Consider the following 72,089-nt stretch of genomic DNA (forward strand, 5'->3'; position numbering starts at 1 on the left):
TTGTATAACATGTAGCGATACTAGGGGCAGGAAAAAGTGTGCAGTATCGTTAGAATCGAGTAAAGCCGGAAACATAATATATTACTAAAAAGCGACGCCACGCCATGTCGTTCGATGGATGTTTCTATCTGCACCTGACCATAATAAATATGGGACTGATTGTTGGACGGCGTGTGCAAGCGTGGCGTGGCGTCGGGTTTTGAAATAGCATGTCCGCACCTTAATTTTTCTCTACAGTTGGCTGCAAGGGCGTCGCCAGCCGATGGCCCGGGGGGGGGGCAAGTTGATTATGGAGAATGAGAAAAGCATGAATTGTAGTTAAAGTCGAGAGCACGTGAAGCTTTTCACTTGTTTGTAGTACGAGCTCTACATCTACGTCGATTATATTAACTTTGGTTTGGTTGCTTTACATTTGGCAACTTTTTTACAATCTCTATGTGGGGCATCTGCCCCTCCCTGGCCCCCTTGGCGACGCCCTTAGTTGGCTGTACCTGGAGTTTGACCACTTCCATTGAATTTGTTCTATCGTTTGCAGATCGACCACTTTATCCAGGCCATTGAGATGAATCCGGCTGTCGTGAGTCTGAAGGGATACGCCCACGTCAACAGAGAGCTTCTTACATCGGTTAGTAACAGGTTAATCAATTACTGTGGCATATGATCTCAGTTATCATTGAGCGACTAGACATATTTTGTAACGGATTGTTAATCACGATTATCTGTGTAAATGCAATAAAATAATAGAACACTTATTTTATTACTGATACATGCATCCAAATATCGAGAGTTTAAGTTTATAGCTTTTTTATATACAAGAGGGGATGCTTATTATTGAAGAGAGATTAGGTTAGTTAAAGGCAAAGGTTAAATTCTATTACATCCCGTATTAGATATTTTGCAGGAAACGAGAATCAATAAAAACAGTCGTTGACCCACTGTGCAGCCACTGTGGTTTTTTTGATTTAGGAACTGTCACATAAAAATAGTAACACTTGCTTGGCCAACTGTACAAAAGCGATGAGCCGCTTCACCAAACGAAACATATTATTTTTTTTCTTGTGTTCACATTTTATAAGTAAATGAAAACAAAAACTTGTCCTCAGACCGATAAGGTACAAATGTTCTGTCCTCCTTTGCATACTAATATCTGTTAAGTAATCTAATTAAAATTCAGCCGTGATTTTACAACAATTTCTCAAGTTGCGGTTCAATTATCATATTCATCATACGTTTACTTCGACGTAAAGAGCGGGAAATTCATAATATTGCTCTTGTGCGTAGTTTTTCGAACGAAACTTTGTTATTTTTATTTAAATTAAATTAAAAAGTTAATTTTGCTGTATTCGATAAATATCGTTTCTAAAAGCTATTATTCTCCATAGTAGTCTAGAAATATTGTCCGTGAAGACCTTTTGCTTAGTAAAAACTAATCCTAAATAAAATAATTTTGAGGTTCTTATTCCTTTTAGTTAAAATAATTGTAATGTACATCTAAATTAATATTAACTTTAGTTGATCCTAAATTTAAGTCTTAGTGATACCAAAACCCCCTCCTCCTAATTCCCTTTTTTGCGAAGCAACAATATTCAGAATTACATTTTCGATTTGCAGTTTATTTATTTATTTTATTTTATTTATTTATTTATTTATTGTTTTAATTTAGATAAAAAGGTACTAGATTATGTCAATTTATAGACTACACGTGTTGTATTTTGTTTTGAGAATTATTTTTAAATTTATCGGTATACTCGTAGAATTATTTTGAAAATGGCAACAGTAAATAGGCCATTGCATCTCGTAACTAACGCAAACTTGTACGAGTAACTGCGTCTTATTCGTGGTTTAGTGTTAGGTACGAACTGTTCCATAACAATCACCTTGTTCCATTTCTGCGCCAAATTACAATTGACGTGCATTATTGAGTTCTCCTTCTGGGAACTTGAAACTTTACCATAATATTATTCGCCCGTTTACTGCTGTTTGCTGTATGCTAAACTAAACACAAGAGAGTTTCTGTGTAGAGCTGCGCATTCAATCTGAATTCAAGATATTGGATAAGATTTTTAGGGGCTGTTTCACCATCCATTGATTAGTGTTAACCGACGGTTAAATGTGATGCCGTCTCTGTCTATTCGAACAAAACAAATAGAGACGGCATCACACCTAACCGCCAGTTAACACTAATCAATGGATGGTGAAACAGCCCCTTAGAATGAAAGAAAATAATTTAAAAGAGTTATTTCTAAGAAAATACTTTAAAAGACAGAGACAGAAGTCAATTTGTTGTAGAAAAGTGTTTGCAAGTCTGCACAGTATACCTATTCTAGCTGTATGCTGCAAGCGCCTGTGAACGTAATTTACTGACTAACAGCCAGATATTTTCTTTGGCTTAGGTTATGAAAGGTTACTTTAATCGAATTCGAAAAAAAGAAGGAAGTTATTAATTTGGTTTAAATTTTTATTATTTTTGTGTGTGCACGTTGCGGCACCGACTTCAAACTATTGTTATGGTTTATAATTGGTTCAATTTTTTGGTATATATTTTTTTGATATATTTAGTAGATTGATTGTTAGGTAGGTACGATCTCCTCATAACTACAACAATAACGTATAATAAACAGTAGCTATGATGAATGGAAATAATTCACTTTTACTAAATTAAATTACGAATGCTGATGTTATCTTGTTAGAGCTATGAAGCTGATGAAGGTAATTTCTATTCGCGTACGATATTGTCAGCTCTACCTTTGTATTTATGAACGTAGATATTATTTGATATCTGGACTACAGCGTACAAAGATGAATCCTTGTCGCAGTAAATGTCTGGTTGGCCTTCCATACATCTGCCAAAGATATCATTGATTGTAAAAGAGTTTCACCCTGGTACGTGATTCAGTTTTCTCGATTGTACCTACATGCCTATTTTTATATATATCACATTTGAGTTTTAGATATTTTTTCCAAGTAAAGGTAATTGGCAAGGACGGCTGACACGGAAAATTTGGCCGAATGGCAGAAATTAGCTCAGACAACGTGTAACGTGTAAGGAAGCCTTTATCCAGTAGTGGGACACAAGTGTAGGCTGTAAAATAAAAAATATTGGCGCTCGTTGATTTCAAAGTGCCAGAAGATATAGACTGAAAAATCGCCATAAATTTTCCTTACGATATTTTACAAGTTTGCTCGAAAGTTTTAATATTATCTGGCGCCCACGCCCATGCCTCAAGAAACTTTAAAGTCAGCGGCATACCTTTCGACATTGCAACAACCCCGAAGACTATTTTTTAAATTAAATTTGTTTTTCTATGCTTTAAATTATGTACATAAAAAGCGAAATTCGTGGTAGAGCATAAAAATAGCTGTTAATTTATTTGTTTACATTAAGTCGTTCATAATAAGACGCCGTACACTTCTCAGCAGACATGTGCCCAGTCTCATTTGAGCTTGACTGATTTCTACAAAAAAACTAATCTAATTTTAACATGTTATTCGTCTTGTTTTCAGGCAATTAGCATGATCGCGATTTACCTCGTAGTGCTGCTGCAGTTCAAGATTTCCCTGCCTAAAGATATTCCGGGCACTTAAGTCTTATGCTTTACTTAATTAGTCACTAACCATCATCTATATTTATCTGAGCAATATATAAATAAGTCGCGAGCCTATAACTGAGAATACAAGGTCAAGGAAGAAACCAGTGGGAATATCAACAAAACTGACCCAAATACCGTGCAGATCGAGCCTAACGGGCATGGTTCCTCTATCAGTTTTTCCAGCTAATTTGCTTTAGCAGTAAATTGTACTTATTTGAACTACTTTTGTTGCTGATAGCTTATAGATTTTCTGACTCAATATATGAGTATAAATAATGCAACAACGTTTTACTTTATTTACTTACCATAGCACAAATAGCACATTCACATGACGTATTTTTAAAATTCTTGTTAGTATGAAAAACTACACTGGTATCGACTGCAGAACTTTTAATATCTAGGAGGGCCTGGACGGGTGTTTAATACCCAATTTTTATTCACATTCAGACTCGTAGCTTTTATGGTGCCATAAATTATTTGAAAGCTCAAGAAACTGAACAAGTCAAATGCGTATTAATCATAAGAAACTTTGATTGGATTTTAGAAGACAATTGAATAAAGCGTTTCATTTAGATATGGTCCGTTCTATCTATCCTATATACAATACCCTATTTGGCTCAGAGTTCAGTGTAACATAAAGGATGTGGGAGACGCAATTAAGTGCGAGATTTGGTGTATTTTTCAATCTAAACCTTGGATGAATTAATATTTTTTTGGAGGAGAGAACCATCCGTAATCATTTGGAGGACACAACTTTTATTGTCCTTTATAATGATAAATTTATTTTACAATAGATACAATTTGTAATTTCCAACAAATTATTTCATTACAAATATATAGTGATCCAAACCAGAGACCGCATTGTCTAATGCTCTGGCGCTCGCTATCGCACATCACAGTCTCTTTTTACTCTCATCCTCGACCGTGAGACAGAAACAATTGGTGAATTACGATGTGGTAGTTAATGCGAAAACTTATAATTTATTGGAGTATCACTTCATAACACTAAAACCAACGTCTTGTTAGTTTTTGCGTTTATTTAAAAAATAGACGATGCACAAAAAAAACCTATATTTTGCGGGCTAAAAAACGTGGGCCGCACAAACGTAAACAACCGGCTGGTCTTCGAAACGCATTGATTAAGATAATGCTAATATAATAAAGATATATGGATTAGGGCTATTCGTAATTAAAACACACGAAATAACATGAGTTTTCACACAGCACACAGAAAACAGTTTAAAAAATAGTTCAGGGAGTTCAGGAAGTTTATTGAACTGAAGAACGGTCAAATATCTCAAAATATATCGCTGAACCGCTGATAGACGAAATAGTAGCATCACAAAACATACATAAAGAATCGCAATGTAAAAACGAGCCTATCGACCTAGGTAAATGTTTGCTCAATAGTCGAATTTTCTCAGGTAAAATATTTACGCAGAACCATCTCGCGTCAAACTTTAATGGCAAACTTCTTTCGCCGAGTTTTCGGCAAGCATCCAAAAATGTGAAGTAGGTACTTATATACAGATGAAATGGCATGGTATAATATACTGATCTGGAATCGTGTCTGTCACCCGCAATCACTTCTCTGACAGCTGTAATGGATTTTCATTAATCAACTTTTCCAATTTTCAACAAACCTATCCCTCCATTATCTCTAAGTTTTATCGGGATCCCGGAAACGGACCATGAGTTTTAATTTTATGTGAATTCCTTACCAACCAAATTGTGATTTATTTTTAGAAGTAAATGGAGTGAAATATACATGGCATAAAAGTGGGCCGGATCTGTACGGTTTGCTTCATCTTTCTTAATGTGAACTGTTAAGGAATGGAATTCGCTCCCGTCGTCTGTATTTCCGGATAATTGCAATCTAGGGCTCTCAAGGCTAGAGTGAATAGGCTGTTACTGAACCAGTGAGATACACCTTTGGTATGGCCTCTGCACTTAACATCAGGTGAGATAGGGGCCAATCACGGTCAGTTGTATGTAAAAAAAAATGTAGTTACTTGGGGTGCAAATTTTCTTAAATATGTATATCGTATATATACTGTTGGAATTTCTTCCTGTCGATGAAGTCTCTATGCACCTGATAAGTCCCTTAACTGTCAATAAAACTACTCTCTTTACCCTACAAAAGCGAAAAGTGGGTGACCTAAATATGTCTTAGCATCCAAGGGAACTATTCAAAAAACAAAACAACGCATTCACAGCTGTCAGTTATCATTACACCGATATAAAATATGTTCACAGACATTTTTTACCGAAAATACTAGAGAGATTTTGTCAAATGAAATAGTATAAGCATGAGGACTATTAATATGTAATAGAAAGATCTGATCGAATTGAAAAGTTCATATCACGAGTCTACTCCAGGGATTAGAACCTCCCTACTCGTTATCTGTCTGTTGAGTTATCAAGTCAATGTGAGAGATTTTCCACATGTGTGTACTTTATGAACAGGGACAGAGCCTTGAAACGGTCCTCGAAGGGTTTTGTTGTAGATTTTCAACGGCGTACTAGAATCGGTTAGTCATCTTAAGTTGACTGGTAGCTAAATTGCAGAGGATCTATTTCGATTTAACTTTGATTCAATTTAAAATGAATTTGATATTACGTTCACAATACTTGTAAGAACTCACTAAAAGATTGATAAAATAAGAAACCGAAAAAAGTGTGCAACTGATGTAAATAATGTTATAGTTTTTGTGATAATTTATTATTTAGAAGCTCTTCTTAACTTTTTAATAACTGTACTGTTTTTGTGGACATGCATTTTCATGTATTAGAAAGCAAGGATAAAAAACCCGGATTATCTTATGAAATTGCATTATTTCTTTTGTTTATTCTCTAGAATCATCTCTCTTATTGTTAGAATCATCATTGCATTTTAGTCTCACAGTGCCTTGTATTTTTTTACTGTGCTGTGAAATTTATTGAAATATAAATAGTGGGATTTTGACGTATAACTACACTTGTCGGCGAACGATTGACGCCATATCCGTGTGACATCATTCGGTAGCCTATCGCAGGAACAAACTCGTGATTGTATCGAGCCGCACTCGCCTCGAGTGCGGTTATTAACCGTCGAGAGCACTTTAGATAATAGGATTGCCTGAAAACGCATTCCACAATTTCCACTACGCATTTGTCATGAACACCTGATGGAATGTTTTTATTGACCCTTTTTATTTCCGCCTACGTAGAATGATGCGAAGTTTTTGGGGCATGTAGATTCAAAGGTTAGCAGTGACGCTTCGTTACGATGTTAATGGATTCTGACCGTCACGCAACGGCTAGTCTCCGATTAGATAATACACCAAACCAATAATGCTTCAAAGTGAATTGAAACAAATTCAGCTGTTAAAATTATAAACATAATACCTATCTACTCTTACGTATTAACACCCACTTAAATCGAAACTGACTGACTCCGCACGTCCTTGGGAAGCAAGGGTGTTACGCACACGGTTACGATATAGAGGCGAATTTCGTCGCTTTGCACACACCACACTGGGATGCGGCGGCAGTATGATAATTGCCTTAGTATTTTATTTGCTACACCAGCTGACATGTTTCATACTATAAAAAAAATTGATGGTTTTACATATTTTTTTTATGACAAGCAACTAATGGATTTCTTTTTCATTAGGTAGCTTAATTTCCAGTACTTAACTCCTAAAGTTCCGTATAGTCGGTGTCTTTTGTCAACTAGTCGTCGACTATTCGCCAGCTATAAATATGGCCGGATAGTCGGTTTTCCTGACTGGTCGGTACATCTCTACTTGTAACACTTTACAGGGTGTCGTCTACAAAATAACACAAAGGGTTTCTACATTATTCAGGTCGCGGTATCAGCTGTATAAGTGTATCTGTTGACCTGTTGATATCGATGGAACATACGACGAAGGGGGACGATAGAGCCTAGTCTTCTTCTATTTGAACGACTTAATTCTATTGATTCCAACTAATATTAAAAATGCGAAAGTTTTTGAGCATTTATATGTGCGTATCGGTTACTCTTTCAAACTAAAAACGGCTAGGCAAATTTAGATGGAAACCGAGTGCAGATAGATGAATCTGTAGAATCACACATTTTTATTACGGTTTTTCCGCGGAATCGAGACATCATCATCATCCCAGCCTATATAAGTCCCACTGCTGGGCACAGGCCTCCTCTCGCAATGAGAGGGAGGGGAATCGGAGAGGGAGGATTAAATTGGTTAAAAGTACTAATTACTTATCCATTTATAACACTTAGCACTATTCTCACAAATGGAATAACTTAACAGGAACAAAAAGTACTTAATCGATACTTTTTCAATAATAAATCGAGAGCTACATGAGAGATATTGAACTTGCACACGTACCCTGATAAGCTTTAATTAAGCGTCTAATTTCGATACCTTTGAGATCTGTTTATCACACAACTTTGGTATAATAAAGATTTTTTTAACAAAAAAGTAAAACAGACTCCAAAAAAAAATTAACAAAAAAAATGGAACCGACTACAAAACCCTTGAAAATATTTTTCTATAGGTAGGTACCTACTAGCTCGAAGTCGGTGCCTCAGCACAAGCCAGCAGGAGTGAAACAATAGTCGTCTACCTCACCTACATACCATGGGTTTCAATCCCTCCTGCTGGGTCTTGCTGAGTCACCGACTTCGAGCTAGTAGGTACCAAAAAAAATTTTTTCAAGGGTTTCGTAGTCGGTTCCATTTTTTGATATTTTTTTGGAGTCGGTTTCACTTTGTTGTTCAACATTTTCTATATTTCTCACTTTTTAGCGATTTGTAGCCAAAGTACATCTCACAACGATTCCATTAAGCTCAAACACGGCTTAGTTACGTTGTTTTATAACAGAGTTCCGTTGCCTACTTTCCGGCTTCAGCATCAGATCAGTTCGAAAGAATCATTTACTTAAAGCTTCTTCTTAGTCGCTTCATCATCATCCCAGCCTATATACGTCCCACTGCTGGGCACAGGCCTCCTCTCAGAACAAGAGGGCTTGGGCCATAGTTCCCACGCGGGCCCAGTGCGGATTGGGAACTTCGCACGCACCATTGAATTGCTTCGCAGGTTTGTGCAGGTTTCCTCACGATGTTTTCCTTCACCGCAAAGCCCGTGGTAAATTTCAAATGTAATTCCGCACATGAATTTCGAAAAACTCAGAGGTGCGAGCCGGGGTTCGAACCCACGACCCTCTGCTTGAGAGGCGATAGGTCAAACCACTAGGCCACCACGGCTTCTCTTAGTCGCTTATCTAGGTTTAAGTATTAATCATGATCGTTTATAGACGCGCGAGCATTACTTAGCTTTGACGAGTTCCATTGGCCATCTACGGTCTTCTTCATCAGGTTCAGTTTATCAAATGCTGCTTTCTAAATGTAAATGCTTATCTTAATGCTAAAAATGCCAAAATCGCCATAGGTGTGCTTATAAATTTTGAGGTTTGCCCTCGATTTCCCTAGGATCAGATCATCTTGACTTAGTGACAATGGGACCATCTCAAAAGAGTACTCTTTCGAATAAAAAAAGAATTTTGAAAATCGGTTCACAATTGGCTGAGAACCTCCTCCTTTTTTGAAGTCGGTTAAAAATAAATGACACTCCAAACAGTTTATTCCTTTAAGTCTTGCAAGCTTATTTATTTCACTTTCTAATTGTTGTAACCCGAGTAGCCTCAAAAATTAATAGTTTAAAACCGGCCAAGAGCGTGTCGGACACGCCCAAAATCGGGTTCCGTAGCCATTACGAAAAAATTAAGTAATATTTTTCTAAGGATTTCGTATTTTATACTGAATTTTCCAAGTTTAGGAATATTTTATACCTTAGGCTGCTATTTACTCTTAAACAACTATTAATTCTCAAGCAAACTTAGCTGTTTATAGTTTTCCTTGAAAGTTTGATAAGGTAACGACGCCTATTACCGGGGGTATCGAAATCGACGGCCATCACCGCGGCAGTTTAAAATACGCATTTTATAATCAAACCGATAGATTTCTTAAAAAATATATTTTACAAGTTAAAAGCTTATTTAGTAGACTCACGGATCTGTTAGCGCTAGTGTATGTGAATGAATCAAAGACCTCGCAATTCGTGATTTTCCGAAATGGCACCGACGGAAGAGTATTTGCCATACTAACGCGTGACACCACATACAAGCAGACTCGAATCTTATTTAGTGTTTTACAAAATATTTATGGCAATTGAACTAATGTTATGGTTTTTAAATGGCTTTTTATAGTTTTTTGTACGAGTTCTGAATACTTTTTGTATATTTTTTGGCCCGGAAATACGATTAAAATGGAAAATAAAATACAGTGGCGATAGGCGCCATTTTTAACTGTTGATTGTAATACCGTGGTATATCACGGTAATAGTTAAAGTGGTAGTTTTGGTTCTTCAAGCTTTATTTTTGGTATAAATTATCGTTTATATAATTTGTTACAGTTATTCCAATCTTGATCTATTCACGCTTTTAAAAAACTATTTCCGTGGTATGAAAAGTATTAACAAACTCTTAATTTTTAGCAAAAACTTCAATACTAAATTTGTAGTTTCTATAGAAACCGTTATTTTGCCAAGTTGTTTAAATATTGCGATGAAATGTTATATTTACTTACCAGTTATGTAATTTTGGTTATATGCCAAGGATGTAATAAGTATATTTGATTTGTAATTCAAACACAACTCTATCCTATAGTTTTTATAGGTCGGAATTAGATTTTACAACACTCCAAATTAAGCCAATTAACGATGGTATGATCGCATAACCCTCGGTAATAGAATGTTTGGGAATCTATTACCGACCCATTCAATTGTCTTTGGGTCGGTAATAGGTTCTTAAAGCAGTCCCTATTACCGAGTGACATTTTATTTTTCTGTTAAAATAATTCACATTTAGGGTACCGTAAGTGCAGATTTTTTTGATAAAGTTGTGACTTTTACTCAGCATGCATACATCAAACTATTACTGGTGGCATAAGCATAATAAAATACAATGGGCTGGATACACTATTCGAATCATACTTTAGTTTTTTATTTAAATTTTCTCAAAAAATATTTTGTGTACAATATATTATACAGAACCAAAGCCATTACCTTTTCTTAATCCCTCGGTATTAAGTTCCAAAACATGTGTCGGGTTCCTTTTACCGATGGTAGAAAATTGCCGTTTTTTTATACCCTCGGTAATAGAAGCTCAATTCGCGGTAATGGAATCATAGCCTGTCCATTACCACGGTAATAGAAGATTTGGGTATTTTGATTTCAATAATTATTTTATCAAATACTAATAACTAAAACGAGCCCAAAAGGTAAGACACTGAAAGTTCAATAAACGCTCTTAAATAAAAAAAAAAAATCTCGTTTGTTAAGGAGCTTTGATATCCTTAATTTTTGGGACTCATTTGAAAACTTCCTTAAGTACCACGGTAATAGGCGCCGTTACCTTAATACTTACTACCATCCTGATTTTTTTAAAAATTTTCCTCCATTGGTTTAGATTTTAGAGGGGGGGGGGGGCGCTCGATTTTCATGACAATTTGCACTTTAAAGTTGAATATTTAGCAAACATATCACTGAATCGAAAAATCGTCGTAGCAAACCCCTAATGGTTTTAAAATACCTATCCAACGATACCCCACACTATAGGTTTGGATGAGAAAAAAAAATCACCCCCACTTTACGTCTATGGGAGATACCCTAAAAAAAATGTTTTTGATTTTTTTATTGTACCATTTTGTCGGCATAGCTTACATATATATCTGTGCAAAATTAAAGCTTTCTAGCATTGATAGTCCCTGAGCAAAGCCGCGGACGGACAGACAGACAGACAGACAGACATGGCGAAACTATAAGGGTTCCGTTTTTGCCATTTTGGCTCCGGAACCCTAAAAACACTAGAAAAACACGCTTTTATAAATGCACGTAAAAACGAAAAATAAATTATGGATCGTTCAAGTTGTCTCTATTTCCGGACTGAAGTGTAAACTATGTATGTGCTTTTAATTATAATATTTGATTGTAAAAGCGTGGGGCGCTAGATAGAACAGGAAAGACTTTCCTGTTAACAAATATTTTTCAACAAGTTAAACGAGAACGTCTTTCCTGTTTCAGCGCCCCACGCTTTTAGAATCGGCTTACTGTGCCTTTTATTAGATACCACACACGATAAGTTTCAGAACAAAAAAAATCAAAAAGATTACGTCATAAGCATAACTCCTCTCCTTTTTTGTTTTTTTTTTCGTGCTACGGGTCAAATTGATTCTAATGGCCTAGAGATCAATCGTTCTGATTTTCATTGCTTTTAACTTGCTTTTAACACCATGTGCAGCTTTTTTTGGCGTACCGCTAGCACTATAAATATACAGGGTGTCCCAGAAGTACCACGTCACAGTGACACCAGAGGTAGGCCAGCTCAAGAGGAACCTAACCAACCTAACATGACCCCAGTAAAAGTTGCACGGTTTTCGAGTTATTACCGAAATAAAGATTTTTGGGAATACTCCCCTTTGTCTTGACATTTTTAGTACCAGCATCGACTTGGAAAGCTTTTAATAACAGTTTTTTATGTGTATCGAATCGTGAATAGTTACTTCAGAAGTGCAGTGTGTTATTTTGTCAGTAACTACCGTAAAATGCTGAAAAAACCTTTATTAATCTTGATTTAAGTTGTCTCAAAAATAAGAATTTCAACTTTAACCATCTGCCATGAAAAAAAAATACTAGAAACGAAACAAACAAATAACGCCAATAAATTAGACATGTTATGCAGATTCAGAAATGGTATGACACATGTATCTTACTCCAAGAACATTAGACATTCTTATCACTTTAGCGAAGCCCTATCGAACCAACTTAAAACTGGAACTCCGAAAGCAGTCCCTGCTAAGTGGTACAAAAATGCTGTGTATAGCGATAGCTCATCTATTATCTGATACAATTATTTTGCCAAATGCACGAAGGTTAAATATTAATATTTGTCTCCCTTTTCAAGGCTAGGACCGGATCCTAAAGAACCGGATATAACCTAACCAAAAAAAAGTTGGAAAATCCCCAACTTTCTCACTTCAAAGTTCAATATTTCAAAAGCGGCTAAAACGATTTTGATAGAATATGTCTTAGAACCATGGCTAGAAAACCTGCTTTCAAATAATAATAAAAAACGCATTCAAATCGGTTTACGCGTTTAAGAGCTACGGTACCACAGACAGACAGACAGACATAGCGGTCAAACTTATAACACCCTTCTTAACGTGGGTGCTTAAAAACAGGTTTATCTTTCATTCATTTATTGGAATAAATTTAATTCACAATAAATGTTCAAATTGTCTCCCATGGACTCTCACAAAAAACATCGTTTAATAAAATTTCGGCTCAATTTTCGTAAACTGACTTCCGAAATGGTACGGGCCGCGTCGAATACTCGTTGCCGCAATCCTTCTTCAGAGCGTATTGGTTTCGCGTAAACTTTGTGTTTTAAACATCCCGAATAAAAAAAATCTAGTGGGTTTAGATCCGGGGAACGCGGTGGCCATAAAATTGGTCCCAATCGACCAATTCATCTCTCAGGGAATGTTTCGCTGAGGTGCTCACGGACTAGCCGAGCGTAATGTGCCGAGAAACCGTCTTGTTGGTACCACATGGTTCGTGTCAGTGCCAACGGTACATCTTCTAATAAACCAGGCAGGTCGTTTTGCAAAAACTGTAAATAGTTTCTACCATTAAGAATAGGAGGCAACTCCACCGGTCCCCACAATTTTTCCATTAATAATTCCAGTCCACAAATTAATTTTGAATTGGTATTGGGACCGATCTTCTCGTTTTTCATGTGTCTGTGTTGGTTTTCTGTCTGCCAGCTATGGACGTTGTGTAAATTGAAATGTCCATCCCTTTTTCAGTCCACAATATTTCATTGAAATAAATCGTGTTTTAGAATATTTTTAATAGGCTTACGTTTGTCCTCAATCTCGCTTGATGTAAGGCGAAGATGAGGCCTAAGATGGTACACGTTTGCCTAGAAGGTGTCTGTTCACTTTGACCTTAAAGATGTCCAGATTATAGCGTTAACCAAATAATATTATCTAACGTTTTAAACTTTCGTGATTTTCATTCATATTCATAACCAACGGGACTTATCACGCTTACACACACGAGTAATATTTACCTCGACGTTTCGGCAACATTACAATGGCCGTGGTCACGAGTAGACTGAAGTGTGGGGTGTCAAGTCTGCTAGCAGCGCGAGTCCTTCGAACTACCCTGTATTTTTGCAGTGTGGAGGAGGAGGAACTGAATGAACACACATTTCTAGTATAAACGTAGCTATCATAAGGTCGCGGGGGTGAGCAAAGTAGGTGATTGTTTCAGTTCATTAATATGAACCTCGGCAAAGTAACGCCTGATTCAATAAATTAGTAGGTAATGTAACATGTTTTTACTTAACACTGACGGCTTGCGGCATCAGCAAAGTGATAAGAATGCCTAATGTTATTTCAGTAAGATACATGTGTCATACCATTTCTGAATCTGCATAACATGTCTAATTTATTGGCGTTATTTGTTTGTTTTGTTTCTAGTATTTTTTTTTCATGGCAGATGGTTAAAGTTGAAATTCTTATTTTGGAGACAACAAAATCAAGATTAATAAAGGTTTTTTCAGCATTTTACGGTAGTTACTGACAAAATAACACACTGCACTTCTGAAGTAACTATTCACATTTCGATACACATAAAAAACTGTTATTAAAAGCTTTCCAAGTCGATGCTGGTACTAAAAATGTCAAGACAAAGGGGAGTATCCCCAAAAATCTTTATTTCGGTAATAACTCGAAAACCGTGCAACTTTTACTGGGGTCATGTTAGGTTGGTTAGGTTCCTCTTGAGCTGGCCTACCTCTGGTGTCACTGTGACGTGGTACTTCTGGGGACACCCTGTATATATATGTATAAGCGCTAGGTGCCTATACAAAGAAATGAGGCACTTTTACGGCTGATTTCACTGGAACGAGTTTTTCACATGCTTATTCTAGGGATAGCTTCTCGGGGAAGTGGTATTTTACAGTTTCAGGGCCTTAAGTGTTAGTCGAAAAATTATAATATAATAATACCTACAGTACCTGGGTGACCGAGCTTTTGATAAGACTAAGCTAGATCGATTTGTCATCCCCGAAAGCTCCTATAGTGATGTTCATCAAAATCGTTGGAGCCGTTTCCGAGATCCCCAAAATATATATACAAGAATTTTGCTCGTTTAAAGGTTAGATAGATATATATGCAAATACATAATTATGTGTTTAAATTTCAAGGTCAAGCTTCTGGGATTGTTAGTTAGGTATATACTTAGTTTTAAAAAATAATATGGCTCTGTCCATCAGAGAACAATTTTGCCAGAGTCATGTGTCTTGCCGTTGTACGGTGAAAAAATCTAGAAAACTGTGATGTCACTTAGTCAACATCAAAAAGCTGCTACTTAATTATGAAATTCATCAAAAATCACAAATCATTACTTATTCGGCTTACAGCGAAGACACGCACTACAATAAAAAACGAAATGTATCTACACAAAAACGATAAAATAGGTTAGGTAGGTAGGTACGTATAACACCAACACATACATATATCATCTAGACCTCAGACGTCCATTATTTCAACTAACTGTGCTTACATAGTAAAAATATCGTATCATTTTACGGGCAGATGAAATTCTCAGCGGGGTACTTCACTTCTATTTGTTTCATCAATTTCAATTGATGCTCAATAAAAAAGATTTAAAACAATGCGAACCACCCTTGAACGAACATAGATACGCTACGACTTCATGTTTGTTCAAAGTATAGTCCAGTATTCTGTTAGACATATTTGTTACTGATGTAGTCTAGAATAGGTTTATATCATCACGTATGTAATTGCTTCAAAATATCTAAAATACATTAAGAGAAGTCTCTTCGTTCCATTCTCCATACAAAAGTAGTCCCGGTCTCATTTGAAAACTAGGCAACAGAAATAGATGAAATTTTGTAAGTATGGACTAGACGTAATTATCTATGCTGTGGTTTTTCAGATTTTCATATAAATGTGTAATATCCGAATTACAGGAGCTCAAAAGTCGACAAAAAAAAGATGTCAACTTTGCACGAGAATTACAGACTAATAAAGCATTTTTACAAAAATCGAAAAAAACCACAGGCATAGAAAATATAATGAATATCTTGATTATTAAATATCATTGATTTCTGTGCTATACTTTTCGTAAAATATGAGGACAATGAAACCCAAAATTTAACCGCTCAAATCTTGAAAAGCCTACAGCTATCTCGATATAAATTACGGACGTCGTTGCGGAAGGCATGGCGGGGGACGGCTGCGAGCGCTTATGTCACGAGCGATAAAGACAGCAATATCCCAAACGAATAAATAACGCGGCTGCGCGGCCGGCAGGGAAACTACTCTTAAAGCTCTAACACTCGGTAACAATTATGTAACCGTGAGTCATTAAAACAAATAATTTCTTTTGTTAAAACACAATTTATAAACCATTTTAAATATCATCACTACAATTAAATAGGTACTGATTTTGTCCATTGTCATACTTTCATTGTTATTTTAATTGAGGTTATTTTTAGAGTGATCATGATTCTATTGTAATTTTATTTTTTTTGACAATATTTTTGTGAATTATATTTTTGAAATTTATGAAATGTAACTGTGATTTTCAATAAGAAATAAATTATTTAATAACGATTAGAAATAGAACAAGGAATACATACGTCACAAACTCTAATTTAATAATGCAAAAAAATCTCTCCCTTCCCGTATGCGGTTCAAGGGTCGCCTATTCCTACTGGCTGTACTACTCCCTGTGCTACAATGCATACCTGTTGAACCAGCCACGATCCAAACCCAGATCGCCACCTTTGTCCCGGAGATCATTAAAAACCGTTAATGGTTTAACAAAATTTAATTTGCTTCAATCTTCATTTTGCTATAAACTTAGTAAATACGAAAAGATTTTGAATTCACTTCGTTAAACAACAATTTCCTTGACATTAAGAGTACATGAAAACGTGAAAGAACAACGCCAGCTTTTCGTAAAGTTCAAATTCTCGGTGTTGGGTTCAGGCGCCAGGCATATCTCGCTTAATTAACCAAAAACTGGAGATTTATTTCCACAAAGATAATCATTCTGCTCTTATTTCATCAGTACAGTGCCAGCGTATACTTGAATATGACTCAAGAGTTATTAAAACGTCGTAAATATTTTTGTGTGGGCGTAAAGGATATAATTGGACTAATTTCTACTAAGGTCAACGAAGGATGGTAATTCTTTTTTTTTAGTACATCACGTTGTACGACACGTAGGTATACTAATGTATAGTCGATCGAAAAATTCCTTTACCACCCTAAAGCTTAATGTCAGATCAAGTGACAGACTCGTTCTCCAATTTCTATATAGGTACACGGTCGTAAGAGACGCGCGGGACAGGAACCAGTCGAGGCAAATTATCGACTTTAGGCGCAACCCTGAACTGACCACGATCCTCAGACATGAGGGATAGACTTAGGAGAGACTTTTCATCTTAGTATTCCTACGGGATCGGGATTAAATCCCGAAATTACAACCACTAAGTTCAGGGTCACAAAATTCGGTAATTACAGTTACGTGTTTTTTATGCAACTTTATCATTATATCACAAATATCACAATGTATTTTTTTGGGAAATTCTACGAGAATCTGCTAACTACTAGAATTTCAATTTAATGCCAGATCTAAAAATTATTAACGTGAGCGCAATCGCGGTTAGCTTAGTGGCTAAATAGTTCGCAAGCTCATTAGGCACACACTATCACATTCCTCATAGTTATGCTCTCAGGCCGCCTTTAAATCATTAGCAGAGTCCCGCTCATCAGGCGCCGCCGCAACAATTAGTGACACCGACACTAATGTGCTTAGATATTAAAAGGAAAATACGCCCCGGCTGTTAATAAAGATGAGAAGAACGCGTTTTGCATACGTAAACAACTCAAAGACTTGCAAATGTTGACAAAGTATAACCGCGAGTGACCGACGCTGAATGAAAGTCAGACTTAATTTTGTACGTGACAGATTAGAGGAAAGTAATACAGCAGGGTCCGGTAGGGAGAATTATGTTTAGCCCCGACGACAAATTGTCATGTTGTCCCTGCATCCATTCCACTTAACGACGCCGGCATTCCACGTGTAGCATCGCGACATACATTTTCATCTGATTTGATTAACTTAGTTGTGTCCTATTTCTTGTCGTAATTTTGACCCGACTGAGCGAAAGAGTAGGGTTACTTTTTTAGTTCATTTGTATTCGATGGAAACAATATACCAGTGTCTTTATTACGAGTAAATACTTAAAGAACAAACTTGATGCAGGTCTCTGAATAAAGTCCAGTTTTTTAGTCTTCATTTGAAGAAGAATATCCTAATTAAGGCCTACCTATAAGACTACAAATATGCAACAAAAAATATTAATAACAAATAAAATACAATTGCTGTTTATAAATGATTTAATGACCTTCTTGAGCTGCATATTGCCACATTTAAAAAAAATATAACAAAAAATAGAACCGACTACAAAAAACCATGAAAATAATTTTCTACAAATCTGAAGTCGGTCGGTGCAATGCCTCAGCACGAGCCAGCAGGAGTGGACCTATAGTCATCTACCTTACGTATGCACTATAATGTTGGGCTTCAATCACTCCGGTTGGCTCGTGCTGAGGCACCGACCGACTTCAGATTGGTAGAAAATTACTTTCATGGTTTTTTGTAGTCGGTTTAATTTTTTCTTATATTTTTTAACGCTTTTTAGTGTAAATAATCTAAGATACAATAGTTTAATATCAACTGCTTGTCACCTTTTACGAAAGATTGTTTTTTCCGATGCCGACGTTTATTATTGAGGAGTCCTGGTGCTTCACCACCCGTTTTACCATATGCATAACGAGGAGCATAAATTGCTTAGAAACTGTGTTAAAGTAATCAAAATTCAACCCGTGAAATACTTGTTATTAAGTAGTAACTCCGATGGTCAACTGTGGGTTTTCATCATCAGTTCCATTTCACCAAATGATGATTTTTCAAGAGCAAATGCACGAGTTACTACTAAATATATCCAATTTACTATAAGTAGGTCTACAACATTTGAAGAGATCCAATCATCAGATCCTGATTTGGTGCTTATGGGACCTAATTTAAGACATTCCTAGACGAACGCAAAAAAAACAAATCGGTTCATAAATGACGGAGTTCTGAGGTAACAAACAGAAAAAAAAAGAAAAACAATAGAACCGAATTGATAACCTCCTCCTTTTTTTGAAGTCGGTAAAAAATAATAGTATACCCAACAGTTGAGAAAACAACTCAACTATGAGAATAAAAATCCTCACTGATCCAACGCTCCACAAATAGGGCAGAAGTACCGGTTTTGGCCACCCTGCCCGTTTTTTGGCCAATTAATTTGAAGTCATATATAAAAAACTATAGTATTAAAATAATATGTTTAGTGGGTTTTCAAAAGTTTATACTGAAACGAATAAAGTTTGTAATGATCTATAACTATAAATTTATTTCAAACATATTTAAACAACAAATGACCAAAAACGGTACAGTGGCCACAAACGGTACTTCTGCCCTACCCACACAGACCATACCACACTTTTATTCCGACGTAATGAGGTCGTGGTAACATATGCTTCAGTGATTTGAATACTTAAATACCTAAGTACAACTTATCATCATATCATGCAATGATAATGGTTAACTACCTATGTAACGCAATACTTATATTAAGAGTGAAATTGCAAATTCCTTAAAATGCAAATGTGCATACTAACTTTGCATAAAAGCAAGAGTCCCTCAACGTCATGCCCTGGTGTCGTAAGATCTTAGCATTTAAGTTTTAATAGCATTAAATTTTACGATATGTTTACGGTGTTCTCATATAGGTAGCTTTACATTGTACAAGTCCTGTTAGCCGTTTATTTTAGATCCCTAAGCTATTTTCTGAGCCGTGATTTTATGACTTTTATCTTCTAACGCGTTACTAATTCAATGTAGCACGGGGTGGAAACAGGTGGTATTTTACAATTTACGCTCTTTTTATAATTATTAGGTACTTAAAAAAACATGTAGTGTATTATTTCGGATATATTTTCGATTCACATTTAAATATATGTGACTTAATAGTCTATTTATAGGTTGTTTCTTACAACTTGCATATTGTGCTTGCTTGAATTTTATCGGAAAAAATAAACGCAATAATAAGAATCGTAATAAACTAAATATGTGTTAAGATGTCGTCTTTTTATTGGCATTACCTTTTGCCCGCGGCTTCGCCCGCGTGGAATTCGGTTATCGCGCGCTGTTCCCTCGGGAACTGTGCATTTTTCCGGGATAAAAAGTAGCCTATGTCATTTTCTGGCCCATAAACTATCTCCGTTTCAACGTGAAAGACGGACAAACATACAAACACACAAACACATACACTTTTGCATTTATAATATTAGTATGGATATTCAGTATAGTAGGTATAGTATAATATAATATAATATAGTATAGTTATAGTATAGTATAGTATAGTATAGTATAGTATAGTATAGTATAGTATAGTATAGTATAGTATAGTATAGTATGGATAATGTCACCGGCCTTGCCTAATAATAGCCAATCAGCATAATGCATTGTATCTTATACTCTGTTACAAAACAAGGTTAAGTTATAACATAATTGATTAACATACACGGGCCAGGTGCCAGGTTTAATGGCCTAATGGGGCCCGTGTTGGACACGAACTATCTTCCAGGATCTCTGTTAACACCATTATTAATACAAAATAGAAAAAAAGAAAGAAAAAAATAAAATCTATTTATTCACAACACATGACAATTAACCTTAAATCCTGCTTTAATTACTCGACTAGCCCGCTAGTTAATCTGCAAAGAATTCGCTTATTGCTATCATGCAGGAGTATTGCACTTTACCGGGTATAAAAAATCCATCAAGTGCTTAAGGGAATTTTTGATAAGTGCCTACTTTAATGTGTGTTGGTTTGTGGGTTCGTTTGGTTTAGTTTAAGCTGAGTTAGTTAAAAATAGGTTTTGAATTTTAATTTAACTATGTTTTGTGTTTATTTTTGCTTGTGTATTATAAGGTATATATAGCTATAAAAAGTATCCAGGATACAAAATACATCTGCGCCTAGAATAATAAACGAGTGATAATTACCTCGAAGTTTCGGTCACATTGCAGGACCGTCATGGTCGCTCACGCTAAACGAGCAATAATTACCTGTATATGGCCAAAATGTCCAGGTAATTATTACTATGTTAGCGTGATAAGTCTCGAATGTGGTAGTAGTTAGTGAGAATCACGCAAGTTTAATTAAAGCATGAAACTACGAGTACCTACGTCGAATATCAGGAGCTCGTTAAAGGTATACAGATACATCCCGTAAAGAAAGGTATCTATTAATGTTTAACCCACGAGACGAGATATTATACTTCTTCTTTGTCTGATACATCATTATTAGTATTTCTCTCCCTTTCAATACAATACAATATACTGACTCTTTATTGAAGACCAACACATAGTAAGCAGTACAGAAAAAACAGTTACACCTAAAGAGATTTACAAGGTAAGCAATAGGTGGTCTTATCGCTTCAAAGCGATCTCTTGGTCTTATCGCTTCAAAGCGATCTCTTCCAGTGACCCTCGTTCTCCATTGTGACCTCTTAAGGACCCCACACACGTTACGGTACGATTCGTCCGTATATGGGGCCCTTTAGGTCTAATTTCTTTGATTATGAGACAGAGACATCATAGTTATTTGGGCAAATAAGATTTAGGAGAAATATCTACTGGTGAAATACCGATACGTAGGTTAGCTGTGAAAGTACGTTTGTGATAATATTAAGGCTGGGAATATACGTCAGATTTTTCGATAAGTAGGTACGACAGTCTTTACACTGGCAAAAAAATTTTTTCAAACATATTATTATGAGTCTTCATTTTACCCGAGCGAAGCCGGGTTTTCATCTAGTATTTTTATAAATTTCAATTGCTTACAAGTGCCACATATTATTATAATATCGACGTGACAATTTGCACTTAAATTTTTGGAAGACAGATGTAGATACCTATTATATTACAGGCTGCCTTTATCCCGACTAAATACATACCTACATGGTTCAATGTTGTACATGCAGGTTTGTGTGTGAAATTCTTTATTGTTCATAACCCACGGAATAAATAGATTACAAGATAAAACGGGTTTACAAAGGTGAACATATGCCTTATGAGATCTGATGCCTTGTACCTTTGAGCGAATCGTTCGAGTGAAAATAACTGTTGAATTTTTATATAAAATCGCAGGTAAAAGTTTCTAGTTTTTTTTCTACTTTGCAAATTATTTCTTAGTATCCCCTCAAAATAGTACGTATGTTTACTTTATTAGATTAGATACGTTTCAGCAAGCACTAGCTTCGAATTGTAAATTTTATGGAAAATTAACTGGTTCTAGATGTCATAATTTGAGGCTTTTCCACTAGTCTACTTATTATAGTATAGGTTTTGGAGCGTGTATGTTGAGACTCTACATACATAAGATAGTGTTGAAAACTTAATGGTCTTACTATACTGTATTCCGGTTGTACAAAATTGAAATTGAAATGAAATTATAAAGGTTCATTCGAGACATACACATCACATACAAAATTGTGGATATTTTAGCTCAGCCGGCCTCAGACATGGCGTTAATGCTTTTCAGGTTGGCTGATGTGACAAGGAATTAGTTATTTTTAATTGTGAGATGTAAATTTTTTTATGGTTAGTTATTGTTTTGCCCTATGGGCTAATGTGACAAATTTGTACGTTGCCCGTTTCAATAAAAATAAAAAATAAAAAAAACATACAAATAATAGGTAAAGCACAAAAGAACATTAAAAACTAGATATATTTTTTGTGTTTGCCCCAAATGGTTCAGCTTCTGCATAAATGCAGACTCCTCGGGTAGAGTCAGCGCTGGTCTTCCGGCAATACAATTTTACGTTTAAAGGTCACAGCTCATTAGAGCTACCCGGCACCCGACCAGCACCGTCTCGACTTTCGGCGTCCACTCGTTGGACGCCGCGTTGAGAACGAGTGGACCACGCGTGGTCAACGAGTGGACGTCGCGTGGTCCACGAATTTCCGAGTAGTCTATTATGAAATGAGGGTGGGGAGCGGAGAGCGCCGCGCCGACCGCGCGCGGTTCACGCGAGGCAAGCGTACGAGCAGCGAGCTATCACCGAGTGGTCCACTCGCCGTCCGCGCGTGGACACCTCGCGAGCGGTGACGCTACGGAGTTAATGTAATGAGCGAATGCCCGTACAATTCCATATAAAGAATACTAACCGCTCGCGGCGAGGCGGTACTGATCGGGTGCCGGGTGGATCTAATGAGCTGTGATCTTTAATTTTACGTTCGTTTAGTTGGTGGTGGTGGATTTATCTAATTTTGATAGAATATTATGATTTTAACTGTATTTTTATCAAAATACACACGGAATTATACTTAACCGATATGTAAATTGTAACAAAACTAGTTTTTTACCCTTTTATTTAATACCAAAATATTAAAAAAAACTCAGAATTAGATTTACCCGAGTTTGAAGTTAAGCAACTCATTTATCTTGCTTGCTCAACTAAGCAAGAGAAAGCAAGATAAATACGAACTTTTCCGACAAAATACTATAGCAACACATTATTCAATACATCTGTACCTACTTACTTAAGTCAGTCAAAGTAATGTTTAATGTAATAGGGAAACAAACGAGAAAACGGGTCACCTGAAGGTAAGTGAACATTGAACACTGCCACCCATGGATATACCTGCAACACCCGATCTTTTTCCAGTCTAGATAGAGGCCTCAGATACATAGAATACCTAATGCATGTGCCGTAATTTCATGGGCTGTCTTATTCTCTACTCTGGAGAGTTCGCCGTCAGGATTAACCAGTACTCTTATGTCATCGATTTCTACGATATACTATAATGCAAAAAGATATTTACGTGGATAAATAAAGTAGAAGGCAATACACAAAAATTTCCATATTTATAATATAAGTTGGGATATTGGGCTTAATACGGTATGGATCAGGATGTGAGACGTTGCCACACCATCCCGGAACGTTTTTATGAATAAGTATATGAATTTTGATGCGTACTATTCTAAAATTAATTTTGCTATTACACGAAGTACTTATGACAGGAAATAAATACGCGCGCATTTTTTATCAAATACGCAGAACTAATAATAAGATGAATATAAATAATTTATTGGATCAAGTGGAGGTCCATAAAAATGATTAATAAACTTTGCTCACTTGCGATCTTGCGATAGCTACGTCTTTGCAACAAATGTGTGTTTAAGGAACTCCTCCACTATAAGAACACACAAATCGGACAAACCCAATTATCACGACCACCATACTGCACTGAGCCGTTTCGAACTCAGCGGAAGTTCATCCTCAGAGCAACACACTGTTCACCATCCTACCGGCCACTACCAAATTCATATTTCCCCAGCTCACTTTGTAATAAGTTGACAGCTTCAAAATAGGTAATCAGAAATCAGTCATGTTTATTTGCTAGAACACAGTTACAAAGATGTTAGGTTATTGTAGAGATGGTTCAGACAGTAAATACAATATTTTATTGCTGAAAACTGATATGTACTAAAACCTACGAGAACCTTACGAGAACACATAAAAACGTCTGCGATTGACCAGTACACCTAGCAGTAGATGCATTGCCATGAGCCAGTAATGGATATAGTATAATGTTTCACCGACTAACGTTTAGCAGATTTTCGTTTCACATAAAACGTTTCGCCAAAAAATATACATTTAAAAAATACTTCATAATACATTAAAAAAAAACTTAATTTTTCCAGCTGGTTAAAAAAAACCTCTACCTTGGCTACGGTGTTCTGAAGTAAAGTAATATTTTCTAAACATTTAATAGATACGTGTTGTTGACATAAAACCTAAAAGAAAGTGGAATAAAATACAGTCCAAGGACATAGAATGTATTCGACGTTGCAATGGTGGAATCTAAGAGGATCGTTAATCGCCCAACATATAATTATACCGTCAGCAACTAGACGTATCTATTTTCTCATATGTGACATAACTAATATTTCTTTCTATTTATCATTTTTCAAATACTTAATTGTATAACTAAGCCGTCAATAGTTAATTATTTAGTTAGTTAAATAGGTTACATATTAAATGATGTTGTACCGGATAACTCACGTCTTAAATCGAGTTTAGCTCGACATGTTTTCATAGTAAAAGAGGACAAGTAAGTCCACTCCGACCCTTTAGGAGACTTAACTGCCTACTCCGGCGCGGACACTTAGGGTTGTCATTGTCTATTTTAGATTAATTATCGGCAAATATTTTAGTACGAAAGCTAACTTAAAATTGTCTAGAGAATCAGACAGATTCTATGCAATTATATTATTATTATTATATTAAATTTAAAAATATTATTTACAAATTCTCCGGAATGGTGATGGCGACTGTATACATACTACTCATGTTTACCTACACATACTCGTAATACTATAACTATATTGTTTATAGGTAGGTAGTTATCTATTATTTTTATGTGTCCTTGCACGAAACTATTACACTACACTTATATACTACAAATTTACAACTACACCTAATACAAACAATACGTACGTTTACGAGTACGCGAACGTAAAGGTGATCATCTCGCGAAGCGAGCGCAAGACGAGCGAGCTAAAATCAAAACGTACGGCGCCGATGGCAGCGCAGCCTTGACTAAAGAAAACTTAATCCTCCTTAAATTATCAGTGTGTGTGCGGTGGGTGCGGTGCGTGCGTACCGGCGCCAACCGGCGCGCACACATTTAAGCTTCGCGATGTACTTTTGTTTTTTCGTAGTGAGCCTACTTGTCCCCTTTTACTATGGTTATAGTCAGGTTATACGTTTGGAGATATACCGAGACAGACTTAAATGGAAATAAATTTGCCATCAGTATGTAACTTACTTGATTAATAAGAATTAAAACATAGTTTTACAGCTCTGTTTTAACCTTGTACTCAGAGATAGAACATAAAGTTTTCTTAGTTCCTTCGATCCCCTTGAATCCACTCCTCAGATCTTGATTTAGTGACAGGGACTTTACAGGCAGTTTACCACTTTAAAAACAAAAAATCAAGAGCTATTCTATAGAAATGTCAGAGTTTTGAATAAACCGATTCAATATTTTTTATTAACAAAAACTAATTCAATCGAATTAATAATCTTCCTATAGGTATTTTTATTTTCAAATTCGGTTGAAAATTGGGAAAGGTTTATTAAATCCATTTCAAATAGTGATCCTCTCGATTCTTTGTTTTTTTTGAAATATAAATAAGATAATCAATACTGATATTTGTTTTTACTGTAAACTACTTATTAAATATTAATGACCGGTAAATATAACACACTTTTGGTAATTGTTACTTAATTAAAAAAAAAAAAAAAAGACAGGTCAAGATTTTTTATCTTACCTATTTCAATTGCTTATCAAAATGCAGCATAAAATGCGCAATGAAGTCAAATGCATCTTCTACCATACCCGAGTTCTACGGCGTTGTCGTAGCACCGCGGCAGCTGCGTAGCCTTTACGTAGCATTTGGCTACGACGTAGCACGTCAGTTCGGGAAAAGTCGGATTTCAATCGGAATACGACGGCACCCGAAGTATCAATCAATTATTGTATTAAATGAGTGACATTATCATATCCATTAATATGGAACTTTATTATTTAATGTCAAATGTCAAAATGAAAAATATTCGGGTGTACGATGAGTCGATGAGTACTGAAGTTAATTGAGAGAGCACGATACGAACTTTTCCGATAAAATACGATGGATAACCGTTATGCACGACAACTGTAGCACATTACTGCATCGGCGAGATAAGAGTACAATAGTGAATGGTATTTTCATCACACTTGCTCGTAAACAGTGTCATAACATGCAGGCTACCTTGGTTGCAACTCCCCAAATAAAACCCTTGACCGTAATATGCTTGCCATGAAACCCGTGGTCGGTAAATGAGTCATTGCGCGTACAAATTTTATTGTCATGAAGCCCAAGGTCGGTAAATGAGTCAATGTGCGTACTAATGGTGCTGCGCCGTGCCCGTGTGCGCGCTGCAGCAGGACCACATATAAACGCACGCTGCGGCGCATGCTGCGGGTGGGGGAGGGCAGCGCTGCCCAGAGCGCAGCCCAAGGTATCGCCAATATTTGGAAGAGTTATATTTTTTCTTTTAGAAATAAAAATTTCACTTGCAAATGTGATGAAAAATATTTTAAGTCGCACGGGCGGTGCTAGAATTACGAACATCGACTCATTAAAGTCTTCGACTGCGGGCTTCTAATAGACTCTCGTTCGTAATTCCTTATTTACCGCCCTTAAGACACAATGTATTATTACATAAAACTGACCGTCATTGACCCCTATCTCACCTGATGTAAGGTACAGATGAGGCCAAATGTGTATCTCACTGGTACAGTAACAGGCCGAGCTTGACTTGAAGAGCCCTATAGATTGTATAATAAAAACTCAACTACAATAATAAGTCAACTCGCTTAAAATTAACTGGTACAAGGTACATTAAAAACTGGATTTACACGATAGACTATAAGTACAGGGGATAGCTTCATTACCGTAAACCCCTTACATGCCAGAACATTATACATGCCACATAAACGGTATAACATATATAGATGACTCTTGAGTTCAACTAGCTAATATATTTTTAAATAATCGAAGTGAAGTTCTTTAGACAAGCGATTAGAAAAAAAAACAGTATTGCAATTTTAGGGTTCCGCAGTCCTGTAAGGAACTCTAATAGTTTCGCTATGTCCGCCTATCCGTCTATCCGTCCATCCACGGCTTAGCTTAGAGCTTAGAAACTGTTAGTGCTAGAAAGATTTAATTTTGCATATGTATAGATAAAACGCGACGACAAACTGACAAAATAAAAGTAAAAAAAATGGTAGGGTACCTCTTAAAGTAGGTTAAATGGGTTCGAGGTTGAGGGTTTTCCAGATTTTTTATACAATTCGTGAACTGGCTAAAGAGAATTCCAACAAAATTACTACATTAGATTTAAAGGCAGTCTAATCACTCCGAAGAAATGGGCAACACTTAGTGGAATCGTTCTGGCCAGATTTTTAGCTATATTACGCTACTTTATGAATCAAGTAGTTTTTCCACGGTTTCACTCGAATTTATTATTTTAGTAAAAAATATAGCCTAGTTAACTTCTCCATTTTTACGTATATTACCCCGAATATTCTATAACAGCTTAAAACAAACATAGTTAACTTCAAAATTCAGAAAATTAACTTTTTCCAACATACCAAAGTTCGTTTAAATCTGTCATACATAGATATGTTATGTAGGCACTAAGTAAGTAGTATCCCACAAACAGCGGAATAGAAAATTTTACAGTTAGCCGCAACTAGCCTTAATTGAACTAATTACGTTTTTAAAATAATCCAAAGGGAGGAGCATATCGCGGCTTTGACGCATTTCTAAATAAATTTCATGTAACACTAGCTTATGACTAAAGAAACAGGAGATTATTTTGATAATGTTTATAATTCAAACTAAATAAGCGTGGGGTAAGTCGCGTTAGTTTTGTTTAAAACGATTGCTTTTTGAACTAAAGCCACTAGTTAAATAGCTCTTTAGCACTTGGATCATACTGACTTAAAAAACCTTATATATACATTATATTTAATAGAATAGAATTGAATAGAAAATATTTATTTTTGAACAACTATAATTATACCATAAAAATATGCATGAATGTAGTAATAATATAATAATAATAACCACGAGTATAATCACCTAGATATACATATAATATATGTGAAGTTACGGCAATCTGCCATCTAGTTAAGCCCTGAGCATTAGGATATAAGATATTAAAGCAAATCACGTTTTTCACTTATCCCATACTAGTTTTTCTTGATAAGTTTATGCTCACATCCTTCACGGAACAATGGCATTTTGGGTCTTTAAAAACGATAAAGATCTTCAGATCCCGGAAGGAATTCGAGGAATTTACGCGCGAGAAGTGTCCCACCTAATAGAGCACCGGGAAATCCGACTAACTAACCGAAAATTGTAATCACTTGCATATGGAGTCGTGACTTATATATTATAGTCGCGGCCGCATTAGCGTAGCAGCGTTTTTTTCGCTTTGTAGCGAAAACTGCCTACGAACAGAGAACTCGCCTAGCGGGTTCTTGGCACTGAATGTGTTAAGGCCGATGAACAAGATGCGTGTACGTGACGTGACACCACAGATTTAGGTGACACGCACGCGCACCAGTTGTAATGTATGAAACTGTATAGAAAGGGCCAGAAAGACGCACGCCACGCATCTGGTCTAGCATTTTTCTGTAAGTTTCTTTTAGACTCATTAAGTTTTTTTTAGACACATTAATTTATTTAAAGCATTCACCGAAGATTGAAATTTAAAAACAAATGAAATATATAGTCGTTCGTGACATTAGTTACAAGAAAAAAAAGTCACAAAATAAACCGTTGTTTTTTTCTTTAGGTTAGTGTTTCAATCACGGAAACCACTCTATTAATTATCCAAAATACCTGCTTATATAAATAGTTTAGTATTAAATAGTCCGTTTTCAATTTAACATCAGTCTTGGATCAAAGGTAGTTGTGTAAGGTTCATGTCACGTCACCTTGTCAGTGGCAAACAATTAATTTATTTGAGGCTCGTTTAACAGGAACCACACCTCATCTGGTATCAAAGCTATGTGTATAATACCCCGGATGCCTAAATTTAGCCGCCTGCTTTTTTTCTGGTTTCTTCTGCTCAAAAAACTAGTTTTGCGAGTATTTGATCGTCCTTATGTTTGCGGTGCCGTGCCCTGTTTTCGAATAAGACGGAGACATCTCGGCACGCGGGTGTCGATAAAGGTCACTAAGAGACGATCGCTGATGTGAGACTGCCATAGTAAAAGAGGAGAAGTAGGGCCGCTCTGGCCTTTTAGAAGACATAACTGCCTACTCCGGCGCTGACGCTTAGGGTTGTCGACGTCTATTTTAGATTAATTACCTACTGGCAAATAATTTTAGTATGAAAGTTAACTTAAAATTGTCTAATGTCTGTGTCTAGAGGAACTAGATAGATTCTATGCAGTTATGTTTTTATTATTATACTAAATTTAAAAATATTTTTTATTAATCCACCGGAATGGTGATGGCGACTGCATACATACTACTCATGTTTACCTACTACACATAATACTATAACTATATTGTTTATAGGTAGGTAGGTGTTTATTATTTTTTATGTGTCTTTGCACGAAACTATTACACTACACTTATATACCACTAATTTACAACTATACCTAATACAAAAAATTCGTTAGTACGAGTACGCGAACGTAAAGGTGATTATCTCGCGAAGCGAGCGCAAAACGAGCGAGCTAAAATCGAAATGTACGGCACCAACGACAGCGCAGCCTTGACTAAAGAAAACTTAATCCGCCTTAAATTATCAGTGTGTGCGTGCGGTGGGTGCGTGCTTACCGGCGCCAACCGGCGCGCACACATTTAAGCCGCGCGATGTACTTTTGTTCGTAGTGAGCCGACTTGTCCACTTTTACTACTTCTGTCGCCAACTACGAATTCCGGGCTCCGGTACTGCGATGTGTAAGGCAAGGAAACACCATGCTCTTTTCTAAAGGAAGTCTTCCTAAAGATTCGCTGTGAATCCTAAACGATGGCAATATGGGCCCGATTGCATAACAACGTACAAGCTAATATTATTAGCGATTTTGTATTGAAATTCACTAATACTATTAGCTTGTACTTATTATGCAATTGGGCCTTGGTTATAAAAGAGTTCAGTGACAAACAAAATATTTTTTTCACTTCTCATGCTCTTAAAATGTTACTTTAGTCTCTGCATATCGGGACTAAGGCTCATTTTTATTCTCTAGGGATTAAACTTTTGTTTTTTAATTTACTTTGGAAACCTCTAAACAGCCAACACGGTGTTTGTGAATCGAGAATTTTTAGGCGTGGAAATAACCTCAAAATGACAACTGCAAAATATTTAAAAAAATACGATTTAATTTCGTGAAACAAAATTAATGATTATGAATATGAATCTATTTAATTATATTAAGTATTAATTCATTTTATTATGCATAGTCCAATTAGTTTTAAAATAGTTTTCAATTTTTAAACTGTTGGCTAAATATGCAGGCTTTTAAAGCGTCACTTCATAAACAATGAAAGAAAAGAAAAAACCACGCAAGATTTTTTTTGCTATTTGAATTTTGAACAGATGGCCTGTCCATTAGTCAAGCGTTACGTTTTTAAAAAGTAATATTGTAATTTTGAACAAAACATTGTATTTTTTCCTCGCATTCGAAGTGAAAAGTAGAGTGTTTAACACGAGATTAAACAACCATAATACCACTCGAACTATAGTCACCCTCGCTCTGCTCGGATGGCTAAACACCTAGTACCATTATGGCTTGTTTTAGTCCCTTGTTGAACAATCTACTATTTTTACCACTTTTCGGCGTGCTTAATATAAATTTCCATGTAAAATTAAAGCTTCTTGGCACTCGCTAACTGTGGCTGGAAACTACTTAAGACGCAGACGAACGGATAGACTGACGGGTGGACATGGCGAAGCTATAGGTAAGGGTTGTAGGTATTGTAAGACTATGCCACCCTATAAAAAATGATGATTTTGATGTTTACTTTATCACTTTTATTCTTGACGGTTGAATCAAAGACATGTTGCAAAATTACAGTAAAATGTAATCCGTTAATCTTTTTAAGTCTTCTTTTACTGCGTTGTACTTATTATAAAAAGTATTTAGAGAACTAATCAATGTTTGGAAAGTAAAAAGGTTAGGCGATCGTTTTTTTAAGAGCTTAGCATAACAGAATGTGATTGATTACCTAACTCAATAAGAAAGAGAAACATAATTTTTCAAAAAATATATTTCATAACACTTAAATCGCTCAGATTTAATTAAATGTTATCGTTTCTTTCTTTGGGATTCAGATGTGTGTTTAACTCTGAGTTGTGTATGATACGCAGAAAAATAACACACACACAACACACACACACACACACAAGACAAAACAATTTTCAAAAAACTTGTCTAAAAGCGATCTGTCCTGGATAATTTTTGATCAGTCTCAATTATTCATGAGTATTATTTAACAACACTGCCTGCGTCACTAGCATATTTAACCGACTTCAAAAAAAGGTGGAAGTTATCTATACGGTTGTAATTATTTTTTTAGCATCATTATTATTATTTATGTTTGTTACCTCCGTCATTTGTAAACCGATTTGTTTTTTTTTTTAATTCGTATAGGAACACCTTCAATTAAGTCCCATAAGAACCGAATCAGGATCTGATGATTGGATTCTAAGGAAATGGAGGGAACTCTTCAATTATTGTAGGGACACCTATGGTAATTTGGATATATTTAGTAGTAGCTCGTGCATTTGCTTTTGAAAATCATCATTTGGTGAAGTGGAACTGATGATGAAGACCACAGTTGACCATCGGAGTTACGACGAGTACTGAATAACTAGTATTTCACGGGTCGAATTTCAATTACTTTAACACAGTTGCTAAGCAATTTATGCTCATCGTAATGCATATGGTGATATGGAACGGGTGGTGAAGCACCAGAACTCTTCAATAATGAATGTCTCTGCATCGGGAAAAACAATCTTTCGTAAAAGGTGACCACCATTTGACATTAAACTAATGTATCTTAGATTATTTACACTAAGAAGCGTGAAAAAAAATATTACAACAAAAAATTTAACCGTCTACAAAAAACCATGAAAATGAATTTTCTACCAGTCTGAAGTCGTTGCCTCAGCACGAGCCAGCAGGAGTGATTTATGCCCATATAGTTATAGTGTGTAGGTGAGGTAGACGACTATAGGTCCACTCCTGCTGGCTCGTGCTGAGGCACCGACTTCAGACAGGTACAAAATGATGAAACCTTCCCGCTGATTAAACTTTTTGTTAATTTGCGTTCCGTACCAAATTTCAAGCCAGAATATGAGAAGAAGTGGATGAAATTTGACTTGCAGGATTTGAATACAACACACATACATACAAACATCATCATCATCATAATCATTTTCTTATTCAGATGTTTAATAACAACATTCAAGTTGAGTCAACAAATGTATTTTTTCAACCCGTTTGAAGGCGTGTGGTTGATAAGCGTTGGGCGGCGCTCCGCCCAGCGTGGGCCATATATAAGGAGGCCCGTAGGCTGCCACGGCACAACGCATCCGACCACCGCCGCGGCCGCAGCCACCACCGCACTCAACTAACACTCAGGTACGTAGGGAGGGTTTATTTTTTGAAAGCTTACAAGTAAAAAGTACAGAGTACCATAACCTGTATTTTTGCGTGATGTGATTTTTTAAATTATTATTTTTTTGTTCATATTAATTAATGGCAATAACAGGAAATACTTCAATAGCTCTTTTTAATGCCCATAAATAGATAAACTATGATTTATAACTTTACGAAAATGTCCACTTTTTGCCTCTTCGTTGTTACCGCGTGAAGTTTAAGGAAAAACTTTTTTGCCAAAGTTAAAGTTATAAACATTTTTTTAAGTATATAATTTAATGTAATGAAGCCTGTTGTATAAGTGTATCAAAATAGAATGCGCCCTTAAGTGCTATAAAATATCATTGCCCAGATAACCGAAAGTATCGGTATTATAGAGCCGTCTTCGTGCAATCATTTTATGTGATTGTTTTGCAATTATTTTAAATGAAATTAGTTTTTTACTATGCATAAAAAAGTTAATGCCAAAGGAGGATTTGTTACAGTTGCAACAGGTGTTGATCAAGTGAGTGCGAGCTTGTGGCTCGGGGCAGGAATAAAGTTCAAATAAAGTGCTAACAATTTGGCTTCCCTGGAATATTATTTTACACCATAAAAATCAGTATCGTTGTAATTTTACATAAAATTTTGCACGAATATAGTTTTTTCTTCACTTAAGAGTCTTAATCCTTCTTATCTACAGGCACTATTCGGTACTTCTTAACTTGAAGCTGCTTGTTTATAGATCATGTTGTTAGATTTGCATTGTTTAAAATAATACATACAAGCTTCTACTTATAATTACGAACATTGTACTTACATAGAAGCTAATACTTCTAGTCATGAGATTAATTTACAATTTGGCGCGGATATGTAGTTTGAATGATAAGACAAGAATAATTAAATATAAAACACAGTCAGCAAAAATACCGTGTTAAAATAGATTTTTACCATTAAAACGTGTAAAGTAGTTTTAAATTCAATGATAATCAGAACAATTTTAAACTAGTTGTTGCCCGCAGCTTCGCCCTCATTTTTAGGGTTCCGTAGCCAAAATGGCAAAAACAGAACCCTTATAGTTTCGCCATGTCTGTCTGTCTGTCCGTCCGTCCGCGGCTTTGCTCAGGGACTATCAATGCTAGAAAGCTGTAATTTTGCACGGATATGAAAGTAAACTATGCCAATAAAATGGTACAATTAAAAATTCAAAAAAAATTTTTTTAGAGTACCTCCCATCGACGGGTTTGCTACGACGATTTTTCGATTCAGTGATTTGTTTGCTAAATATTCAACTTTAAAGTGCAAATTTTCATTAAAATCGAGCGTCCCCCCCCCCCTCTAAAATCTAAACCGGTGGGTGGAAAAATTTGAAAAAATTCAGGATGGTAGTAAGTATATCAAACTTTCAAGGAAAACTATAACGGCTAAGTTTGCTTGAGAATTATTAGTAGTTTATGAGTAAATAGCAGCCTTAGGTATAAAATATACCTAAACTTGGAAGATTCCTTATAAAATACGAAAACCTTAGAAAAATATTACTTAATGTTTTCGTAATGGCTACGAAACCCTATTTTGGGCGTGTCCGACACGCTCTTGGCCGGTTTTTTTATATTGTTCAGCACAAACCTTGTTCCGACAATAACGAACACAACAAAAAAAGAATTATTCAATCCGGTGCCGTCGTTCGGAAGTTATGCGTGTACTTACATACATATGTCAGCGATTCATTTTATTTAAATAGATTATTTCATTTATCCTATTTGCTACCTGACCAACATTTGTGTATGCAACTTCTCTGTCGCATTAGGTCAAGCCTGTAATGATAGATGTCAGTGTGTTGTATAAATAAATAAATAAAAAATATGTATTTTTAATTAATATACATTGTAACACATTTACGAATCGTTTTAGCTCACGCTTAAATAAAGCCAATACTTTTCAAATTAAATTAAGTAGGTAACAATACCGTTATCCGATGTAGTGTCACAGTTACGATGTAAATCGGAGCCTTCAAGGGCCATTTTGACGGCGGAAAATTAATGGTCCTCAGAGAAAATTTGAGAACGCTGAGAACGGTGAGATAAACCTTATTAGGTATAACGATATTAATATTATCTAATTTCTAAACAAGAATTCAAATATGGAATTCATACGAACCTCCTTCCGTGCGTTATTTTATTAATGAAACAGAAATCATGTTTTAGAAAAATATAATTTTAATCCAATATCCCTAATTATAGTTTGATCTTTCTAAGGTTGTAGTTCAGATGCTCTATTTTTAAAGTAAGCTCCATCCACCAACCGCTATAACAAGTCCACTCGATATTGGTTTAAAAATAGCAAAATGTATGTCAATTGTAGAAATTACGGTACCCCGGCTCATTATACTGAGATTAGAGTCAATAGGCATGATTGCCTGCACGTGTATCATCGCTACTAGTTATCTATAAAGCAGGGTTTCTTAAAGTGGGGTCCACGGACCCTCTAGGGGTCCGTAGCATGTGTATCAGGGGTCCGCAGTAGGTCAGTCTGTAAACATATTTATTAGGAAATTTCCAAAATTGTTTTTTTTATAGGGGAATTGTTTAAATTGTGAGTGGTACGTCATTGCAAAAAGTTTAAGTAACCCTGCTATAAAGCTAAAGCCTTGTATATCTATGTTACTACGGTATTGCAAATCTCAATAAAACCGTCATTTTAGAAAATTCGGGTGTTCTTGTCCAAAAGAAATACAGCGTTTTTAAGGGTTCCGGAGCCAAAATGGCAAAAACAGAATCCTTATAGTTTCGCCATGTCTGTCTGTCTGTCTGTCCGTCCTCGGCTTTGCTCAGGGACTATCAATGCTAGAAAGCTGTAATTTTGCACGAATATATATGTAAACTATGCCGAAAAAATGGTACAATAAAAAATTCAAAAAAAAAATAATCTAAGGGTACCTCCCATAGGCGTAAAGTGGGGGTGATTTTTTTTCTCATTCAACCCTATAGTGTGGGGTATCGTTGAATAGGTCTTTTAAAACCATTAGGGATTTGCTAAGATGATTTTTCGATTCAGTGATATGTTTGCGAAATATTCAACTTTAAGTGCATATAACCGGTGGGTGGAGAAATTTTAAAAAATGCAGGATGATAGTAAGTATATCAAACTTTCAAGGAAAACTATAACGGTTAAGTTTGCTTGAGAAATATTAGTAGTTTAAAAGTAAATAGCAGTCTAAGGTATAAAATATACCTAAACTTGGAAGATTCCGTATTAAATACGAAATACTTAGAAAAATATTACTTAATTTTTTTAATGGCTACGGAACCCTATTTTGGGCGTGTCCGACACGCTCTTGGCCGGTTTTTATTAAAAACAAACGGAATGCATGACTTTGTTGTCGTACTAAAAAAAGATATCTAACGGTTCCTTTTAATTAACATGAAAAAAAATACAATGTGATTACGTGTATGTATATCTATTTTTAAATGCGCGCTTTATTTATGACATCATATAAGATGGTCTTCGGTATTGGAGATGGGATTACATGATTACATTCTTTGCACGTGATTGATTGTATTTGTTACAAATGAGATAAATATAAGAAGCCCGGCTACGGAAATATGTCCGTATCATTACCGAAAAAAATAAATTTTAATTTCATGTTGACTCTGTTCAATTAATAACTTTTTCACTTCTTATGCTCCTAAACTTCGTATTTATGCTGGATCTAGGTGACATAAATAAAATGACTTTTTATGCTCTAGTGCATAAAGTAAAATGTTCATCTAAGACCAAGGCAATCAGGTGTCAACAGCCACAAACAAAAAAGTTTCTATATATTTTATTTTAAAATAATGAATGTACTTATATAAAACTAAAGCTTAGAAACAGAAACGCGTTGAAGAATCAAGTTGAAATTAATATCAAACACCTAGGCCTCTTAAAATCGTTAAAAAACTAACTTCTAAGTTCTTCCAATCAAGACAGCCTTTGGTGTGTCTATTTCATACAAAAAAATGTAGAAATAAGAACTTTCAGGGTACTTACATACATAATTTCTGTAGTCATGAGACCTTTAGCTAGAAGTATGGCCTTATGAGGTAAACTTTATTGTTCATAAAGAAACACTATGAAGGAAAAGTCGCACTTGGCCAATTTTTCTCCCAGACCCAACTATCGCCAACGCATATTTATATCTCCCGGTGCAATAAGTGACAATTACATAACTGACAGTGATGGTATCCAAATTCATTAAAGGGGCCTGTCATAAGTTTCCAAAAGGAGGTATCCGAGTTAAGCATTATGCAATTAAGGCTTGCAGATTTAATCGTCAAGACTTTATTAACCTTATAAAGCATGTAAATGAAGGCGTCTCGCTGCGGCAAAAACAGAAGCGCGTTGATGTCTTTAATCACCTTACGCAGACACTTAAAGGTCGACTAAATTTAGGGGCTGTTTCACCATCCATTGATTAGTGTTAACTGACGGTTAAATGTGATGCCGTCTCCGTCTATTCGAACAAAACAAATAGAGACGGCATCACATTTAACCGTCAGTTAACACTAATCAATGGATGGTGAAACAGCCCCTTAATTTGTTAATGTTATTTGGGGACACGGCAGTGCCCCGCCAAGACGAACAAAAACGAAGGTGTGGCGCTAACTACTTTTTCTCGAACCATTTTGTGTAATTTTCAAACCGTCATCGCTTCGTCCTAGATTAGACCAGAAAGGCCAAGTTCACAGGATAAGATGTAGGAGAGAACGTTGGAAAATTCAAGAAGTTTCATTTATGAAGCTTTTTTTATACTTTAGAATTTTTTTAAACATAAAATACGATAATTTGGCCAGATCATCCGACGGACTTTTTGACGGTGAGTAGTTAAATTACATCACAATGTTATGCCATTCACTATCCATGAAATGGCCAAGTCATAGTTTTTAAACCAAATAGTAATGTTAGTTAAGTCAAGGCTTAGGGGCTTGGCTTTTCCGGGGGGGAAAGTTTTATGAGCTTATGAGTCTTGGCCAAATTTACGTGCAATGTTTTTGGTGGGATTATTAGGTATCACTCGAAAATACCATTCAGAAGTAGTAAAATCTGTACATTACTACTAAACTACAACTTATTTCGAATTCTCTCGTTATGAATTTAAAGCTTTAATTTAATATTATGAAATCATATTTTAGTTAGACTTATTAGTTTTTTATGGTTTAAACTCATTCCAGGTGTCCCTCACTTCTCGCCACGTTCGCTAAAATATGCAAATTAGGTGACGAAAACTGAAGCTTCTAGACATACCCTCTTTCTAGTTAACTGCATTAGTGTACATTTTAATTACTTAAAGTAAAAGCGAGTTTAAATAAAGGTATAAACTACGCAAGAACAAAATATACAAGTTTTAAGATTAGATTACTTCAGAGCAACATAATAACTTTTCGTGTAAGGATAAGTAAACAGTGAAACAGTCAAAAATGTTGTTGTAAAAAATGTGTTTCGTGTAAACATGACTAGTATTCTCTATTTTTTATTCAGTTCAGATCATGATGAGAAAACATGGACTGCTGCAGGGATTTATTGAATTAGATAAGAAAGTAAGTAGAAAGTCGTATCTTGGACCCAGCTGGTGCCGGAAACCGACCTCGGCTTACAAAACCAGCACTTTCTACTGTCATGTGGAAGATAAAATCCCCGATAGCCTAACAAAGGCTAAGTTGATTTCGATTACTCGTGCTTGCTCTGATCAGTCGAAAAAATGTACAGTCGTCAGCACCAGTATCTGACACAACAAAGTTTGCATAAATATTTGATATGACTCTATTTCTAGGGCCGATAGTGTCTGACACATTCAGATATTTTTGTGTGCTCCACTGTGGCAGATATTAATGCAGGTGACTACAAAAAACCGATTGATAATGTTCTATTCTCCGTTATTATATTTATATAAAACCATCTTATTTTTAAATACTAATAAACTAGCTGTTTAATATACCTAAACACACAAAGTCGAAAAAATTACAGTGCGAGTATGAACACGAAAATAATCACTTATTTATAATTCAAAATGTCATTAAAATTTGATTATATGCCCATTTTCACTTCATTCATATTATGAAATACTTTCAGAACTATTTTATTAATCAACCGTGCTGAATTCTCGCGAACGAATAATTTCATAATTCTTTTGAAAGGCTATAAAATACTGGTCTCTAAATGAAAGCTCTTTATAAAGAATTTTTAATTGAAGCAACTAAGACAAAAACATTGTGTTCCCTATTTATGAGCCACGTGTGACATTACAACTGCAGTTTTTCCAGTGCATTTCAGAAATAACGAGCAGAATAATTAAAAGACTCTAAACCGGACTCTGGGGTCGCGTTTTATAAGTATTTTTCTTTTTTGTTTATGCTTGCATACTTAGTCGAGAAAATTCTTTACAACTTTAAGGTTCAATATCAGTTATACGGTTTAAAACTTTCAATAATATTACACAATATTGTTATACAAGTCAATGTGACTATCAACTATAAGTAGTCTTGTTTTCCGAAAAACTTGATCGACGATGCAGTAACTGGTTAGAAAACACTATCGGATCAACTGAATCGTATGAAACCTTTTCACAGTAAATGTCATAGTGATATTGAGCCCCGACAAGGAGAAACATTTAATTATGCCACTTATTTACTGTGAGAACGTTCTACTATGGGTTACGAATCAAATAGTTGGATTCTAGCTGCTATTAATTTTATACAAACCTACCGTACTTAATTGCCATGTAATACCTATTAAGTAACTAATAAAACGAACCTTGACATTTTAAGAATAAAATACCTTCATGTAAGTAATTATGAACTTCCTTGTGTTAAGAAAAAGTTTTAGGAAAAAGCAGTAGTTAAATAGCAACTCAGAGTATTTAACCAAGGTTTCAGATGCACTCGCGCTAGTCCATCTCAAATGACCAAACAAATAAATTTCTCTCAATCTATTTCGCTGTTCGCAACTTGCACTTCCTGGAACTGCAGCGTCACCGCGATAAACTCGTTTATACGATTGAACAATGAGAAACAACAAGCAATTGTGTGGTTTCGTGTAAAAATATAGGAAGAGAGGATTGTATTTTTACCCGACTGCAAGGAGAGGTTTTTACGGAAGTACTTACCTTCCTGAAAAGCGTTCTCTTCTGTAGATGTTACATTCAGGGCTACAAATGATTTTGACAAATTTTATACCTATGGGGCCTATCTATCATATCCTTCAAGATGAATACTTTAACCGCTAATATTTGCACGGCTAAATACCTAAACGTGGCTGGTCACGCTAGTAATATTTACCTCGATGTTCTGACTACATTGCAGTGGACGTGATCCTGAGTAGACACCACTGCAATAATAATAATAAATCCATTTATTTCGGGCAACTTGGCCCATATAATAAATACCTTACATACTATGCAATATGGTCGCTACTCCGAGGTGAATACTACAAGCGTGATAAGTCCCGTTTTAGTAACTATTTAATTATGAGTGAAAATCACGAAAGTTTCAAACATTATATTTGCTTATGGGCTCTTGCATACTTACAAAAATAATGCCAGTTTGAAATGTCTCAATTTCCATATAACGCAAACGGGTACTGAAAGTGATCTGTTGATTCGATTTGTAGCATTCGAACATGGCGAATGAAGACGATATCTAATTTGGTTATTTCTGCTTCTTTGGCTAGTTGAAGTATAATTTTGATAGTGTTTTATGCGGCGATTAACCTTAACAGTGAACAGTGACCACAAAATTCTTTATTTCTCTCGTGTCTGTCATTTTTTAATGCGCAAGTTGTCTCCGCGTGATTTCTGGAATTTAGCTATCAAGTTGCAAAAACTACAATCACCATACAACGTGAAGAAGAAGAATATTATCTTTAATATAACTGACATTGGCCCAAGCCTTAAGGCCGCCATTGCGGGGAATAATAATAAGTGATCTGTTATTTTGCGGGAAAGTTAGTGAGGAGGATGTAAGGACGTTTATAATTATCTCATGCACAAACAAGTAACGTATTATGTTTCTGACATCGACACACCGGTTATAATCTGGATTAGCACAATATATTTTATATCATGATAAATTGCCTAGTTTCTTTTAGATAACGCTGACCGAAGTATTTGTAGATGAAATTACAGACAACAACTATAATTACATGTACAGTCCAGTTCATAAACTAGTGAGCAAAAATTTGATCAAAAATATCTCAACACGCTTCTACGCCGTTAACAATAGAGTCGTCTTCACATATTTTTGATCAAGTTTTTGTTTACAAGTTTATATTATTATTAGCTCTCAATTAAATAGCTGAAATACCCATCGTGCATCCGTACATTTTTCATTTCGACATTTCACACTGAATAATATATGTAGAGTTCCTCGACCGATTCATATGAAAATGTCACTCATTTAGTACAATAAATTGATTGACACTTCGGATGCTGACGTATTCCGATTGAGATCCGACTTTTACCGATGGAAATCGTAAGTCTCTATGTGGCTTTATATGTATAATTTTTCCTTTTCACTCAGTTTTGCTTATGTTTTATTTAGATAACAATGATGCGCGGAGCCAGCGGAGCGCTGGCCGTCACTCTGGCGGCGCTGTTAGTCTGCTGCACTGCCGACCAGCACCAGGTTCGTAGACTATCATCCGCTATCAGCCGGAAGCCGCTGACATAGGCATCCACTGCTGAACATAGGCCTCCCCCTTAGAAAACCACAATGAACGACAACTCTCCACTTGCATCCACCGGCCCGCCCATTGCCACTTCATGGATAGTTCTCCAAGAGGCCAACAGTCAGGAACCACACCATCATTAAATTAAATAAATACCTACCTAAATATAACATTGGGAGACTTTGTCCAATTTGTCCAAAACATGTCCAACTAATTTTTTACACTTCCACTGAACATATTAAAACATCATCATCATGTTCAAAACTTCCACTGAACGTAGGTAGATATAGTTAAAATGTTTAGAGTTATTTTTGAACCCGATACATCCCTTTAATTTTTTTTTAATTTTAATTTTTCACCTATAGGTATATATTATATTTACTTAGATATATGTTAGCTTTCATAGTCAAAATACTTCTAAATATATATTTTGTTTTGAAAAAATGGCTGCACTTTTGTTTAGGTATATTTACTCGTAAGTTGTATTATTGCAATTGTTGTGTAGTTTTTCAAAAATAGAGATTTTTTTATTGTATTTTGTTCATTTACATAATTTAAATGTGCCAACGTAGGTAATATTCAACCAACTTCAGTGTATCTACATATATGTGTCTAATTCTACCATAGTTTGATAAAACTTGTAAGATCCTAAACTAACATTTGGTAAAAAAGTCCTATGAACACACCAATTCAATTAATTAGAAATCATAGTTTTACCAGGAAACTCGATCGTTACTAGAAAATATTGCATTAAATTCTTAATTACTTTTTAATCATGAACAGTGCTCAGAAATCCCTTAGGGGATTTGTACATAAATCTGTATAGCAGAATGTTGTGTATAAATCTAGAGTAAGGATTACTTTCATGTTTGTAAAATGTTCCGTTAAATTAGTTGTGGGGCCCAAGACGAAGTTCCTGTGGTGTTACTAATGCTTAGTACACTAGGGTATCGTGCTGGAGCAGAACAAGCCACTTAGAAAGTGTTAATTCATGTTGTCATTAAAATCTTCACGGCTCTGTTTTCAGTTTCCAGTACTGCGAACAAGCCCCCATCAAGTGTCTAGGGAACCAATCACGCACTGTACACTTTTCTCACCTTAGAGTTTATAATTATGATCAAAAAATTACTTGTTACCAAGATCTTGTTACCGAAAGTACTGAACCAATAATTAATTGTAGTCTTTTTGCATGACCTCTGAATTTCAAACACTCGACTTTACATTAAAAAAATGAATCACGAATTTGGAATAAATAAATAAGTTCCTACTACATTAGAAGAAAAAGACATATATTTGACTTCCCCGGCACTACATTTCCGCGTTAATTTATCAAAGCATCTTCAAAGCCAATTCACGATACCAAATAAAAATATCGCCTCGCCTCCAGTAGAACTCGCAAAAATATGCCGTCGGTATTGAGACATTATGTTTTTCGACCCTAATTTGTATTTAGATAGGTATTTCTCTTGACATTTACGAGACAAATTGTTAGTACTTTCGGCGAGGTGTCGTCTGGCCTCTTTTGCATTTATTCTGAAGACGGTCGTAACATAATATTCATTAACTCGGGACTATTCGAGTCATCAGGAGCTTTGTGGCGGCGTAATGTCGCCCAGAAAATAATAACTAGTTAAGCTCCCAATCAGATATTTAATCTTCGGGCTTGCCACTCAAATAACAACTCGGACTACGAAGCTTATGATGGCTTTTCCACATTTCCCTTACAACCAGCGGAGCTTACTGCAAGGTTATACTTTAATGGAACGAGTTAATAAATCGATAGCATTCATAATACACCATACTTAATCTACTTTAAAGTACCAACCTCATTATATCGCCATCCACTGTTAACAAATCGTTATTTACTTGTCTTACTCGTATCGGAGCACACATCGTAAAGAAACGTCGTAGACAATAATTGACAGTATTTTGTGGTAGATAATGTTTTATAAATAAGAGTGTATCTGTTTAACAGGAGCAGGATGTGAGTGCCGCCGAACACAACGCAGATCGCTACGAGTCCAGTGGTGAGAACTCTATCAACTAACTTAATATAATAATCACAGAAATTGTCATACAAAACGAGACTTTACTGTTTCTCTGCACACTGAGAATGCCAATAAGATTTCTTCTTAACACACCCCCACTACTAACCCCACACTTTGGAAACTTAACCCTCATTTGAACCATTTACGATCACGAAACTTTAAATATTTCTCACATTCTTTTATTTTTATGTAAGTATCAACACCAATCGCAAACCGACCGGTGTTTTATTGACCCCAATGCACTTCTTGGAAAATATTGAGGTATTTCAATGAATTTGCACATATTTTGTCTGTAAATACACCCTCCTGTTCGACACCATGTGTTTCTTCCGGTGATGGATCTGCGCACTTAATCACTCACAGAACCTCCGCACGACGATTTATCACAACGCTTTTGTGCACTGTGCATCCGTTTTCCATTAACAACGGTGAGTACTGTTTTCTTGTAATGCACTTTACAATTGTCATATTTCGATGTTATCAATTCAAATGTATAGACTAGCGGGTTTGTTACAGGATACAAGCAAAGAGAAGAAATAGAAGATTTCATGCGATTCCTAATGCAATATGACAACAGGTTTGGGGAGCGTAATTTGGGCGGATTAGGAGGAACCACGATGGTGGGCAGGAACTTAAACGGAGTTGGAGGGTCCACTCTGTTGGGGAGAAATCTAAACGGGGTCGGAGGATCAACTTTGCTGGGTAGAAATATCAATGGAATAGGTGGATCTACTATGCTCGGCAGGAATCTTAACGGCATTGGTGGCTCAAGCATGCTTGGAAGGAACGTAAACGGTATTGGGGGCTCGACCCTACTCGGAAGGAATTTGAACGGTATCGGAGGCAACACCCTTCTTGGGAGAGACATTTATGGCCAGAGACAGACAAGATTTGTGGACTCACTCGGAGGCGGCAACTTTGTCCGTAACCTGGATTCTCTTGGTGGAGGCAATTTTGTGAGAAACCTTGACTCCCTTGGCGGCAGCAACTTTGTAAAGAAGAATCTCGACCAGCTCGGCGGGCCGAACTTTGTCAAGAGGACCCTGGACACCCTGGGAGGTGGAAACATGGTCCGAAACTTAGACTCACTCGGTGGGAGCAACTTTGTCCGCCAACTAGATTCGCTCGGCGGCGGTAACTTTGTTTAAACGGCCAAAAATATAGTTAATATTAAAGTTCTCAAAAACCATCTGAATTTGTAATATTTTCTCAAATCGTACAACGCAACATGTGATACCTTGAAATAATTTTGGTTTAGCAGCCATTAGCAATTTGATCTTAATAAATACTATAATTATCTTAGAAAATAAAGTGATTGCAGCCACTCTTGTCTTTGATTCCCTTATCTTCAGTTCCTTTGGAGGTAAGATATGTTTGCTTTTCTTAGTGAAATATGACAAGCTAATTTTTTTTTGAGATGTCTAATCTTGGTGACGTGGTATGGCTAGGTCACAAAGCCCGTAGTGCGGACGGCGGGAACTTGGTGCGGCAGGTCCGGGAGTCTCGCCACTCGGGACTTATGCCGTATCTGTACTCCCGGCGATATGACAACAAGTAAGTGCAACAAAAAATAACTCACGCTCAATCGTACACATCTGATATCTAATTCTTAATAATCATCTTACTTGTATGTAGTTTTAACCGTTTGCTCCTTATTTAATTCGCTAAGTCCAGGCTTGATCGTTAATTTTGAAGCACATTTAATTACATCGATAAACATATTGTTATGCTTAGGCTTACCTTACTTCGCTTACCTAATATAAGCAGCGAGCGGCTCAAAACAAATTTGCATTCTCATTTATACTTGACTGCTAATGTCGAAGTAGGTAAATCAAAGAATTTCTCAAGTTTAAAAGTTCTTTGCGTTAACAAGTTTTTGGGACGTGTCGCTTTGAATTACTTTCATTGCATCCAGTGGGTATAACATATCGCATGAGATGTCACGAGAATAAAATAATTCTGTTGGCATTAAGCTACATTCCTTCGATATTGCTCTGAAATGTATTGGGTTGGGCTTTTAACGGTGTTTGCTCAGCGCGGGGGGTAGATTATTCAGATAATGTGCTTCGTGCCCTGCGGTGCTGCATACAATACGAAGGCCCAAGAAAGTGCATGTTATAGGTGAACAGTCAAAGAGGTGAACTTTCTACAAAGCAACAAACAAAAATCACGCACTAGAAAAACATGCATAAGTATTGGGAGGGTGCGAAGTACTAGGTGGGGGTAATGAAATCTATCGCAGCGCTCATAGTGGCCAAAAGAAGAAATAATCTAGGCTCTGTTATCTGTTATACTCATATGAATCTGTCATTAACAAAGCAATTTGTATAGACTTTAACTACCTAATTTTAGTTATAGATGTTTGTGTTATGATGCGAGCTTGAATTATTGAACACTGCCTCTGTTTTGTTCTTAATTCCTCTACATCTCGGACATGTCCAGCAACAATTTTCCTTATGAAACGGTTCGTGGTTGAAATTTTATATTGAGTGATACTCACAAAAACGGTCTTCAAAATGATACTCATTTTGACCTTAAAACGATATTTAATTTATTACTAGCGATATAAGAACAATTATATAATTTTACTGTTATTCAAAGAAACCAATAAGATAGCTTTATCTTTTCGTTTTACAGTAAAAGTACAACTAAACATGAAGTAAACAAACCCTGACATAACGAAAATAAAACACACTTTTTGAATAAATTTTACTTACCTCATTTAATTTTAATGACCAAAAATGAATTCACAACCTTTTGTCCACCCAAATCACGGTATCACAGTTATTTTGTATTATAAATTAATACGTTATAGGTTTGATTTTTGTCACAATGTCGCGATGAAATTTCAAAACGTCAGAGCATCAGAGCCAAAAAAGTTGCGGACGCTAGGTGGCGCTGATGTCGTGCACAGAGCCAATAGTGCTGGTAAAGTAAGTTATCGCAGTTGCGTACAATGAGGGTTTTCGGACAGCTGAAATATTGCTAGATGGCGTTGGTATCGTGAGGTCCATTTGACATTTGCGTCATGTTTGTGAATGGTTGAAAAATAATTAAAAGAGCCAATCGCAAGCAAGACTGAAACGTCAAACGACCTCACGATTACAAACGCCATCTAGGAATGTTTCACCTGTCGGCCTCCATTGTTAAACCCTCATTGTAAATTATCAAGCAGTTGCCTTCAACGAAACATAACCTTCAAACAAAACTTCGATCATTTGCCGAAGTTCATCCTTGCATATTATATTTTCACTTCACAAACATTTCCCTGTATCTGCCAAATACTCAGCGTAGATATTATGACGGACTGTACAATCACATGCATATTGACAGGGAACGTCAGTTACATTAGTTATTCTTATTAGCCAGTTTCGTCAAGTAAAGCCAGCTCTTGATAGTTCATTACCTACCTCCCCGCTCCAATATTACCAAGGGTCCCCTTTTGTTTGTATATGTATATATGGCGCCATTTCACGATATGCCTAAGGAATTTCGTGATCTGGCGGATTTTACGATCGGCCGCCGACATATACATTGAGATAACATCAGTAGAATTTCAACAGACACTCTTTGAATCCCTACGCACAATTTATTATAGTCACCAAGAACACTAGAACAAGACGTTTGTGTAGAGTTATCGGATTTCATTTGTTCTTCTAAGGTTGTGTAAAGTCTCTAGGATTTTGATTTTCTTGAAAGAAATTAATGGTTGAAGTCCGTATTGAGGCATCTGGTTCGCCATTTATAATTTCCACAGATTAATTTCCGTGTAATCTGAAAAGATATCAAAATTGCCGCGTAATTTGCTACAACATAAACGACCATTTTATCTCGTTGAGAGGCCACCACTGAACTTAAACACGTACTTCTTCTTACAAAAGTTGCACGTTTTTCTGTAATTATAATTTAATGTGATTGTGAATTCAATTTGCTAAAAAATATTGTTTTACGTGGAAGCCGTCTCGACATCTCAAAAAAATTCTCACCATTATTTGGTAGCCTTTTCTAATCTAACGTGTTTTAATGCATGTCTGATTGCTAGCCCATACAGCAATAAGCAGATGTGGACGCTGGTAGCCCCGGACTACGGATATTACGGAGAGGGACTCCCTAAGCGCAATTTCGATGAGATCGACCGGTAAGTGCAATAACTCTTCTATCACAGCATATTCCCAATGCACCAGTGAGAAAAAATATGAAGAATTTTATGTACACTCGAACCAACTAAATCGTGACCCGCTGTGGAACCTTTTCGTAGAAAAAGTCATAGTGACATCATCGCATTGATTATGACACTGTGAGTACTTACGTTCAGTTCGGTGGGTCAGGAATCAACTGGTTCGACTGTACAATAAACTAACTATAAAGCGATCGATGCGGCCAAAGATACAAAAATATGTACACGTCTTTATTGAGTAGGTAGATATTAAGGTCGTGTACATGCACATTTTTGTAACCTTGGAGGTATCAATGTCTTTTTAATCGACTGTACCTACGTCGGAAATACCGTAAAGTCAATATAATATCAAAATAATTCTGCTTCACGAAATAATACAACATACAACACGTGCTAGCTTCAAGTACTCATATTTACAGATCCATTTCACGATAGTTAAATTTCATTACGACTAATACTTATTTATTTATTATCTACATACAGAAACTCGTTTCGGCAAAGTTCTACAGTTCTCAAATCAAGTGGTTGTCCGAACATAATGTCAAAGTTGTATCTACTTTTAATTAAATTAACCGAAACATTTTACGTGTAGTTTCATTAATTAATTCGATTAATGGCTTCATGTCCACGGTTTACGACTACAGTTTGTTTTTACAACACTTAGGTTGTACCCATCGAACAAATTTAAGCATTCTAAATGATAACGACACATTTGTTTAGAATCATAACAAAAGCGACTTGGTGCATGATATACACAGCGGCACAAAATTTGGCCCACCCTCCATCCAAAATTACCTATAACTGCATACATTTGAGGGCCAGATTTTTTGCCGCTCAGTGTATTTCTCAGACAGGTATAAAGCGTTTTTTTTCTAGTATGACACATATTTTCGAGAGTATACTTAATCACAATTATTATTTTGGCTACTGCAAAAAAGATTCTACACCTTCAAAGAATTTCTGTCTTGCAAAGGGTAATCTTTATTATAATGAATATAGTATTTAATTTGCTTGTAATTGAATTATATAATTGTGTTTTTTTTTTATAATTTGCATGCTACTGTGTAGTTAAATAGTTGTGTCATTATTATTCCAATCCACTATCTTATTGTACACTACTTTCTGCAAATAAATGACTTATGACTTATTACTAACTAAAATACATTTGTCGTTTTTGCCCCCATGACTACTTCCAACCATGCACCAGGCAGCGTTATATTGAGACCATATCGATCAGTCCATCACTGTCATCTAAAATGAGGCAAAAAGAAATAGAGCATACCGTTGCCAGGACTATACCTTGTACTCAAAATGTGCTCAAGACAGGAATCAAAATAAAATGTAATCAATCACCATAGCTGCAAGAATTGTAAGCAGCATCGAAGCACAACAAGAGATTTTCTCATTTGTGAGAACAATAGACACTGTGATAGGCTACCTTACCTACCTGTAAACGCTGCACTGCATTTCAATTCCAGTATTTTATAGCTAGGTAGGTACAGTATGTAAAATAGCCTATGATTAATATAAAAAAAACGATGCGTATTTGTTTTATTATTTTCATTGAATGTCATGTCAAGTCTACTAGCTACAGTCAAGGTCATAAATATGTATACCCACGTTACCTTGGTCTTGACTTGACGTCAAAAATATCTATACAATATTTATCCCACCAGCCACAATACATATCGTTATAGCTCTGTGTATATTTTTATGCTCTATAGACTGTGCCTTTTATACCTTCGGTATAATAGTTTAAAGCTTTAAAAACTTACAACTTAGATTTTATAATAATGTTTAAAATATTTTTTTGATCAAATACTTGCATTGCTTCAATGAACTTAAGAATAGTATTTTTTCTTCAAAAAATTGGACGTGTGCCCTGACATACGAAAATAATATAAAATCCAAATTGGTTAAAAATTACTAAGTACCTACTCAGGTAACAAACATTTTCTTTGAAGTTTGAAGTCGGTAAAAAAACTGCTATAGATGGTTGATATGATGATGATGATGATAAAGAAAAATCATTTAATTATCACTGTTTCTCAGAGCCACATTGCCCGCCACGGTCTATTTTACCCCCTACAGCTCTGATGGCTAACCAAATCCATAGGCCTTATTGTTTAACGCACTTGAAGTCACGGTCGTTTTCACCGATTCTTTCCATCACACGGTATAGGATGACGTTAGAAAGAGATGGTAAAGCGATCGCGAACCTAAGCGCGATAGACAATAGGTACGGCCTCAGGGGGGCTACTATGAAAATCGAAGTTCGTATCGTAGCGTCCCTCTCACTCTCGGATTAATTAATATTAGCGTAAGCGGGACGGCAAGATACGAAGTTCGAATTTTGCACTTCGTGGTATAGGCCTTTTGTGACCCAACAATTAAGCTATTCGTTGCACAGGTCGGGCTTGGACAACTTCGTAAGAAAACGGAACTTTGACGAGATTGACCAGACGTCAATGCCGTTCCCATACGCCAAGCGGTTCTACCACATGCTCGGAGCCAACTACTTGGACTCGCCTGTGTAAGCTAAATCCTATAAATCCAACATATCCTTAATGTTTTAGAACTCTAAGCTGCTACATCTAAACGAAATACAGCATAAAAGATTACGGCGTAACCACAAAACTTTTTCATTCATATTTCTATTTTCACTGAGTGAGACAGTTTTCAATTACTAACATGCCCAATATGTTGAGTGTTGTTGTTGAGCGTGCACGCAACACTTCATGTTGATACTAATTCACTACTACAGTTACGAAAATGGTACGATGATGAGATTAGCTTATCTCTTTTGTAATGCAACATTGGCGTACAGTCACCAGCATTAATATCTGCCACAGCGGAGCGTGCAAAAATATCTGACACGCCCTTCCGGCCCTAGAAATAGAGTCGTGTCAGATATTTATGCACGCTTGTTGTGTCAGATATTAGTGCTGATGACTATACTAAATAATTGGACTCTCACTAAAATTCTGCTAGCAGTCGGTACAAACTGAATATTTTATTTTACGTTTTAGCTGAAGCGTTACCTAATCTAAGTATGTAGTAATAGTAAAGCCACTAACTAGATCTTTTAAATATGTCTTTAAACGAGCAATTCTATTTAAATCTATTTAAGTACTAGCTGTGGCCTGCGGCTTCGCCCCCGTTGTAATTTTTCTTATATTATACGTTATAAACCTTCTCTTGATAATAAAAAACGCAACAAAAAAGGAATTAGCGAAATCGGTCCAGCCGTTACCAAGTTTTGCGCTTAGCAACACAATTTACGATTCATTTTTATGTATAGAGAGAATATCAGTAATCTTGAAAACATTTTACTTACTTAGTTCACATTTTGCTTTTAAAACTTATTTTAACAAAAAAAAAAAAGCTCGTCCACCCAGGTGCTTGCCCTCGATATCCTATCCACTCTATGCTATGCTATGTTCTCTACGTGGCTAATACGTAATAACTTAAAATTACTGTAGCGCGCCACGCACGATATGCGTGAATCGCAGCGTGCTAATAGCAAAATAGTTGTGTAGTAAATATCTCACCTGGTGGTCGCGGGTTTACGGTGTACGCAAGCCGCTTCCAACCGAGGCAATTGGAGGTCCTATGGGGGAGGCCTATGTCTAGCAGTGGACGTCCTAGGGCAGATATGATGAAGATGAAGATGATGAGGCTGTCACGAGGCACACAAAGTTTCAACAAACGTAAACCTAATAAAAGAAGTTGACAAAATTACAAACAAAAGATAAATTAACAGAATATATCTTTTAACTAACTTTGTCCCATGTCCGGTCTTTGTAAACACGAGCAAATAGTCACAGATCTTACCGATAAATTGACGGACTTGAACGTTGAAACTTTTTGTTTTCTGCGGCCTAGCTCTGGGCACCGGTAAAGCAAATGTTTGTTTTCCATCATCAAGTACCTTCTTCTTGTTTAAGTTTGTTTTCAACTTTAGTTAATTGAATCCTACTGGTTTGATGTTAGCCTGCAATGTCTTTCCATATTTTACTAGACTATAACAGTGGACATTAAATGTTGAATCCTACTGGTTTGCTGTTAGCCTGCAATGTCTTTCCATATTTTACTAGAAAATAACAGAGTGGAGATTAAATGACGGCTTCACTTTTTTCGAAACTATCTCACTTGTAAAATGTCATGCAGTAATATTTGAATTTAAGTTTTAAAATGTACGAAAATGACAACAACGTATAATTTTGGTAACTTTTTTCAAATGCTTTCTATTACTGTTTTGAGGCGTACAGCTACGGGTATGAACGCGTTGGACATATTTGGATTTAGCTGTAAAAAGCTATCAAGATTGCAAAGCTATAAACTGGACGACGTTGTGTTTCCAGGTCAATCTACGACAAGAAGAGGACCCGACCGGACTACCCCATGGACGAGATCGACCTGTCCCACTTCCCCATCGGCTCCAAACGTTCCATGGACTCCTTCCCCATGGCCGCTCACACTTTCCGCTAAACCACAACGAACTGCCCCTTTCTGTGATGCCCTTTCAATTAACCCTGTGGAATTCGATTAGAGTACGAGTACGACCCCTAATGGGTTACAAGAACTGGTACACTAATTGATAGTTCCTATTTTACTATACGGACTGTACTTTTGTAACATTATGTCTTCGTAAATTGTTTGGTAGCCAATTTTATCGACGAGAGTATTCATTCTTTAGTCTTACCTATTTTGAGTTTTAGTGTAAACTGTCCGTAAGTAATTATAAGAATTATGTATGACTTGTACTCTTCCAAGTGTTAATTAAATAAACGTTAGTTACAAAAATATTGAAAAGTATCATAGATAACTTTAAACTATTGTTAAGGAGAGGGAGGTTTAAATCTCTAGATGTTATATCGATATTACGCAAGATTATGAATAACTTATTTGAAAATGTACCTGTAAATTGTTTTTTTTTTCATGATGTTTTTGAATAAAATGCATGGCATGTAATTTTAAAATTAATTTATTTTTATTATAAATATATTGATTAAAAGTCTTTTGTTGTTTTTTCTTATAAAATATCCCTGCAGCCAGGTTTTAATCATAAAGGAACCGTGGTACCTAATCTTGATAGATGACACTCACATTACTGTTCGTATAAAATTACACGATTTCATTTAGCTTGCCTTGGTTACGGTCTTGTGTCTTGTGTAGGTCAAATGTAGACATGGGGAAAAGCGTTACATTTTGATATCAGTGACTGACGATCCCGTTCCAAAAAAGTCAATTCAATTCTTGAAAGTATAGCTCCATCGATACTATCGATGATTCCGCCAATGTCGAGGTTGGAAAAGACACTATCAGTTTAGCCGTTTATTTATTTATTTATTTGGAGCCGTTGTTCGGTAGTCCAAAAAAGTCACAGTGAAAAGTCATCGTGCCTTTGTCACGCCTGTTACTCGTGTCACTGCATGATATTTGTGACACGTCACGGTCCTGCAATGAACGTTTTTTTGACACACTGTTATTTCAACGTGACTATGTCACGCCTGTTACTAATATAACCACCATATTATTATGATTATTGTCGTGGTGCTATTCTGACCGTATTTTTATCACACCGTTATTACACAAGTAATTGATCCACAACAAAAAGTCGGAAAACCCCGACATTGTCACTTCAAAGTTCAATATCTCAAAAACGGCTAAACCAATTTTGATAAAACATGTCTAAAAACTATCGCTAAAAACCTGCTTTCAAATAAAAACCACATTCAAATCGGTTTACCCGTTTAAGAGCTACGGTGCCACAGAAAGACACACACACAGACACAGTGGCCAAACTTATAACACCCCTCTTATTGCGTCGGGGATTAAAAATAACCTTCATACTTTTATAGGTTTAGGACTGTCACAGCACTTCACAGTGATTTGAGTAACAGAGAATGCGCTAGGAACAGTACGAACGTATGTGATTTTGTAACGTTGCTCTTTTGTGAAAAGTCACAGTGACACCTTTTGACGACAAGTCACGGTGACTTTGTCACCGTGACGTTATTTATCCCCCATGTCTAGTCAAATGTAGCAGTATTTGAAAATTTACCCCCTTCCCGTTCACCGTTGATCTGAAATTTGGTATATACCAGGGTGCCCAGCTCGATTAGACCCAAGATCTACTGTTTTCTTACGAAACCCTGTGCGATCTACCAATTGCATACTTCTGACACCTTAAATGGAACAGCATAGTTCAGTATCTATATTTTTTGGCTTGCCACGATCGACTGGACATTACGTCGCGACCGACCGGTTGATCGCGATCGACGGGTTGGCCACCCCTGGTATATACCTAACATACAACGTGTAAAACCATGATACAAGGATGCAACGTGTCATTGGCTTCTGGCGCAAGACCGAAATCTCGGTTGATTGCTCCTCTGGAAAGCTCTAATAAAAAATAACATCATTTCAGTAGCTCCACAGATTACCCCTTTTTTACCTCCATCGATAAAAACAGAACCCCCATTGTCCATCCGTCTGTCAATACCCTTTTTCTCAGGAGCGTGGAGGTATCAAATTGAAATTAATATCAAATACTCAGAGGCCGTATTTCCTAACGTTTCTGACGCTCGCCATCGCAATCAAATGATAGATTTCGGATACAAAAACAGTCATTTGATCGCGATCGCGGGCGTTAGAGACGTTAGGCAACGGCCTCAGGTCGCTAACTCAATGGAGCAGTGAAAAATAATAAAACCGGCCAAGAGCGTGTCGGACACGCCCAAAATAGGGTCCGTAGCCGTTACGAAAAAATTAAGTAATAATTTTCTAAGAATTTCGTATTTTATGCGGAATCTTCCAAGCTTAGGTAGGTATATTTTATACCTTAGGCTGCTATTTACTCTTAAGCTACTAATAATTCTCAAGCAAATTTAGCCGTTATAGTTTTCCTTGAAAGTTTGATAATACTTACTACCTACCTGAATCTTATCCTGAATTTTAGGTACCCTAAAAAAAGTTGTTTTTGAATTTTTTTATTGTACTATTTTGTCGGCATAGTTTATATATATACGTGCTAAATAACAGCTGTCTAGCATTGATAGTCCCTGAGCAAAGCCGCGGACGGACAGACAGACAGACAGACATGGCGAAACTATAAGGGTTCCGTTATTGCCATTTTGGCTCCGGAACCCTACAAACAAACGTTCAATGTCATAACTACAGAAATCTAGCAGAAAAATGTGGTGAAGGTGAGAGTTATGTGTTCCAGCACCATGTTTAACTGTCAGCTTACTTTACCTACACGTGTATATGTTTGGATCTATTATGTAGGTACACAAATATGTTAACTTCTCCTACTACTAAAATCCAGATGGATTTTTATAAAACTAAGTACAATACAATAAATATTCACTAAATAAAATTCACATCAACGGAAGACAACAGGACATAATTTTTAAGAATAATATCACTAAGACTCTCAAGCTGTTCATTGAAGAGAAGTAGAATTACTTTTACATAAATATGAAATATTATCATTGAAGGGGTGGTGCGCCCTGGCGGCAGTAATCTGTGCAATAACGAACTTCGAACTGCGAGTAGACCCACCGGAATCGCCCGTGTTTGAGCTCCTAATAACAATGACTTGCCGTAGGCTTTTCTGCCCAAATTAACTAACGTAAATAGGGCTCTTTTAAGAAACAAACATCTGTTATCAAACCACAGGGCAGCAATACCTTTTAAAAGAAATGAGTAACCTTTGATCTCATCTGCATTTAGCATCAGGTAAGATAGGGGTCAATCGTGGTCAGTTTTAAGTAAAAAAAAAAGATATGTAAGCATTAGTGGCCAAGGTGTCGTAGAACAATTTTATTTCAACAAAAAGTGACAACAATTATACTTACGTTTCTAGATACTTTTCTTTTAGATTTCATTTAAGTACAATACAAATGAACTGCATAGTGGCGATTGGCGAATAATTGCTATGACTCCCAAATGAATGCCAAATTAAGCAATCATTACATAACTTTAAGGTATATCTTATCTACCCTTGAGTTTATTTCACTATTCATTCATTTCGAATTCATACTCGTGACGGAAACTAATAGAACTGGAAATACCTTGTTCTAGTTTCGTTTAATTTCAAACTAGCTTTTACCCGCGGCTTCGCTCGCGTGAACCATAAACATTTCAAAGAAGCATTCAGTCAAGCAAGCATGCAAGTGAGCATGTAAGCAAGCATGCAAGCAACCGTATAAGCAAGCTTGCAAGTTAGCATGTAATTTTTCAAGAAATAGTGCAAGCAAGCATGCATTCAAGCATGCAAGCAAGCATGCAAGCAAGCATGCAAGAAAGCATGCAAGCAAGCAGGCAATCATGCAAGCAATAATGCAAGCAAGCAGAGTTAGCACGCCAGTGGTGGTAGTGAAAATCAGTTCATCATCATCATAATCATCAACATCATCAGTTCGAAATTGAAAATACAAACTGAAATATAGATAAGACCAGCACTAGGAATCGAACCCAGGTCCTCGGCATTCCGTGCAACGTGCTATACCGCTACACCACTGCTGGACAACGGTACAGACACGAATTTCCCCTATGCACAACATATCTCAGCTTGTTTCTTTCTTATTTAGCCACTTAAGCAGTGACGCTAGCGACATCTATACCGTAGCCCTCATCAAGAAACTTTCGGCATTCCATTGGAACTAACCGCTCACCCGGACAAGAGATATCGTTATTAAGCAATCAAATTAAGATTGTATAAGATGTATACCGAATTTCATCTAAATTGGATCAGTAAATCCAGAGATTACTCCCTACAAGCTCACAAACACACAAACTAACAAACTTTAATATAAATTTCAATTTCAAATTTCAATTTCAATTTCAATTTCAAATTTCAATTTCAAATTTCAATTTCAAATTTCAATTCCTAATTTCAATTTCAAATAAATAGGTAACTAATGTTATGACATTTTCTCGTAACATTATTCACTAACATTTAGATTAAGTCAAAACAGCGTCTTACTCGTACGTTCCTCTTGTAAAACCAACAAGCGTTAAATATATTGAATCAGATGTTATTTTAAATGGTCATGTCATGCCACATCAATTACATTAGTCGCGCAGTAACAATATATATAATAATCTGTTCTAGTTCATTAAATTAGGATTTCATGTAAGAAATTGCATTTCGTCATGGTCGAATTTAATTTTGAAAACATAATCGTATTATTTTTACAACATGCTGTAGGTACAGCTTCTAGTATAAAATGATTTTCGGTTCCGACCGATCTTATTCGAGGATTTTCACGAAGGTAAGTTGGTGGCGATTATTTTAAAGAGACGATTTGTTTTGTGATTACTCAAATGAGTAAAATAAAATAAAGTAAATGAGTGAGTTATTATTAAATAATAATTATCGTAAAGGAATAGAGGAATTTAAAATAAATCGGTATTTTAGATCGCGGGATCGCGGTGGATGCGGAAAGCACAAGACCGGTCTGAGTGGAGAGCCTTGGGGGAGGCCTATGTCCAGCAGTGGACGTCTTTCGGCTGACATGATGATGATGATGATCATGATTTAAAATTATAATTATTATTATTATTATTAAAAGCATGGGAAGCTTGAAATGTAGGTACTTGGTTGGTACTTTTATTTAATTTAGACAAAACGCTTTTTTAACCGATTTCAAAAAAAGGAGAAGGATCTATATTCGACTGAATGTATTTTTAATTTAGGGATTATATATGACTTGGCCGTTGTTTGTATACATTTATAAACACAAACTCAAAAAAAAGCAAGTAGTTAGTGTTGTGATAAGTCCGTAATAGTAACGATGGCTCCTACAGTATTTTCAACAATATAAGTATATGGAATCCCACAACAGGCACATTTTAGCCAAATTTACTCTTTCTATTACATTAATCTCCTAGACTTAGTTGTTTATGAGTTTTCATTAGGTACTTTTTGTCAGAAAATAATTTCGATTGATACTGGAACATTTTTACAGCATGTTTTTGTTAGGATCACTATTTTTATGAAGCATATTTTTTTCACTAGGTAACATCATGCAAGGATTGCTTGTTCTCACCCTTGCAGGGTTGTTAGTTGGCTCTATTGCTGTTCCTCAGGTTCGTAAAACTTTAAAAACTAGAGGTGTGGCTTGCAGCATCAAGCTAAGTATAATCGCTTTTTTGTGCTTTAGGCTCTTGAAAAATTAAATGAATGGCGGTGGTTCATTTTGATTCAGGCGTTACTTTGCTCACCCGCGACCTTACCATAGCTACGTCTATGCAACAAATGTATGTTCAAAAATACAAACTGAAACATAGATGCACAGGAAAACCAGAAAAAGAGGCCAGCGCTGGGAATCGAACCCAGGTCTTCAGCATTTCGTGCAGCGTGCTATACCGCTACACCACCACTGGACAGTCCAGCGCTGGCCTCTTTTTCTGGTTTTTCTGTGCATCTATGTTTCAGTTTGTATTTTCGATATGGATTTTACGGGATGACCGTAAAAGTAACAAAATTCTTAAATGTATTCATCCAGCATGATCCAGCTCTTTCACCTCCAAAAAAATGAATGCAGTTTATTTTGGATTCTATTGTTGATTACAGTTTTATTGTCAATATACCTACTTATGCCAAATTTTGTGGAAATGTTTTTTTTTTCTTTCTTTCTTCACAATTTCATCTTCACAAAAATATTGGTGTTAATTAAAGTGAGACTTAAATGTTATTTATAGGATGACGATCAAAATCTGGGAAATGGAGACACTGGCTATGGTGGTGGTGAGAGCTCTATTTTCTTTTACCTTGCTCCTTTGCTATTGTGGTGGTATCACGTGTACGATAGGTACGTACCTATGTAACTAGGCACGACAGCTACGAGTATGTAGGTATATTTATACGTATCATCATATATTATGGACGTAACGACTGTATCAATCATATATTCAATATGTAGCCATTTATTTTCATCAGACAACTACTAATAAGAGAAATAGAAATGTCATGAATTCCGTTTTGTACTAAACCAGTCGCCGGAAAGTTGCTGACGTTTGCATATTCGTACAAACTTTTAAAATTTAGCGATAACTGCCCGTAGTTTTATTCGAAAAATTACCTAGTCCTCTTCTGTTATGTTATCCTTTTCTTTATTATTGTTATTATTTATAACGCACAGGCAGCTTATAGCTGATGCGTGCATATCATTGTTCACTTGTGTATTTGTCTTCAAAGTACTTATCAAGTCTGTTTGTAAAAGATTTCACTAAAGGGGCAACATTGACCACGTATTTATGCAAATGTGAATTGTTGCTATTTAGTTTTGATTTACAATTCCTGCTTGAAGGACTAATTTTTAGGGTTGCCAGAACGAGGTTTGTTTTACATTGCTAATGCTAGGACTCGCTGGCCAGACTCTTATGAGTTTTTTTTGGGTAAATTTTCTTTACGTTAGTTTTTTGCTATTTGGGGCGGAGACAAATCCAACAAATCAAAGAGCAGTAAAATCGGTACAGTCATTCCCTAACATGACTTTGATTTATTTATATAATTTATAGCTGGTAACTTCGACGAGATTGATGCGACAAAATTGCCACTGCCTAATAGTAGGAGCTTCAGAGAGAAACACGTATTCAACCTGCTGCCTGGACGTTCTCTGTAAGTTTGATTCAATCTAAACATCTATTAGCCTTGTAATGCTTGAAACTGCGTTAAAATATCAAAACAGATCGCGGTCCGTGAGTATCACGTAGAAAATAAAATAATACTTACCTAATGTTATGTTAACCTAACCGTGACAATGGTATACCTAGTACCATCCACGAAGACGCGTGATTTTGACAAAATTAGACATTAATGACATTGTAATAAGAACCACGGCACGCGTCATCGTGATTGACTCTACTTTATAACATCATTCAAAAATAATAATCACTCAATCAATTAAAGTAAAAGGTTTACCATTAATTTTCTTGTTAGTGCGTGGATTTGATTTAATAATGATTTATTCAGAAAAATTGCGGTACAATATCAAAATAAATAAATTAAGTATTAACAACGACATTGACAGAAATGTAGGTACTGTATAGGTAATATGCCTACAAACTACAATAACCCTCCTTCTTCGCAGTCGGGTAAAAAGGAGAGCAGGTGCAATGTGACAGGTGGTTCTCATTACACAAGTTCTTGCTACAGTTACCACAAAATTTAGAGCAATTGAAATCTATGAAGCTACTCTCAAACTGCACACACCTACTTAAATTAAATAACTAAGTTAGGTAGACCGATATTACAATTTTTTGGAATTTATGTGTGTACTTTCATTTGAATCGATCGAGTCCTTTGGTGAATGAAAAGTTAGATACACCTGTTAAGCAATTTAATGGTGTGTATGGAATTCCCAATTTGCTATGAGCCCGTGTGGGAACTACAGCCCAACCAAAGCCTCTAACTTTGGGATCCAACAGTGGGACATATTTAGTACCAACTTTAACTGGTAAAAATCATTATTAGTACAGATTAGCAGCCCCATAAAATATGATTGTATTGTCCTAGCGTTATTGTAAGTTAATCGTCACTTACAATAGCCAGACAGCTGCTTCTCAAATTACTACTTATTTCCAGAGAAATACCAGCTTCGTGCCAGTGTCGATGCCAGCTGTTCGGGGATTCAACAGGCAAGCCAAGTCACAGGCATCCAGAATCAAACAGGCGTAGACATCCCTAACTTCCAGAGGCCCTCATCAGCTCGCGCTTAAACAAAATTACCCCTCTGATGATTTCAGTTAGAGCTGAAGAATCCAATTCAAAAACGTTTCAAATTACTATTAATAAAGTAAAAAGAACTTGTACTTACAACTTTCTCGATATTCATTTTCTCACCATCGACACAGACCCTATCTCTTTTTATTGCATGTCACATTACAGTACTATTACAGTGCTATTTTGTTTATTTTGCGTATTTTCATTTCCATGCAGTGCACTTTTATTTTTACATTTTCATGTCTATATAGTTGATCAGAGAGCGCAGCGTATGACGTTCACCAATGAGATGCACGGTGTGTGTGTGTGTTGTGTTGTCGTCCTATGGTACCCCAGTGGTACAAAGGGCCTTCGTGAGACTTCGCCAGAAGACAAGAGGACAATACAGCCAGGGTCGCGTTCACGTGGAGGCCGCATGGGAGCAGACGGCGGGGCCGGCAGGCGCACACGTGCAGCGCACCGTGGACGCCGAGCTGCGGGCGGCCGGGCTGAGTTGGGGAGACGCGGAGCAACAGGCGCAGGACAGGAGATGCACGGTGGTCCTGGTTAAAGCCGCGGATTCACAGTGGATGCAGGCCACTTCCAATCGAAGCAACTGGAAGTCTATGGGGGAGACATGTCCAACAGCGGACGTCCTACGGCTTATATGATAATAATGATTACACCCTGACCTAAAACTAGCTCGGCCACCTGTGCGATAGATATTCCCATTAGTTTCCTTCATCTTGATAAAACAGAAATTTTAGGCTGAGACAGCGCCAGACGGTAATGACTAGCAGTAGGCTCCTTCCGCGCCAATTTACTAACATAAATAGAACTTTTCTAAACATGAACCTCACCTAATCAGGGCAGCATTTATCTTTTGAAAGCACCAAACACCTAGCCATCGTTTTGCGTGAATACACTCAAATGTTTATGAGTCGTTGACCCCTATAAATACCATATTTTATTACCTTGAGCATAATTGCAAGTAATCTAGATAAATACCGCATCATTAAAGATGGGTAGTAAATGGTTTTTCAGTCGAGTTTTTCTATTCAAACACGATTTAAAAAAAACTACACAATATATTTTTTACTTACCTATAATTTTTTCTATTTCAGTACCTAATTGATACTTAGCGGAGTTTCTAATACGCGAGTTGTAGTTCCCACGTGGACCCAGTTTGGTTGAGAAACTTCATGCTCACCTTTGAATTGCTTCGCTCGATTTTTTCCTTCAGCGTAGATCCCGAGATAAGTTTCTAATGTATTTAAATTGTACACGACTGACTGGAGTGAACGTATACTCCGAACAGCAAGAACTGTTGTGACTCGACTCTTCTCAAGAGTCAATCTGTTTGATGACTTAAGATTCCCTGGGGGACACTGATGCAGTTAACTTCAGTTAACTTCTATTAACAAAGTACTTGGAATTATCCATTTAAAGTTTCAGTGGTTTCAAGGTAGTTTTCGGTACCTCATGCGGGTTTGCTTTTAATTAACATTCGTGCACCTTGTCCACACGACAAGGTTCACAACCTCGGTTACTCGTACCTCGGTACCTACTCCAAAAATACGTAACTGAACGATTTTCAGAGCTAAAATGGACGGAAACCGACCGTACCTGCACCAAATGTTAGTCTGTCTGCCTACTTTAAACTGTTTGATGTAGGTTATACCTACTTGCTGTTAAAAAGTAATTATTATTTTTCTGTATTTAATACAAAACAACCAATAAGAACCGGTCAAGTTTTAGTTAGGGCAGCCTAGTGGTTTGACCTATGGCCTTTCAAGCAGCGAATCGTGGGTTGGAATCCGGGCTAACATCTTTGAGTTTTTCTAAAGTCATGTGCAAAATTACATTTGAAAATGGGAACTATATTTTCTGTCGCCTAATTTTAGATGTGTCACTAATCGGCAATACCCTACTTATACCTAATATCAGTCCCTAAGAATTATATTAGTTATAATATGAATCAAAGCCATAAACATCCTCGGAGTCGGACTTTCTTAGCAAACCACGGCTAACTTGGCACTCTTTTGTTTCATTGATATTTAGACCCATATTCAGGGCCCATGACTAAAGTACCTAATAGAACTGCAGCTCTACCCCCCACTGTGCCGGCTTAGCTATAAACGCCGTTGCAATATCGTCTAGCGAATTAAGTATCGTCCGGTTACGCAGCAACCTCAACATTGTCGATACATTTTATGTCAATAGGTATTCGTTCGATAAAACCGCCGGAGCGCGTTATGGTTAGAGGGAAAATATACATCAATTGTATTAATTTGAAACTACTTGCTAATAGTTACGAGCGTGACTTATTTTTCAAAAGTGCTTTTCAATAAAAAGACACGTCAAGATAACCTTCATTCTAATGCTAAAAAAAAATGAAGTATAGATGGTACCACGATGGTACAACAATGTTGACAGTCTGTCATTCATAATGCGTTGTCTATTGTCTACTTACAATATTTTTGTGTTTTTGCTAAATCACTGCAGAGGTAGGTACCTCTGTTTTGAGGTGTGCATGCACTCAAGAATATTTTATCTACACCCATAGACAGAATAAGTAATAGTACAAGTACAGAAGGTTCTCTGTTTAGCTGTTGACGAAAGCCGCCATTTTATATGCCTACGCAATTTTTATTTGCAAAATCACCGCGCACCACCAAGCAACATTGAACTCTAGCGCTGCGCGCGAAGGTTGTTATTATTCAGCACCAACTTCGTATAGAATTGGGTTAGTTAGTATAATGTTATGTAGGTACAGAATTTGAATATATACTTAAATAAAATAAATATGAATGCAATATTTTTTTGTGAACCAGTTTCACGAAAATCACACAGCTGCACGTAGCGTTACGCGGCGCGACTCGTTCGAGCGAGACACTGCGAGCGTGCGTGCCGGACGGTGCTCATAGCCCTAGTAAGTTAAACCACGCCGACGTGGGGTGTTTTAATACTTACAGAATCGCATCTATATCACGAAGTGCGCCGTGCCTGACCCATATAGTAAATCCTCCATTATGCGTTTGAAAAACCATAGATAATGACCAGTTTTACGACATTGGATTCTATTATGAACACGGCTGTATCGTAATCGAGATTTCATACATCATTACAGCATCGGGGCGCGCCGCGCCGCGCCAACGAGGACGGCGCGCAGGTCGTCGCGCGCGCAGCGGGCGCAGCTCGTGGGGCAGAGATACCTAGTTCTCGTTAATGCAGCTCATTCTGAATAGTTCTTAAACACAGTAATAATAGAGGATTTAAATGGATGTAGATAAAATATTGTATGCAACTGTACGTAATTAGGCCTTAAAACACTCATGTGACCCTATTATGAAACTCGGCTACGCCTCGTTACATAAAACCACACTCGTGTTTTAAGGACCCCTATTACGATAGAGTTGCATAAATAACTATTCTTGTATTGTACCTATTAAATCGATTTTATGAAGCAATCTCTAATCTTGGTTATCTCGTTAAAACTTTTTAATCCTAGTTACACTATGTTGCAGAGATAGGTAAGTACGGTCGTCACGTTAACAGGGAAATTCCTATATCTGTACTGGTACATCTATAAGACGTACTTTTACGTCACAGATTATTTAATTTATAACGTCCTATCTCACAGGAGTCCAGAAAAAAAACTTTGGTTGTTTGTATTAGTTAGTTCCTTACTGCAAATATGACGTGACAGTTAGGTGCGAGTATAACTCGAGAATCTCGAGATATGTGTTTCTTTTTTGGATAGATTTAAGTCAAGTACGTGAGACGTGACGACCAGATGGCCTAGTGGTTAGAGAACCTGACTACGAAGCTTGAGGTCCCGGGTTCGATTCCCGGTCGGGGCAGATTTTGTATGAATAATACGAATGTTTGTTCTCGGGTCTTGGATGTTTAATATGTATCTAAGTATGTATTTATCTATATAAGTATGTTTATCCGTTGCCTAGTATCCATAGTACAAGCTTTGCTTAGTTTGGGACTAGGTCAATTGGCGTCAAGTGTCCCATGGTACTAAAAAAAAAAAAGGTTTGCTAAGCTTACTTTGGGACTAGGTCAATTGGTGTGAATTGTCTTGTGATATTTATTTATTTACTAATGTGCCTAAACTAAAACGACTAACAGATACGGAGGTACAGTAGGGCTACTACGAAATTCGAAAATCGAAGTTCGTGTCGCACCGTCCCTATCACTGTCGTATGACATAATATTAGCGTCAGCGGGACGGTACGATACGAACTTCGAATTTTGAATTTCGTAGTAGAATCGATTCTGCAGGGCTACTACGTAACTCGAAACTCGAAGTTCGTACCGTACCGTCCCTCTCGCTCTCGTATTAAAAAGCATAAGTGTCAGAGGGACCGCACGACACGAACTTCGAGTTTCGAGTTTCGTAGTAGCCCTGCTGCACATCTCCACTGTGCTACGGCAAAACCTACAGGGTACTTCGTTATTGCAGATACTAGAAATTTGATATGAAGATAGCTCATTATATACCGGCACACAAGACGGAAAATCTAAATTTTTTATGTCTATGTCAGTAATCAAACTGAAATGACTCCACACTGCTTACATTGTATAATTTATACGGATTTGTATTTCGCCGTGGAGAGTTAGACAGCCGGTGAAATAACTGGCACTTGAGGTATCCCATCTTAGGCCTCTGGTTTGCAACGCATCTGCAATCTGCAATACCCCTGGTGTTGCAGATGTTTATGGGCGGTGGTGATCTCTTACCATCAGGAGACCCACTTGCTCGTTTGCCATCCAGTCAAATAAAAAAACCCTCAGTGCACGAGTCTGACTCACACTTAAGACCGGTTTTTACAAGCTTTTATTTAACTTACCCTGTTAGTTGTGGTTGGGTCAAATCTAACTAGAGGGCCTACACCGTAGTTCGAAAATCGAAGTTCGTATCGTACCGTCCCTCTAAAGGTTATACTATTTAATACGAGAGTGAGAGGGACGGTACGATACGACCTTCGCTTTTCGAATTTTGGAGCAGGCCCTCTGATCATTTTAACCAGTTTCCGGTGGTGACAATACGAAAGTCCGGTGGTCCGGTCAGGATCGTCTCCGCAGAACGGACACAATGTAAGTACAATTAGCGAAAATCTCCGTCAGCAAAATATCTATTTGGCAAGTTGCTGCTAGCATAGGTATTTATTTCGATGATTGTATACACGTTTCGCTGTACCTTTATCAAAACCTTATTGACAGTAATATTCAGGCTTCACGTTATAAGTACATTGGCTGAAACATGTTCCTCGAAATCGAGCATCATCTTTTATACCTGAGTGTACATACGTACTACGAATGTTTCTATCTTTACATATTCCTTCGCAGACTAAACAGACGGATTTGGTACTTAAATGAAGTTTCGTTGTAAATAAATACACGGCCTTACAAAAATATACCCGTGAAGGATATAAACCTTTTTTTATTGTGCCCAGTTCAAAAGCTGCAAAATGCAACATGCGCCAATTAAGCGTTCGGTTGTTTTAATGCGATAAACGCTGCATTAAACGCAATGCGTTTGACGCACATCCTATCTAACCAATCACAATCCAGGCAATCTAATTACCAAACATACGTTTGCCGCTGCGCTCACCGCGTAAGACAATGTTTGGTAATTAAATTATCTGTAGATATTGATGCAAATTGATGTGCATCAAACGCATTGAGTTTAACGCGGCGTTTATCGCATAAAACAACCGAGCGCTTAAATGTTTTAGAGAGGTTGCATACTAGTTAGATAATTTCATACTGGCCATTTTTGACTGTAGGTACTGTCAGTTTGATTTTCTTCTAAAAACGGCGAGGCGCAATTGTCAATCATAAACTACTAGTGTTGAGCTTAGGTGTTGAGTAAAAAATCTAGTAAAATTAAACTTGGCAATTCGAAATAATTAAAGAAGGTCTTCGAAAATAAATGCAATCATTAACTTAAAATAAAAATAAATAATTTGTATTTTACCTCAGACACCCAAAAAAGTCTGTTATTACGTCATTCACTTTAGTCTTCTGTCTGATCAACTCGTTTTTCTTTCAGTCCAGAAGGTGTATTCCGAGGCGTAATAACAGAAATAGAACGCAGAAAATGGAGATGGGCAGCACATATTGCTAGAATGGACCACAGTCGTTGGGCGAGAAGAGTCCTGGAGTGAAGACCCCGTGCTAACACCCGCGGTAGAGGACGACCACCAAAAAGATGGACAGATGATATCAGGCAACAAGCTGGCGTAAACTGGATGCGAGTGGCAATGAATAGGCAAGACTGGAAAAGTAGAGAGGAGGCCTATGTCCGAAGACGGGCGCTATAAGGGCTGTTATAGATAGATAGATAGATAGACCCCAAAAATATTTTTTTATTTTAGGTAAACCTTGTACATATTTTAACTAATTGTTCCAGTTGCAGACAACACTCAGTATTTAGGTAGTTGTATCACAATCAATAGCCGTGGTGGCCTAGTGATTTGACCTTGGCGCTCAAGCAGAGGATCGTGGGTTCAAATCTGGGCTCACACCTTTGACAAATGATATACATAGATTTGAAATTTGCTACGAGCTTTACGGTGGAGGAAATCTGCACAAACCTGCGCATAAATGCAATGGTGTGTGTGAAGTTCTGCTAAATCTGCAACTAGGCCCGCATGGGCACTACAACCCAAGCCCCCTCGTTCTGAGAAGAGGACTGTTCCCAGAAGCGAAACATACATATATAGCCTGGGATGATGATGATATATGACAATGATGATGATCACAATCTATAGGCACGTATAGATAGTACCACGAGAGTTGAAGCGAATGATTATACACACACAGCTACAAAAATACCTGATTGCACAAAAGGAAAATGAATGCAATGAATGAGTAAATGTCAAAATCCTGCTGTCATTACACGACATTTTGTAGATGTGTGATTCACTTCAACTCTCGTGGCATTAACTGTAGGTACTTAATAAAACTCTGGGCAAATTATATCGATGTTCTTTTAAAGCCCACCTACCTACAAATTTAATCCAATGGACTTATTGATAAGTACTTATCATATTGGAAGCCTTTGTACTAAGCGTACCTAATAAGATACTCCTAATACTCTCGATGGACCTCAAGCCTTGAAAAATAACCAGGAGCTAGGATTTTCTTTCAAAAAAGATTAAATATCGAGTCTCTTTGAAGTTAATCTTATGATGAGCCTTTTGAAACTAAACGAGTTTTTAATTGGTTAAAGCTTGGGCCATAAATTTCATAATAATGTATTTTGGTCAATTTTAAAACTAATTTCTAAATTACGTCCGCTTGTTAAACAACAATTTGTTAGCGTTTTTTTTTTGGAGTCGCATTTTTAGGTATTTAATAATTTTATTTTTCGTGTTTTAACAAAGTTAACTGTAACTTTATCTGGGTTTATGTTTTTTTACAAAATATCTTGGTTTTGACTTCAGTTCTACTTAATCGAATCGCAACCTGTGAAATAAGTAGGTACTGTTACTGAGTCACTCCCGTGGCATGCCGTAGCCGATTGTGGTCTTTCTCGAGATTTCACTTCACCAAATGGTGATTTCCAAAGGCATGCACGATTTCCTACAAAATATACCCAAATCACTATAGGTATGCCTACAATATTTGAAAAGTTTAACGTTTACTTGCGCAATAACGATACAATATAAAAAATAAAAGTAAATAAAACGTAAATTCGACATTGGCCAGCAAATATGCCACTGTCAATTTGTATAGTGGATTAGTGGAGTAACAAGTAAAAAAAAAACACCCGATTTCCAAGTTCACATGTGAGGGTCATCGATCTCAAAGCTGCAAGAACCTTTTAACTACTTACCTTAATGGCAAAAATCCTAATCCATGTTTCCTGGCAACACAATTATTAATTTAATTGCTTTTCTCTGTAGTTTTAATTAAAACAACCATGACGAACAGACGAACAAAATAAAAAACACAGGGCTAAACAATATTTCTTAATTGGTGGGGAATCTCTTTTCGATAACATGCCGTAGGTAACCTAAAAAAGTAAATTAAGAGTACATAATGCCTTTTGGTTATAAAACAAAAGAAAATGAAGTTGTTATGTTTTTAAATATTTCCACAAGAAATAAGAGAAATATACCTACAAGATGCTGGCCAGAGGCCGCATTGCCTAACGTTTCTGATGCTCGCGATCCAGTAAAATGGTAGATTTCCCATACAAATACTGCTATTTGATTGCCATCGCGAGCGTCAGAAACGAGGCCGTATATTGCTTAATGTTTCTAACGCCCGCGATCGCAATCAAATGACAGATTTCGCATAAAAAAACTGTCATTTGATTGCGATCACGAGCGTCAGAAATGTAAGGCAATACGGCCTCTGGTCCTTATTATTATTCTTTTCTTGTTTTTGAAGTTTTTGTGCTTGGCGCGAGGGTCACCAACGGTGCTGGCTGAAAATCAGCGCTGGGGCGTTTATTATTAACGTTTCAGCATTAGACTGAGCCAGTGTCCTATTCACAACCGCAATGACACATACTTTCCTACGTGTTGTCTATTTGTACTTAATACTATTGTTGTGTCTTGTGTTGTGAATAAATGTATTATCTTTCTTTCTTTCTTTCTTATGAACAATGTAGAGACAAATAATCTCAGCCAGCAATATTTTTTTAACTATTTTGACTATGCACCACAAAACTCGTTTTTAAAAACTAATAAATATCCTACTAATAGGTACGAGTATTATAAATGTGAAAAGTTTCTGAAGATGTTTGGAGATTTGGATGTTTGTTACTCAATCACGTCTTAACCGCTGAACCAATTTAGATGAAATTCGATATACAGACAGTTTGAGTCCCGGGAAAGGACATAGGATAGTTTTTATCCCGGAAAATTACATAGTTCCCGCGGGATAGCGATAAACGAATACTACGCGGACGGAGTCGCGGACAACAGGCTAGTGATTTTATAATAATATAAGTCCTAAATCACTTCAATGTTATTTATTATGTACCTATTTAATTCACTTATGAAAGTACCAACTTTGCTAAAACATTTCTCGGAATAGATCATTTTACGGCACACACGAGAGCTATTATGTAGGTGTATAGTCAAGTGTTTATTCACTGCGACAAAGTACATCGGGGCTTTGAATTGTGAATTTTAAATAAACTTGAAACAGAATTAACAAGGGCTTCCGATTGATACCTTTCACATTTAATGAAGCTTATTAATTTACTTTGTTTCCATTTTATACGCTTTTATTCACTTGATGACTTCCTACGATAATTGGAATGATATTTCTTTTGAGAAAATATTGCGTACAAAATAAGGTACTGCATAACTTGATTTGGTACCCTACTTTCCGTGGTCCACAAGACAAACTTTGGGAGGTTGTGGTTTGTTTTGGTTGGTACTAATGACGGGTTCTTGATTGTAGCAATATAGAACAAAGCTTGTAGAACTAAATCGTGACTCATCGTACGTTGCTTGACAAGGAAAATTATTATGACACAGTAGTTACAGTCAAATTCATAAACGTGTGAGCAAAAATTTAATCAAAAATATCTGAACACGCTTCTACGCCGTTAACAATAGAGTAGCGTTCAGATATTTTTGATCAAATTTTTGCTCATAAGTTTATGAACTCGATTAGCCCGCTACAATCCTTCTAAGTAAGTGTAGCGCTAACCGTTAATTTCTGCGCATGTAATAAACGTCAAATTAGCGATTACGTTTGCCACATACCAACATCCCGCCCCGCACACCACTCTGCCTCCGTTTACCTTATTTTTGTATTTTCTGAACTAGTCATTGCGTGTGGCGAGCGAGACGCGCGCTTGGCCGATTTTAAACAATTACCTACAATGCTTCGCCTGTAAACCCAAACGAAACTTTCGACACTTAGTTCTCAAAATGTGAACTTCCGGCTTCTGGATAGTCCGATTAAGCCAGCCTGTGATTGTGAATACACGAATGTTGACTTTTGTTTTTCCCCATTGATTACCATTCGTTCCTATCTCGTTATTACAGTGGATTGGGTTGTTTCATTCAATCTGAAATTAGGGTTTCATGTGTAACTATCTCGAAATACGAAACCTTTACATGTAGAGAAATCAGTAAAATAATTATTGGTCAAAGGGGAAGGAGTGTAACTAGTATGTACCTACATTTAAATTTACTCCATCTAACTATGGCTGTCTTCGCTAGCATCAGAGGTTATTACCTTTAATTCAAAATTCTAATTCAAATACGTTTATTTGACAAACATAGGTGAAAACAGGTAAATATAAGGTGCGGGAAGTTTGTTTATTTTGCGTTTATAAAAATATTGATGTTATGTTTGAGATATTACTGATATTACTCTCAATAAAACTAGGTAATTATTATAGATTCCAAGTATGAACAATTACGATGGTTATTTTGTAATAAAGTCAGATAATTTAACTTTGCATAATTATTACAGTTTTTCGCTTGAGAATTCTATAAATTAAATTGTTCAATTCAACTACTAAAAAAAACCGTGGTGGCCCAGTGGTTTGACCTGTGGCCTCTCAAGCAGAGGATCGTGCGTTCAAACACCGGTTCGCACCTCTGCTTTTCTAAATTAGCAAAAAAAAAACATCGTGAGGACACCTGCACAATCCTGCGAAATAATTCAATGGTGTGTGTGAAGTTCCCAATTCGCACTGAGCCCGCGTGGAAACTACGACCCAAACCCTCTCATTCTGAGAGGAGGCCTGTGCCCAGCAGTAGGACGTATAGGCTGGGATGATGAGGATGATGAATTCAACTATTTTTCTTACTCTGCAATAGCCAATACGTATGCGCTGTATAATACATGTAGATTTATTTACGACAATAAGGGGCTGTTTCCCCATCTATGGATTAGTGTTAACTGACGGTTAAATGTGATGCCGTCTCTATTTGTTTTGTTCGAATAGACGGAGACAGCATCACATCTAACCGTCAGTTAACACTAATCAATGGATGGTGAAACAGCCCCTAAGACTACGAATACAACAGGTAGATTTTACGTATGTATTTAATACAGAACCATTAGTCATTGATAAATCTATCACAAGTACCTAACGCAGGCAGAGGTACTACAAATACGGGACGTCGGAACAATAGAAGCAAAAACCCTAACGAGAAAAACAACAGTAACAGATGAGGAGAAATCCAAGTAGAAATATTTGAAATACGTCTGTGTATTTGAAATAAAGCTCATCTAGGCAAGCGGAATGGCAACCCGTTGTTCTAATCCATACTTATACACACTCTCGGTCTTACTGGTAGAGTTTAATATCGTTTGGAGCAACACAAGAACAATCGTTTCTTTTCAGTCTACCATAACTTCATTTACACAATGCGTGAA

At 36.5% G+C, this 72,089-nt stretch overlaps 3 protein-coding genes across 4 annotated transcripts in view; all 3 read left to right on the forward strand.

Annotated features, from left to right (window-relative positions):
* LOC141436739 (gustatory and odorant receptor 22-like) overlaps positions 1 to 3,742 on the forward strand; it is a 12,062-nt gene extending 8,320 nt beyond the window's left edge. The window contains exons 9-10 of the mRNA XM_074099765.1: positions 536 to 625; positions 3,505 to 3,742. Of these exons, the coding sequence (XP_073955866.1) occupies positions 536 to 625; positions 3,505 to 3,585 (171 nt within the window). The 3' untranslated portion in view covers positions 3,586 to 3,742. The remainder of the gene's footprint in view (positions 1 to 535; positions 626 to 3,504) is intronic.
* A 29,275-nt stretch (positions 3,743 to 33,017) lies between these two features.
* On the forward strand, positions 33,018 to 53,015 carry LOC141436833 (orcokinin peptides-like). Of its 2 annotated transcripts, XM_074099910.1 has the most exons (7): positions 33,018 to 33,073; positions 41,644 to 41,727; positions 43,746 to 43,797; positions 45,267 to 45,372; positions 47,861 to 47,956; positions 50,406 to 50,528; positions 52,360 to 53,015. In XM_074099910.1, exons 2-7 carry the CDS (start codon positions 41,650 to 41,652, stop codon positions 52,484 to 52,486), a joined length of 582 nt encoding a protein of 193 aa, XP_073956011.1. In that variant the 5' UTR covers positions 33,018 to 33,073; positions 41,644 to 41,649; the 3' UTR covers positions 52,487 to 53,015. The 2 variants fall into 2 exon arrangements, with proteins under 2 accessions (XP_073956011.1, XP_073956012.1); XM_074099911.1 differs by lacking the exons at positions 45,267 to 45,372; positions 47,861 to 47,956; positions 50,406 to 50,528; positions 52,360 to 53,015 and adding an exon at positions 44,335 to 45,199.
* A 4,239-nt stretch (positions 53,016 to 57,254) lies between these two features.
* Positions 57,255 to 60,830, forward strand: LOC141437062 (uncharacterized). The gene is made up of 5 exons (XM_074100266.1): positions 57,255 to 57,279; positions 58,026 to 58,096; positions 58,712 to 58,757; positions 59,531 to 59,630; positions 60,597 to 60,830. The coding sequence occupies exons 2-5, from the start codon at positions 58,034 to 58,036 to the stop codon at positions 60,697 to 60,699; spliced, it is 312 nt and encodes a 103-aa protein (XP_073956367.1). The 5' UTR covers positions 57,255 to 57,279; positions 58,026 to 58,033; the 3' UTR covers positions 60,700 to 60,830.
* Positions 60,831 to 72,089: the final 11,259 nt, after the last annotated feature.

Source organism: Choristoneura fumiferana, chromosome 17 (assembly GCF_025370935.1).
Source record: "Choristoneura fumiferana chromosome 17, NRCan_CFum_1, whole genome shotgun sequence".
Taxonomy (NCBI): domain Eukaryota; kingdom Metazoa; phylum Arthropoda; class Insecta; order Lepidoptera; family Tortricidae; genus Choristoneura; species Choristoneura fumiferana.

Coding starts and splice junctions, on each gene's coding strand:
- LOC141437062 (XM_074100266.1), top strand. CDS start 58,034: ATGCAAGGATTGCTTGTTCTCACCCTTGCAGGGTTGTTAGTTGGCTCT. Junction 58,097..58,711: donor GCTCTATTGCTGTTCCTCAG/GTTCGTAAAACT, acceptor TGTTATTTATAG/GATGACGATCAAAATCTGGG. Junction 59,631..60,596: donor CTGCTGCCTGGACGTTCTCT/GTAAGTTTGATT, acceptor ACTTATTTCCAG/AGAAATACCAGCTTCGTGCC.
- LOC141436833 (XM_074099911.1), top strand. CDS start 41,650: ATGATGCGCGGAGCCAGCGGAGCGCTGGCCGTCACTCTGGCGGCGCTG. Junction 41,728..43,745: donor GCACTGCCGACCAGCACCAG/GTTCGTAGACTA, acceptor TCTGTTTAACAG/GAGCAGGATGTGAGTGCCGC. Junction 43,798..44,334: donor AGATCGCTACGAGTCCAGTG/GTGAGAACTCTA, acceptor GGTTTGTTACAG/GATACAAGCAAAGAGAAGAA.